The following is a 72,089-nucleotide window of genomic DNA, read 5'->3' as shown; positions in this document are numbered from 1 at the left end:
TTTTCCATCAAACCAGGTAGAACTTCACGAGTATACCATCAGATAAACACATCACTCTGTGTGATAGTCAGACAAAGACCATGTGGAATACCAGAAGCAAAGCAGTAGAAGAGTAGATAGAAAGGATGTTAAAATGCTGGTTTATGGAGCTGTCAAGCATTGATTGGTGATTCCCAATTCAACTTTTCAGAGGCTGATGGATCACCTATTGAGATCTCATGTAGCATATGTGGCAGCCTATTTGGGTACCATTGTTATTTTCAGTCGTTACTTGGAAGAACAGTTTGACCATCTGAGTCAGACACTTAAAACATAAGAGAAAGCAGGGCTGCACACTAATAAAAAAAAGGTACAACTAGCGGGTCAAGAGGTATGATATTTAGGGTATATTTTAGGAGATGGAAAAATAAAGCCTTAAATGGAGAAGTTCAGGCAATGCAAAATATACCAAAGCCAACCACAAAGAAGATGTGAGGGCATTACTAAAGCTAGTTGGATATTATAGAAGATTCATTCTTGCATTTGCTGAGATTGCCCCTTTTGTATATTCAAAGAGTTATTCTAGGATTGAGAAAAAGTGCCCTGTGATCACGTGGGCAGTGCAGTCAGTTCAGGATTACTGAAGGAGAACAGCAGAGATAAAGGCTTGAGGGGGAAAGCCTTCCAAATCAGATAGATATGCATTCCCCACTTCTCCATCACTTTTTTTCTTTGCATTTTTGTTTTGGGGTCCACAGTACTCATTAGTAATTTAAACAATGGTGTTCTTTAAATCTGAGTAGTGTCATCAATGATGTCAATTAACATGTCATCAGTGACGTTATATGTGAGTGTGTAAGCCGTGCATGATGGGGGGCACAAGTTATAGTTAGCTGGCTAAACTATAACTTTAACATTTCTGTGTTTTTTAAATTTTTTATTTCAGTTCTTGTCGTGGTTTAGCACCCCACCATTTTGTCTCTTTAACCTTTGGCGTTTTCAGTGAATTTGTAGTTTTTTGTTTTTACTCAAGTTGAGATCTTAACACCAAACTACAATAACATTTTAATCTATGGTGTCTTCAGTGAAACTATATATATGCATGGTTGGACGGTTATGTTGAGAACAGACAATATGTCTGCAGGACGTACAGAAATAATTTAGGGGAGAGCAGGTTGAAACAGTTTGGATATCTAGCGAAGGAGATATGGTTTTTAGACACAACACATCTTTGAAAGTGGAGTATTTACCAGGTTTTAAAACATTGGAATTTGAGGTATTTGGCAGATTTCGGTGGCTGGAATTTGAGTCTGGTTTATTTCAACAGACTTCAGGAGCATTGGGGGTACTCTAAATGTGTTTGTTTCCAAGCTTGTAGACGTTTGAGATAAAGAAGTGTTTCAATCGGAGACCAGATCTTTCAGCAGGATGGAGAAAGGATGAAGGCTTATAACTTTCCCCCATTCATGATGATCCAAAGAGTTATGTTGAAAGTAAAGAGGCAAAGATGTTGGGTAGTGTTGGTGACTGTTTGACATGGGAGAGCCTTTTTGGCTCAAAAAAGGAGAAGAGTTCTTTAGGATTGGATATCTAATCATCCTTTGATAACTTCAGGAGTACTCAACCTTCTTGAATGGGGGATATCAGGGGATCCTGTGGATGGGAAGAACTTTCAGGTGAGGCAGCAGAGTTAATCGGCAAGAGACTCTAGAACCGAGGAGAAGACATAGGGGTTTATGGAACGTCTGGATATATTGGTGCTTGGAATCCTGTGAAGGCTCCTAGAGTTATTGTGGCAATTTGTTTGGCTATTCTTTTGGTTGAATTGTTTAAATAAGGCCTAAGCTATAGGACAGTAACTGTTACAGGTTTGGAAATTCAGCAGGACACTCTCTATAGAATGGAAGAACAGTGGGTAGGTAAGAATTTGTTTCTTGAGAGATGAAAGGTATATAGATTAATATACCTCCTAAAGATAAGTTGAGTTCGATTTGCACACAAGTTTGTTATTCAAGTTGTTCGAGCATTGTCCTGGGATTAGATATTTGGGTGTGAGAGATCTAAACTGGAAATTAGCAATGTTATTTTGTGTGGTTTCCATCAGAAGGATATCAAATGTTAAAGCTTTCCTGGTAAATAACAGGTTTTTCTACCCCTTATTTTGAAGTATTGAAAAGAACTAAAACCACGCCAACTTAAATTTTTTACCCATAGGTTGAGGAGTACCCAAAGTTTTGTGTGAGACTATGAATCAGGAGTGTTGGAATTTAGAGCTGCAAACGTGGATCAGTTGTTGATTTTGTAAGTGAAACCTTTCACAGCATGTGTCTAAGTTCAAGGCACATCCCAAAAGAGGAACTATGGCAAGTTTTTGTTTTAGAAGGGAAATTAGAGGAAAAAAGCATATTGTCAAGTGGAGGAGTGTTGCAAAGTTTTATTTGTGACCCGTGGAGCTTGTTGGAAGTGCTGCTTTGAGGGGCTTTGGACATGCATGAAGAAAGCCTCTGGTCTAGCCATTACATGATGATTCTGAAACATACAATTATGATTCTTTGCCATAAAATAGAGATAATCTAGATTTTAATAAAGGAGAGGTGCTAGCATTAGCTCTCCCTCTTCTCCAATTAGGAGTAGAATAAATAAAAATAAAAAGCTTAAAGGATAAAACTGAAGAAAAGTAATAGTGAGTTGGGATTGGGAATGATATTTGATTTCAGTACGAATATTTGGAAGTAATGATAAAAAACATTTTAGGGGGAAAAAGGGTTGCTTTACGCTAAGGTCATTGTTTTTTTATGTCCCAGAAAATCAATAGTGAGGGAACCTTTCAAAGGAAACATCATGGATGACACCCGAAAGGGATTGTTAAGGTTCAGCACAAAGGGAAAATGAGAAGCATGAAGAAGAGTATCAGCATCCAAAGAGGGCGGGATAGTGGAGCAATGGTCAATCTATTAATCAATCAGGGGGTTTAAAGTGCTCCACTCACCAATGAGGGTCACGAGGTGCTGGCAGGGGGTGGGGGGTGGTGCAGCTGTGGATCAGCCAAACAGCAAGGTCTGAAGGTCTGCAGCGTCGGGGAGCATCTGATGTTGACTGGGAGCTAGTCCCAGGCTTTGGAGAAGGCTCTTTCACCCGCTCTGGTTCTGCGGATGCGCAGGGTTTCTGCTAGGGTGAGGTTGCCGGAGCGGAGGTTCCTTTAGGGTACGTGGAAGGAGACTCATTTGTTGAGGTATTTGGGTCCAGTGCTGTGGAGGGATTTGTAGGCGTAGGTGAGTAGCTTGAAGGTTACTCTCTTCTCGATAGGACAGTGGAGGTCTCGCAGGTGTTGGGTGTTGTGCTCATGTCGTGGGGTGCCGAGGACGAGTCTGGCCACGGTGTTCTGGATGGTCTAGAGTTTGCATACCAAGGGTTTGTTGATTCCCACGTAGAGGGCCTTCCCGTAGTCCAGTCTGCTTGTTATGAGTGCATGGGTGATGGTCTTTCTGGCTTCGGGTGGATCCACTTGAAGGTCTTGCGGAGGATGCTGAGGATTTTGAAGGAGGTGGAGGTGACGGCATTGATCTGTCGGGTCATGGTGAGGAAGGAGTCAAGTATGATGCCGAGGTTCAGGGCGTGGTCTGTGGGGATGGGGGTTGCCGAGGGCGGAGGGCCACCAGGAGTTGTCCCAAGCTGCGGGAGTGGGTCCAAGGATGAGTTCCTCTGTCTTCTCTGAGCTGAGTTTCAGACAGATGCTGCTCATTCAAGCTGCAACATCTTTCATTCCTTCTTGGATGCTGAGTCTCGTGGTTTCGGGGTCCTTTGTGGGGGAAAGGATGAGCTGGTTGTCATCTGTGTAGGATACAATGCGTCTGTCAGGCGATGGCGGAAAGGGGGGCCACGTAGATGTGGAGGAGCGTGGGACTGAGCGATGTCCTTGTGGTACTCCGCAGTTGATCTCTGTGGGTTCGGAGAGGAAAGGAGGGAGTCTGAACCTTTGGGTCCTGCCGGCGAGGAAGGAGCAGAGCCAGTCGAGGGCAGCTCCCTGTATTTCGGCATCGTGGAGTCTGTCGGTGAGAGTGCGTTGGGAGACGGTGTTGAAGGCTGCAGAGAGGTCGAGTAGGATGAGGGCTGCGGTGTGGCCTTGGTCAAGGAGCATGCGGATGTCGTCTGTGGTGGTGAGTAGGGCGGTCTCGGTGATGTGGTTGCTGTGGAATCCGGATTGGGAGGGGTTGAGGATGGAGTTCTCTTTGATGAAGTTTGTCAGCTGGGCATTGACGATCTTCTTGGTGACTTTGGCTGCGAAGGGAAGGAGGGAGATGGGTCGGTAGTTCTTTAGGTCTGTCAGGTCTGCAGAGGGTTTCTTGAGGAGGAGCTTGACTTCGGCGCATTTCCAGTCATCGGGGAAGGTGCCGGATTCGAAGGAGGCGTTGATGGTGTGTTGTAGCTCGGGCGCTATGGCGGCAGCGGCTCTGTGGAAGATATGTGGGGGGTAGGTGTCTGTGGGGGCTCCTGAGTGTTATAGTGGACAGTCTAATTCTAGAGTTACTCTGATTAGTTGCAACCATATACATAAACTTTGAACCCCAACCCATGCCTGCAAACTTCCTTGACAGATATGCCACCACCGTAACCGGCACAAACCAGACACTGGCCACCTGGAATATCCTTTCCATCCAGGACACCACCTCCACCATGAAATAAATCCACTCAGGAGCTCCCACATACCCAGGCTTACACCACATCATCAAAATCAGAAACTAAAGGATCGCCCAGGAAGTCACCACCCTACTCAACAACTCTATCACCACCAAAACATTTCCTGACACCTGGAAACACACTGAAGTCAGACCACTACTCAAAAAAAAAAACAGCCGCCCCAGCAAACTCAAAAACTACTGTCCAATCTCCCTGCTCCCATTCCCAGCGAAGTTACTGGAAAAGATCATCAACAATCAACTCATGACATAACTGAGCAGAACCAGCAACTCAACGCCTTCCAATGCGGGTTCTGAAGCAATCACAGCACCAAAACTGCCCTGATCGCAGCCACCGAAGATCTCCGAATCCTGAGGAGAACAGCAGCTTTGATAGTCCTCGACCGCTTGACAGCCTTCAACACCATATCCCACCACACACTGATCAAAAGACTCCACCACACTGGCATCCAATGGTACGCGCTCAGATGGATCACCTGCTTCCTCACATAAAAACCCAGAGGATCCATGTTAGAAATGGGATTTCTGGTTGGCTAGGGCTTGCGCCAAACCCAGGCAGAAACCACCACTTTAAGTCAGGGCTGGGGAGTACACGCCAAAGATAACCCCTGCTCACCCCCTTGGTAGCTTGGCACGAGCAGTCAGGCTTATCCCGGAGGCAATGTGTAAAGCGTTTGCGCGCGCACCCAGCAACAACACCCAAGGCCCACCACAAAAGAAACTCCACACAAGGTTATATATAGAAATAGCCTTTGTATTATAATAAACACATTAGATAATATTCACAAAATTTACACTGTGCCACTGGCACTGGGCGGAATTTACAGGGAACTATTTACACAAGACAGGGCCACATGGACCACTGTCAGAATTAGCACAAATCACCAATTGTAAAGGTAGACATGTAGAACAAATAATAAATGTAGCGCACAACCAGTAATCACTGGTAATAGGTAAGTGCACCCTACGCAATCCTAAACACTTTAGGCATATATCACGCAGGGAACCTTGAACTCACTAGCATAATTTCTACTAGAAAAACAATCTCCTACGCATAGACACAATTAGGAATAAACATAGCATACAGGCAATACACATGGCGCAAAAGTACACATGTAAACACAACCATGTACCCTAGGTGAGGGCACAACACAGGAAAACTGTCCCCAGGCCAACTTGGCATCTCAGGGGCTCAAACGCCCTTTGTCCCAAATGTCAGGGCTGGGCTGCGTAGGCAGCCAAGGCAGAAGGCGCAAAGGATCAGGCCTAAACGTTGCAGCTGCCCACTACTTGCTGGGCAGCTGTGAATATTAAACTGAGGCCTGGACACTCCTGGTGCCCTTAGAACACATATGCACAACGTTGCAGCTGCCCGCTCTGGTGCGGCGCAGCTGATAATACAGTAAAGGGGCCCTGGCACATCTGTGCCTTCGGGGCCTCACTGGGGCTTCTTACACAATATTGCCCCCATCGGTGCAGCTGCCCACTGTCAGGTGGGGCAGCTGGGAAAATCACCGAAATTGGTAGGGGCACGGGGAACAGCACGAACCCCTCTGGCCCCCTTAGCACGAAAGACAAGGAATGCCCCTCTTGGAGCGCACTGGCGCTTTAAATCAACATATGCCCACTTTGTTGGTGCGGCCCTCTGCCATGTAGGGCCGCTCAGACACTGTGCACTACTCAGGAGAGTGCCGGGAAATGCCGCCAAGCCCCCACACTGTCCCAATCCCGAGCCTTCACTCAACAGGATCGTGCCTCGGGCGGCACCAACCAAATAGCCCCTTACTCACCGGGACTGCACGTAGGAAGTCTCTCTGCGCGGGGGGACCTGGAAACACCGGTTGTTCTCCCTTGCGGCAGCTCTCCTTTAATGCAGGGGGGGCAGGCACGAACAATGTGCCTCTGCCCCCTCCGCCGCCCTCACCATACTCCTGCTGTCTGCGGAGCTCTCCCTCTTCACCCGGGCCCCCTCCTGGGACCCGGGACTACTATCTTCCGGCATGTGGGGCTCTCCCAGGCTCACAGGAGCCCCGCGCTGACTTCTGGCCGCACTTCTCTTCCTACTTCCGTCCGACAGGCCCCGCCCACAACCAGGCAGGCCGCGGATCACGGCGGCGGTCTTCTCTCGGTGGAAAGGAGGGGTAGAAATCAAGCGCTCTCAGGCGCTAACTGCCCATAAAGTCCTGGGAAAGGCAAAAATGAAAGTCTTTCAGGAGGCAGGGGGGCAAGAACTGGGCCCAGGGGCCAGCTCACAGGGCCCTCCAGGCAGGGAGGCAGTCCCCAGTGGTGGTCCTCCTGGCGCCCAGCAGCAGCAGCAGGCCCCCCTCAAATTAGGAACAAGAGGGAACAACTTACATGGGGTCACAACCCCTTTTTATACACAGGTTTCCTTTGTCTCAAGGTGCAGGGAAGGGGCGAACCAGATGCAACTGGTTCCTGAGCACTTTGTTATTCTCAGCCCCTCTCCCTATTCACAGGACAGGCCAGGGTCATCAGTCGCACCACAGGGGGCGGAGCCAGCATTGTGTGGGGAAAGCCCAGCCCTATTCAGGTCCCAGGTGTACTCCTCCCACCCATCTGGATGTAAATCGCCCTATCCACCACTGGGGCAGACCCATCCTGACTCCTGGAGCCAGGCACACCAGCCAATCACAAGCCAGACAGTCCCTTCACATTTACTACACAGACATGCCCGCTTCTAGAAGTGGCACTTCCACACTAGACACAGTAATGCCGCACACATCATCGCGCAGCATTCAATCTCACAAGTTTGCACATACCAAACTCGACCCTGCACTCCCCACGCACCAAGAACTACCATGGACACACACATTCCCCATGCATTCCTATAGGAGGGCAGATCAGTCTCACTAAAGACATACACAGCGCACACGCACTCTCCACTGGGACACAGTGTAAAAGCGCCTAGAGGCCTAAAACCACTTATACGACATAGGGAAAATGCTAGGATAATCGCAAAAAGTTTAGGGGTGAACCTGCCAGAAGGGCCAAGTCCAACAAACCTCCTCCCAGCTTTCACCTCTGAACCTAAGAAGATCACCTGCGGTGTCCCTATGGCTCATCCCTCAGCCCCACGTTCTTCAATGCATATATGACCCCGCTGGCCAACATCGTCAGATCCCACAGTCCCAAAATAATTTCCAACTCAGACGACATCCAACTCATGCACTCACTTACCGATGACCCCACCACCACCAGAATCAACTTCCATAGATACATGACAAACATTGCCGCCTGGATGAAGAACAACAGCCTACAGCTGAATACAGACAAGACAGAAGTACTGATCTTTTGCAACAGCAGCAACACATGGAATGACTCCTGGTTGCCATCAGGCCTAGGACCCACACTCACTCCCTCCAACCATGCCAGAAATCTTGGAATCATCATTGACAACAAGCTCACCATGACATCACAGATCAACACCATCTCCTCTCCCTGCTTCTTCACTCTGCTACATAAGATCTTCAAGTGGCTACCCCTACACACGAGATGCACCCTGAGACAAGGCCTTATCACCAGCTGACTGAACTACAGCAATGCCCTCTATGTAGGAATCGCCTCACACCTCCTACAGAGACTTTCTACCATACAGAACGCCGCAGCAAGACTCAACCTTGGCCTTCCCCGATGAACCCACATCACAGCCCACCTCAGGAAACTCCACTGGCTCCCCGTAAAGAAGAGATGCCAATTCAAGCTAGTGACCTCCACACACAAAGCTCTACACAACCAAGAACCTGCTTACATTACAGTGCTTGAACTTCCACCAGCCATTGAGAAGAATATGATCCTTCTCCGCCTCCCTTTCACTTACCCATACCCCTGCATCTACCGAAGCAAAAGTGGAGGAAGCTTCATCTCCCACATCGCAGCAAAGACTCAGAACTGCCTCCCCATTCACCTTCAGACCATCAGCTCACTTCTGGAGTTCTGAATGGACCTGCAAGCACCTGGATACTCGATCGGGTGATTAGCCGCCCTTAATAAATCCTGATTAATTGATTGATTGATTAGAATGTTCTTTAAATTGCTAATGGAGTATCATGAGGATTACATAATGCTAGCATCTTTGTCTTTAACAATACCTAAATTGCAGAAATTGGGACATGCCTCTGACGGGTGCCAGAAATTTGATTGGCTTTCTCTCTCAGAATGTATCATCCATTGGGGCTTTTATCTCAGAGAGCTTAAGTGTCTTCAGATTTCTACAGATTCAGATTCAGATCTCTGTAATCGGAATCCCCTCAACTCACGTAGGTCCCCAGCTTTAGGCAGACCTACACTGAAGGGAGAGCTTTTTCCATTCCAAATCCAACTCCCACTCCAGCTTTTGACATATGTCACCTAGCAGAAGGAAAACACACCACCTTCTGAGAAGTTTCAAATCGTGGGGCAGATTTATGTTTCCTGGCGCATCCCTGCAAATCAGCAGGGATGCGCCAGGAAAGATGCGTGATGCAAGTTTACCCTGACGCCACCACAGATGCACCACATTTACAATGCGGCGCATCATGGTGCAAGGATAAACAGATGCAAGTTGCATCTGCAGCGGAAGGTCGGTGCAGTGCTGGAGTTGTGTCGCGGGTGCGATGCAACTCCAGCACTCTTCCAACCTGGCCTATCCTCAACATGGTGCGTCACGCCGTACGCCTGCTTCAAGCAGGCGCAAGGTTTTGACGCAGCGACATCAGAAAAGTGACTGAGTGAAATCTTGTTGATTTTGCTCAAGCACTTTTCTGAGGCGTTCCTGCGACGGAACGCGCCCTCTGTGCCGGAACGCCCGAATGAAACCTGATGCAGTTTCATGTGGCGCAGGGCTTTACAACGTGACGCATCTCCCTAGATGCGTCACGTTGTACATAGGGAGCAACGTGGCGCATGCTTTACGCCACCGCTGCGTCACAGAAGTGACACAACGGCGGCGCAAATGTGGCGCTTGGGGCTCATAAATCTGCCCCGTGTATTTTGACTTAAGCACTGGATTGTTCTTTGTTTGTCCAAATTAAAATGAATAGTCTTAGCACCATGATGCCCCTGGGCGACCGTGCGCTTTGTAAACATATTACTCACAAGCTCAATATATACATTCTCTGTTGATCATTAGACCTTCTGAATAAAAATTGAGGGTGGAGCTATGATAACATAACTGCTAATACATGCAATCCAAATTTTCGGCAAAGGAGAACATGAAGAATGCAGATGTAGTTAATATTTCCCTACCAATTCACAGACAGTGCCCTAGCTAATTTCTTTAGTATTGCAAACGCTGAGAAAGCAAACCAGTACTGTACTCTTAACATATCTGGTCTGTCTTTGACATCTAATCTAATGGAATTACAGCCCACGCCTGCAGTCTCATGCACTCAAAAAGCCCCTGTGCTTCGAGAGCGACTGGAGCATCGCAGCTGGACTGCGGTGACAAACATGCCTGACAGTTGGGAAGATTTCTAGAATTCCCCAGGCACCCTGCGCCTCTTCGCCTGTCACCTATGCTGCTCTTCAACCTAATGCGCCTCCACGTCTTGAGTGCTTCGGCATCAGAGCGCATAAAGCACAATTTAAGGGCACACTCCAAATCATGTTTACAGCGCACAGGCATATTAATCAAACACACAATCCCTGCAGCAAACTAAAAGAAAGACGAATGCAAACATTTAAATGTGCCCTATGGTTTAAATTGTATCATAAAACGTGCTGTGACAGTTTGGTTTAGTTTACTCCAGGGCGCCATACACAGTATTAGTTGTTTGCTGACTGTACTGGAACATTTGGGTACAGCTTGGATCAACATTCTCTTATTAAGGCTTACGTTGTTTCAGTCTGTGAAAAAGAATGGAGCTCAAGCGAAGGTTATTGGTAGAAAAGAGATACTTTGTATATTTGGCTCTGGGAGATAAATGGCTGTAATGTGTTCAAGTTGGGTACCACACAAAGGATTGTGTTTGTCCTGCTGGATGGTCATTCTGGGGACCAGCAAAAGATGTGATGCCAGGCTCTTCAAGCGCCTTGTCGCATGGACAGGGCACCAGGGCCTTTTTGAATGATGGCACATGGGGCCCGATTCACAGAACTAATTTAAGACAAAATCCTAAACTTACTACTTTTGGTATTCACAGAAGTAAGACAGAATTAAGACAGACTTCAGTTAGGATTTTGTCTTAAGTTTGTCTTAAGTCTGTCTTAAGTCTGTCTTAAGACAAACTTAAGACAAAATCCTAACTTCTGTGAACACCAAAAGTAGTAAGTTTAGGATTTTGTCTTAAATTAGTTCTGTGAAGCGGCCCCATGATCTTTATGTTCCGAAATGAGGCATCCAATGGTCAGATTGAATCCATCAGTTTAAACCGGCTCAAGCAGGGGCAAAAAGACAGAATCGTTGACTTCATTCCTCAGGATTTGGTAAGCATGGTTGTTGATCCCGATCTCGTGTACTTTCTCAACTAGGTCATAGACCCATCAGTTTTTCAATTCCCACAATGCCTTCCACCATCAGAACAAATGTCTTATTTCTCGACTGTGAACTATTAGTCAGTTATGTTCTGCCGGTGTGGTAGGCAAAATCCATATTTCTCACCCACTTCTACCATTGTGCATTTCGTCCAGAGTAGTCCATCGAAGTGGATTGACTTTCCACCTTCACACTGACCAGTTCAGTGTCAGTGACAAGAAGTGACTATAGGTAAGGCCACAACTGGATGAGGATAAAAGAGCCTTTCTCAGACTCCTTTATGTCCTGAGGTTCAGAAACTGTCTCATGTAAAGAGACATGGGCTTGGTGTTTGTTGGTTATTATTAGGGCACCCTCTACTATTGCGCTTTGGATGTTTGGATGCACATTTCCACCATCATTACCTATCAGGTACATTGACACCTTGTGGCAGATCCCGCTCCAGTGGCCACAGTGCAGGCAGAGGCTATGGGGCCTCAATCATAGGTGGTTGAAGTTGTTTGTCAATGGTGTGTCGGGGCCAAAACCACTACGACTCTATTAACTGGGCCAAGTACAAGCCCTTCTGAACTTGACTCTCAGGATAGAGTAATGGCAGAGCCATGATTTGGAGCCAGAGGAGGTAAAACAATCCTCCAGGGGGGCAATGGTCCAAGTCATTTCTCTACTTTTGCATACTATGCATACTAAAACATTTAGAAAGCTAGAATCGAAGTCCGACGGCAAAGTCCAACAATATGTGTTTCAGGTAGGAACTGAACTTCATTGCTTTCTTCCAACTTAACTTCTTGTACCCAACTATATATCAAGGACTGGGGTCTCAGAAGGCTAATGCATCCAGTTCAGGCATCTGTGTTTGGCCTCATGGAGATGAGCTTGTTTGCCCTCAGGGTCACTCATTCGTTCACGCTCCTAAGGTTGATCAAATGCATTTGGTAAAAATAATATCCAATGCCAAGATACAATTCTGGCCATCCATGCTTTACAAATGTGTATGTTATAGGGTTGTTTGTGCTTTGTTAGTTGTGTGTGTGTAGTGTTGGATTTTTCAGAATGTTTAGTTTTATGAACATATTGACTGGTGGATCAAAGAGTGGATCTTAACACAAATATGATTCTTGAGTTGGTTGTGAATAGGACATGCAAGTTTTCTTAGCTATGTCCATGCAACATATTCAACCTGTTGAAGTTTTGTAGCTAACTCAAAAAAGAGTACATAGCTTTCAAAAACAGATACCAGAGGGCTGTGCATGGACACTGCTACTACCCCAAAGTACAGTGAAGTATAGACACAGCTGAAGCCTTGGTTAAGCCTACGGAAGACTACTTTGTGGCCTGGGTAGGCACAATAATGCTGTACCCTGCACATAGAGACACTGGTAGCCATGTTGTATATTTCAAGTCTTCTTTATTGGTTCCATGTCAGGGTGGTATCAATCATTGTCCAGTCAGCTCTAGTCAGCTACTAGCCATGTACCAGCCCCACCAGGAGCAGCCTGTCTAGCTGCTCAGCCCATCTCTAACTGTCACAACTCATCCACACAGGCACCCAGGCATTCCATTCATCACAGTCACACCAACATTCTGTTACCATCTCTCACTCTGGCTGAGCAGCTAGGAGAAGCTAGGCTGATTACATGTAAATGTAATACTTAGGAAATAATATTATCCCTTTCCTTTAAATAAAAACTAAAATAACACAAGAAAGCGGTAATGTTCAGAACTCAGGGATGCAACTGAAAGCAAAACATTACAAGAGAGTGAACAATGCAAATCAAGAAAAGATGGGTAAAATACAACATCAAAATAAATGAGCATCAATATCCCCCATCCTCCCCCATGAAAATTATTAAAACTTTATGAAGCGTAAACATGTAGAAATACAAGTACAAATTGTAATACTCTGAAACATAGAGTAGCACACCCCACATCCAATCCCGAAGAAGATATGTGGAGTGACGCAAAGGGAAGACACCCTGCAACACCAATCCCAACAACAAGGGAACTACCAAGATATGGGACAACGACCCATGAAACTGTGAGGGGCAAGCACCCATATCACTCACCCTAAGTAGGGTTGTACCATGATACTGCGCAACATGTAAATAGGGTCTAAACCCATATCCTAACCTTGTGTAAGGGTTAAACACAATAACACTTGTGTATGGGAACAAAACCCATGACCCAAACCTCCTACAGAGGTCACTAACTGGGACTCAAACCCAACCCAATCCCTGACGAAGGGATAACTATGAAGGGACTACTACCCAAACACATCCCAAACTTAAGGATGTACTATGGCCTAAAACCTATCCCTCCTTTCAGAAATAAAACAGTGATGACCACCCACCAAACTTATATTGACCAAATTTTAATTGTTATTAATTAAATTCATTAAAGACTGTAACCCATTCCGGGAGGGAAGGATATTTTAAATGATTCATTGTTTGATGTTTATCAATAATAAATAACTCTGACTGTTATGAATAAGGTTTGTTAATAGACTTTTATTAGTGCATATACAAGTTACTGTGTACAGATCAAAGGGCATTTTATTATTGTCTGAGAGAATTACCGATGAATAATAGACACTTGGCTTAGGACAATGCCTTAGGCCTTCTCTTTTAATAGGGACACTTGTGTTTTGCTGGACCACCCACCAAACACATTAACGACCCATACAATAAAGAGCGTAAAACTGTGGTATCACAACATACTAAACTGAAGCTAAATATTATAGCCTTATAGCCCGCCGTAGTGGGCTATACCAGCTATTAAAGGCCGCCTGCATCGTTAAAGATCTGAGCCGAAGGCGAGGGACTTTAACAAAGCAGCGGGACTTTAATAGCCGGAATAGCCCTGCTACGAAGGGCTATAAGGCTATTAGAACATTCTGCCACTAGAGGGCAGAATGTTCTAACAAATAAAACAAAGCCTTCAGGGAGTGTGAGGGGATTCAAATCCCCTCAGGCTCCCTGAAGCCTTTGTTCACAGCCAGAGCTGTGAGCAAAGAAACATTGGAATGTTCGAGCTACGGGCTCATACCAGCCATTATAAGCCCGGAGCACTCCATTGTTTTCAATGGAGCTTCCAACATTCAAATGTTCTAATAATCCTATCACAAATCCAATAACACTAGAACCAGTGAACTGTGCTCCATGCTGGTTATCGATCTCTCACCCGAGTTGTGCTGCACAGTGGGGACACTGGTACAGTGTACACCACCTGAAACACATACATGATACAGAGGGAAACTGTAGAGCGAAAGCTCGAACAATTAGAATGCAAATAATAAACACATTACTGTTTTAGAAGCATGTAAGAGTCACAGCAGAGTCCATAAGTTTGCAGGTGAAAGAATAAAAGAACTATGTGCACCAAGTGGATCTTCACGAAAAATGCTCCATAACTTAGCGAGGCACTAACCATGGTCCTTGCAAAATATGTTCTATAACCTACACTAAACCACATTTTTAGATAACAGTTAACTGGACAATACAGAACCAAATGTAGCATAGATTCCGACATACATGAAATTGAACATGCCACCAAATCCCCGCAGAGGCGTGCAGAAATAGACATGTGGAGGATGCCAGAGATAAAAGTCTCCCAAATGACGCCCCAAACCAGTAGTAGAGGAAATTGTAAATTGGCTCGAACGAGGAACAAAATGTGCATGACAGCAACCATACCCAGAGAAACGTTACCTCCGTGATACTAGAAACGGAATCCCATCCTTGTAGCCAAAATAATGTTGTACCCTGTACATAAAGACACTGGTAACCATGTTGTATATTTCAAGTCTTCTTTATTGGTTCCATGTCAGGGTAGTATCAATCATTGTCCAGCCAGCTCTAGTCAGGTACTAGCCATGTACCAGCCCCACTCATCCACTCAGGCACCCAGGCATTCCATTCATCACAGTCACACCAACATTCCGTTACCATCTCTCACTCTGGCTGAGCAGCTAGGAGGACCTAGGCTGATTACATATAAATGTAATACTTAGGATATAACAATATGTTTCCTGATCAATCCGACAGCAGTGTTCTTAGTCACCTGCCTTGGTAAAGCCTTTCTCAACTGAGTTGTACCCATTCTTTACCCTTATTCTATCCCTTTGCTCTCTTTTCCACACAACATAGGGCCCTTTATCTGTCACACAGTATTCTCTTCTTTTCTCCTACTCTTACCTACAGCACAAAACTTACTTTGCGGTGAAAAGTTGCTTGAAAGCAACACAAAGTAGTGCTGTGCACTGTTTGCATTACTTTGCATCAATGGAGACCACATGAGTGGCACATGGGCGTTCCCACACTACTACCCATGTTTTTTTGATGCAAAACTCTATTCTCTAACATTTGTAGACAGGGCCTTGAGCCACAAAATACGACTTCTTGAGGCAGGTACAAAGTAGGAGAAATGTGCTGTGCTGTACAGCACATATACAAAGTGGGAAAGGTTTCAAAGTATGTCTGAGCATAGTATTTTGTACTGGAAGAATAGTTTCCAGTACAAAACCTTTTCTAGACATCAGGCTTCACTAAAGTGAAGTGAGCCAGGGGACCATGGCACCCTTGACACTCCCTTTAGCTCCTCCACTGGGCAGTGAGGGCGAGCAGTCACAGGCTTCTCAGGTAGGCAGCCGATTGCTTGTATTTTCAAGAAAGAAGGTACTTCAATCTCACAATTGCACTAAATATTAAATGAACCCAATGATCATACAAGTCAATGTCTCTGAGTGCAATTAGCTCCAGGAGCTACATCCTCCAAGGGGACCCTTTAGCTCTGGGACCCCACTTCAAATAAAGGAGTCAGGAGTTAGCATGGGTCAACCTCAGGTACAATCAAATGTTTCCTCAGTCTTTTTAACCGTACCCCCTTCTGGGGATTGATGTCATGTTCAGAGCACGCGTTCACCTTTTATCTGCATAGTCTGCCGATTCCATCACATGCTGAAAACTCCACTGGAGTTCATTGCAGGACAGGCACAAGACATGTCCGTCAGTACATTTGCCAAGCCTCAGAATAATAGCCATGGCAGCGGGGCAGAGGCAGGTGTGGGCACAGTGATATTACCGTGATCCAACCCCACCATGGCCAAGGACAGATACTGCTTGGACCAGACTAGGGGTAGCCACAACATCTACCAGATTTTGCATCAAACTACGGATTATGTGGCAAATGTGACAAATAAATATTTATGCAGAAAAAAGAGCAGCCACAAATTTGCATAATTCCAGTGGCCCTGATTATAGCACGTTACTTTCTAAGTCACATCTTGCGCAAAAGCTGCGTGACACGGCTAATATTACCAGGTAGACTACTGGAGAGCTTTCCACTGCCTTCAACATCTGAGTATTGAAACTCGGTCCGTCAGCCCAATGGTGAATCCTGTGGACTGACACAGATCCCATTTGAAACACATGGAATCATGAGATCAAGAGCCAGCAGGCCCAATCATGCTGACCAAACACCGATTAAAGAGCAGCATCTGTAGACTGGCTGTTTGGGATGCGACCCAGACTGTCTGATGCCTAATGAAGGCTTTTGTTTAGTAGGACGCAGACAACCAAGGGGCATACCTTCTCAAGATAATGTAATTATTAATTAGTGTAGCAGTGCATTTTTAACTCTTCTGAAAGCGTATACTGAATAGTTTAAGGTGTCCTTCCGCTATCGAAGTCTTGGACATTTAAAAGTGTGCATGCCTGGAGCACGTCCCTTCATTTCCAGACTGAATGTTGTGGGACGTAGGTTTCTTCTCCCACCACCAACACAAGAATAGATTTTTTTGCCCATAGAGACATACTGTTAGGAGTGACTACTAGGGCAGGACTGGCCGTAGCGGGCACCGGGCGTTTCCCCGGTGGGCCGCTAGGGTGGGGGCCGGTTTTTGGCCCGTGGGGGGCGTTTTCGTTACCAGGGGTCGGCAATATTGACCCCCTGTAACAAAATCAGCCGAAACCGGCCCTAGCAATCTCTCGGCCGCTCCCCCGCTTCCCTCCAGGGGGGCCAGCTGAGCAGTTCGCCAGGGCCTGTTTCGGTTCCCAGTCCGGCCCTGGTGACTACTCATTCCTTCCTCCTTATCTTACCCACCAAAACCACACTACCGCTATGTCCCTCGTCTTCATCACATTACTTGTGAAGTGAAACACACCTGGAGACAGGAACCTCTAGGAAAATCTAAAAATGTCTACAGTGCAGGCACCGGCCACTCAGAATAGGCCGCCCTAAAAAGGCTAGCTTTCTCAGCATCTTCCTGTTTTCAGGTGTTTTGCCTACGACTGTTGCTTGCAAAGATGATCTATTGTTTCTAAAAAAAAAACTCTAAAAAGGGCCATTCGTTGATTTAATTGTCAATCTTATTTTCTTCCTTTTCATTGGTGAGCTCGTGTCTGTACAACGGCTTCACTATTCTCTGTATTTTTGTTTTCATCCATGGAGCAAGGACGAAGTACTGCTTGATTTCTTGATTAGTGTTCTTCTGCGCTGCTTGTGCTTGGATTGTGGTACTTTGTTTTTGTGAGTGTTCATAGTTTGTTTGTATGTTCGTTTTTACACGCTCCTATGCTGCTCTTTCCCGTTTTTTCGCAGCTTGTTTGCCCCTAAATTTTAGATTTTTCATCTTGGGGCCACTTCTCTTATTGCTCGTTGTTTGCTTTCCAGATTATTTCAAAACATAACTTCCAATAAGCCAGTCTTGTACAACCCGTATAACAACACAACAAAACATGTTAATGCATTTTAATAAAGTTACATGCTGTTGTTTCCACTAAGCTGTATTTGTTTATGACTGGTCCTTGTTTCGGTCGCATTCACTGTAATGCCGCCTTCCTTTCAAATTTGAAAAAAGCCAGTGTAAGTTGTATGTTTAAATTGTACCAGCTGGTGATATCGGCGCTTGCCTAAATGCATGTGTATGCTTGCTGTTAGCAGTTCATAGGTTATACTCCTCAGTAACACGAGATACTATACTCATACCACTGTATGTACGATACCTTATCAGGCCATGATACACCACACCATACCATACTACACAATAATAGACCAAAACATAATACCTTATTATACAAAAACAAATCATACCATACCATACAATAATATTGCACTTCAAAACATATCATACCATATTATACCATACTATAAAATAACAGGCCACACCATAAAATTTAATACAATAACAGCACATACCATACTATAAAATGGCAGGCCATACCATAACAAGCCATACCATACCATACCATACAAGCCGTATCATACAATAATCAAGTCACGCTCACCTCCTTTTACCTCTGCTCACCCCTTAACTCTCAAGTTACCGTCACCTCCCTTTATACTTCTACGCACACCAGACCCCTCAATTCACCCTACCTCCCTTTACCTCTACTCACTCGTGACCCTCACCTCCCTTTACTTCTACCCACTCCTGAGCCCTCAAGTCACCCTCACCACCCATCCCTGAACGCTAAAATCACTTTCTTAAAATAGAATAAAAAGAATGTCATTTAAAAAAAAAAAAATACTTCTACTGTAAAGTACTGCATGGTTTAGGTACAAATACTTATCTGCATAGTAAAGACTGCAAGGTAATGGTCCAGCGTGGAAAATGCTGTTTCCCCTCAGACAGGACACAAGTTTTGGGGGCACTGTTTATTGTTTTATGCCATTCAGTTTGTTTGGCGAGCACCGTTGCCTGTATGACAGTTTGCGGCCTTCCTCAGCCCTCCCCTTACACTCTATACTTTAGGTCTCACCTGAGACAGCACATGCGCTGTTGCTTGTGAAACACTTCATATACTTAAGGGGTTTAAAGCCTGCCCATTACTTACCATTGGTTGGCTTCATCATCACTCTCATTTCCTTGCTTTGCCTTGTACAGCAAGTGCCGGCTTTACTTCCTCTTCGTGCGTTTGTCCCTACCCTGGAGCATGGCTTAAGTATTGCTTCTCTTTCACTACTTGCTGCTTTCAGATGTCCTTTTTTTCCTATAAATTGCACCCGTTCCTCCCTCCCCCTTTTGCCTACTTGCTTGGCTTGCCGCCCCCACCGTACAACTGTACTGGCGCTTGTCTAGTATGTACCTCAGCCGTTGTTGCTTGCCTCGTCCACACCGGGCCCCTCTTCTTTGTGGCTTGCCCCTACTTGTCCCGCCAGAAACCAAAAAAGCAGCCTAAAATCACGTCAAGATGCTACAACGATGCAAACGGCACTGCGCTCCCTGTTCTCATTGGCCTTTTTAGTGCTGTCTTCAAATTGGCCGCAACGGTAAACTTCAACTTGGGCATCATATGATTAAATAATTTTTTAATGATGGCAGACAATAATTCCATACTAAGTAAACAGATCACTACCATTTGGGGTCAACGCTGACTGCTTCACAGTTCTTTTTTCCAACATCAGCCATGCTGTGCAGCAGCCACACTGGTGTACAATATGGCTATAAGAAATTCACAAAGCCAATAGCTCTTCCACAAGTGAGACCTATTGACTTTTCCAGAGCTTGTTTTCTAGTTTTTTTTTTTCCATGTCTGAGGCGAGGTTCACTGCTGGGCCTTCTGCTAGGCCAAAAATTCCACTTTCACTCTCTTTGCTTTCACTATGCTGGGTTTGTGATGAGGTGGTGGTGCATCGGTGGAGCCATTTGCTATTGAACCAGAGAATTGATTCCTGCCACTGCGTGGAGGTACATTACTCTGCTATACACATTCTTTCGGAATTTCCTGCAAATATTCACGGCAGCCTGTCAACATGTGCTACCTTCTTCAGTGAATGAGCTCATTTTCAGGCATCTGATTAGTTCATGTTACCACTCACCCGGTTGTTTTGGTTAGATGGGCCTGTTTCTGAGACAGTTCATAATCAGCTGCTGCTGGCTTTGAACCCTGATCTGGTGGCAGAGTAGGACGGGGACAGAATATAGGCATAGACACCAGAATAAAAGTGGCATCCAATTGGCAAATCAGATGGCTAAAAAGGTGGCCCACGTTTGCAAATCAGAGCAGTTTTGAACTTGTAAAGCCAAGTTGTATAGTTGTTTTGCAAAAAATGGGGGAGTGTGTGCATTTGTGTCTGCTGCAGGCAATTTTTGTGGTATTGTCAGAAAAATCAACAGTACAAATCAGCTCATCAGAGCATAAAACAGGCCAACAAGCAGGCCAAAATACAGCCCATGTTAGACCTGTTAGACCAGCCCTTCGGGCAGTGCCAGATTGCCTTATGGGCCAGACCAACCCTGTTTAGTGGACAGCAGTGGCTGTGATGCAGGTGTTTATGTTTGGCTGTAAGAAAGGAGGACATTTGAGCATATACAGAGCTTTGCCAGGCATTCATGTAGGACATAGTTCTTCAGTATTTATGTTTCCCAAGAGCTACAGATGAGTTGGTCTTGGCCCTGGCACTGGGCGACATGACTAGTGGATTTCACATTCTGCTGAGATTTGGGCCTGTGTTTCTTGTCTCACTCCTAAATCTGCAGAATGGCGAAGAAGTATAAGAAGCATCTTCCTCTACATCTTCCTGCTCAAGATTCTCCTCACCAGCTCAGAAATAGGCCTGTCATGTCTCGAGAGCTGAGTGTTCTGCATTTTATGAGGCTAGTTTGGAGGTTATCAATGAGGAAAAACAGGGCATGTACATTGGGAAGGATCCACTCCCTCGGGTTTTATCACACAATTAAGAGAATATGGGTTTTCCTATTCCTGATGCAGCTAAAAGGTCTTCAAACAGTTTGGTTTGTCAGTTTCAATGTTCTGCAAAGGCGGAGCTTCTCACCCGTTCCCACATCCTTGATGTGGTTTTCCGGGAATGGGAGAGTCCAGATATGATCACTTTTTTTCACTTCATGGCTCACCTCTATCCTTTGGTTTATATGGACACAAAACGTTCTGACTTTGTCCCAGTGAAGCTCTTTATCGGTCTGTTTCATTTCTGAGAACACTATCCTGAAGGATCCCATGGACAAGAAAATTGATCAATCTTTAAAGTGTACTCTCAAACTTTAAACACTTGTCAAAGCTGTAGAGGAGGGTGTGAGCTGTTCTGCCATTTCGAAGGGGATGGAACATCAGAGAATAATCCTTTTTTGAATTCACAAAGTATCGAACAATAAAATACTGCAAATGAAGCAAAAGTTATTTGTCATTTCAAAACCAATTACAATAGTGAAAAACGTGTATATGTCGTACCACCATGATATCAATAATGATGAAATCTATGCAAAAAACCTTAAGTATACAAATCATAATGACATGAAATCCCCTGAAGGTAGCCAGGCATACAAGAAGCGAACGCCTCCTTAACAGGAGCCCACTGTCTTTTTAATTTTCGCCTGATAGGAAAATGCTGGGTGATTGTAAATACCAAGCCACAGGCAAGAATAATTTTGTGCCAGCATGCATTTGGATCTAGGGACTCGCTTTGCAACTGAGTTCTAGCAATGCCCAATCTTCCCACTGTAATAGAGTAAAAATAAATTTTATGGCAAGACCGGAGGCTCCTATTATGCTTTTCTTTTCTTGCTTTATTCCAATAGCAGCAAGATAAAACTACTATTCCCAGAAGGCTTGGAGAAACAACTACCAGCCAATGGGAAACAAAGAAGCAAATACTGACCAATCACATCTTAGATAATAGTATAAGGTCTATCGTGACTGCGAACAGCCCTCTTTTCTTGCTGCTCGCAGTCAAGATAAGTACCTTTTTCTATCATTCATATGAATTAATTTGAATTACTTCATGGTATTGTTCTGTTTACTGTACTACTGGCCTTTGTAGCGCAACTTCGTTGCTCCCGTTTCTTCGCGCTCTCACACGCGTATACACCTTTCAGCTTTTCGTTCCCCCCGCGCCCTGCACGCTTTGCCTGCCCCTCGCGTGCCTCTCTCACCGGTCCCCGCCTCAACTGTGGCGCAGCGCTCCAGAACGGCTCCTCAGCTCGACGCGCTGTTACCGGCTCCTCACCACGCTTCGTTTCATTCCCTCGTGCATATTTCACACGCCCCCTAAGGGGAGGGGTTTCTTCATTTTCATACGCCCACTCCTTATTTCTACACATTAACCCTTTCTTGTCAGGTTTTGAGCAGGCTCCCAGTTTATGTTCACAATGCAGGTTTCTAATGAGCCTCATGACAATGAAGGGGAAGAGTTCAAGGAAGATTTGAGCTCTTTTATTAATTCCTCAGTGGAGACTGCTGTCGAAGCTTCTATGAAGCGTTTTTCCAAGACTATGGAGAACTCTCTCTTAAGTATAATGACCAAAGCAATGGCCCAATCTGCGGGGGATAGCAGAAAACTTACAGTGGTACACTCCAAGGTTTCTTCTTTGGCGTCAAAAGTGGTTGGTGAGTCTTCCTCACATATGACAGAGGACGTGGTTCCTCCCAGGCCTCCTATTCAGGAGGGGTTAAAAAGTGTAGCTGGTAAACGTAAGGCTAAGTCCAACAACCCGGAGGTACCACAGAAATTGGTCATTTCAACAATTTACGATACAGATGATGATATGGGTGACGCCACTGACCTTGATGATATTTTTGATATTGTAAATCCTTCATCCCCTCCTAAGAAATTAAAACTGGACGCTTTTGCATCGGAGCCGGTGCTGGATCCTGAGGGTACCCCTCTTTTTGACCCTGCTTCTATCAGGCATCCTAATTCTACCGAATGGTTCCCTATTGACCATGTCGGAGAGTATATAACCTCCAGACTTCGTCTCCCTTTAGACAAAACTGTCCGGGCTAAATTAAAGTCCGAGTGTCCCAAGCCCTCTCTCCCTTCTCACATAACTTCTACCCCTGCCATTGATCAACCTCTCCTCACTTTCTTCTCGAAGTTTGGCAAGGATCCGCGCAAAGGCGTGGACAAAGCTTGGTCCTCCTGCCAAGACAAACTGCTTGATTTGGTGGGGCCACTGGCCCGCATCTTTGATTTAGCTGAAACAGCTCGCCTGGATGGCACGGACCTTAATCCAGAGGAGATTTCGCTGTGGGTCCAACGCGCTTTTTGTCTCCTGGGCAACACTAATGCGGCCTTGACTCATGAGCGCCGCAAAGGTCTCTTAATAAAGTTAGATCCCAAGCTTGCCAACCTTGCCCCCCTTGATCCTGGTGTCAAGGCTGATGGTCTTCTCTTTGGAGATTCGTTAGTAAAAGACTTAAGTCGGTTCGTCACCACCTTTGCCTCCTTGGACAAGGCGCAGCAATCCATCAAGAAGGTCTTTCCTTCTTGGGTTTTTGGCAGGGCCGGAGGAGGCAGGAGCCGCTCTACCGGCCGTGGGTTCCAGTCCCAAGGCTCCCGTGGTGCCTTCAACTCCAACCAGCAGGATTTCAAGCCCCAGTTTTACCCCCAAAGAGGTCGAGGTTACAGGGGCAGGGGCCAACGTGGCTTCCGCCACAACAACAACTCCCAACAAGGTGAGTGCAGTTATTCCTGTGGGGGGTCGTTTAGCTCTTTTCCTGCACAGATGGCAGACTCTCACTGCAGATCCATGGGTTCTCGACACCGTCCAAGGTTATCGTATCGAGCTTTACGCTCCTCCTTTTCAACATGTTCTTCCTTCTCCTCTAGTGTTTTCAACAGAAATGTCCCTGCTGGTCACCTCGGAAATACAGGCACTTCTCTCCAAAAGAGCTATTCTAGTTTCCCCCTTCGATCCCTCAGGCTTCCTCAGCACGCTTTTTCTCGTTCAAAAGAAGAACAAGAAGATGAGACCGGTGATCAATCTCAGATTCTTCAATCAGTTCGTGGTTTATCGCCACTTCAAAATGGAGACGATCCTTCACTTACGAGACACTTTGCGTCTCAACGATTGGATGGTCCGCATAGATCTCCAAGACGCTTATCTTTCTATTCCTATTCACGAATCGCACACAAAGTTCCTCCAATTTCAATGGCAAAACGTCACTTATCGTTTTCAATCTCTGCCCTTCGGTCTTTCTTCAGCACCCTGGTGCTTCACAAAGGTAATGAGACCTGTCGTAGCTTATCTACGATCTCTGGGGATCAGACTCATCATTTATCTCGACGACATTCTCCTCATGAATCTAGACAAATCGGCATTATTGAATGATCTCAACACTACACGTTCTCTTCTTCTCGAATTGGGTTTTCTCCTCAATTTAGAAAAGTCTTCTCTCATCCCGACTCAGAGCATGGAGTTTCTGGGGTTCCGTATAGACTCCCCCCTGGCTTCCCTGTTTCTTCCTCAATCCAAGATCTCCACGATTCAAACGGAGATTTCCCAGGCTCTGCGCCGTCCACTCATTTCTCGCAGAACTCTTGCGAGAATAGTCGGCCTTTTATCGGCCTCCATTCAGGCTATCTTCCCAGGTCCCCTCCATTATGGCGCTCTTCAGCGCCTAAAGATCAGGCATCTTCGGCAAGGTCTCGCTTATTCCGATCAAGTAGAATTAGATCTCGAATCTCACCTGGAACTGCAATGGTGGTTAAACCATTTGGAGGCCTGGAACGGCCGAACCATCTTCGCTTCCGCCCCAGATCTTGTATTAGAATCCGATGCAAGTCTGACGGGTTGGGGCGCCCGTTGTGGACCAATATCGACTGGCGGTACATGGTCAAAAGAGGAGTCCAAATTGCACATCAACTGTTTAGAGATGCTTGCAGGTTCCTTTGCAATCCAGAGTCTGGCAAAAGACAGAGTAAGTTGTACCATCCTTCTACGCATGGACAATGTTTCTGCGGTTCGTTATATAAACCATCTCGGTGGCACAAAATCGAAGGCTCTAGCAGATCTGGCAAAAAGCCTTTGGGAGTTTTGCCTTTCCAACAGACTATCGCTCTCTGCGGAATACCTCCCAGGAGATCTCAACGCTGTGGCCGATTGGCATTCTCGCTTCCTCCGGGATTCCAGCGACTGGAAGCTTCTTCCCTCCGTGTTTCTCTCCCTCTCTCAGTTGTGGGGTCCTTTCTCAGTAGACCTCTTTGCTTCCCGTCTCAATTCCCAGTTGCCTCATTTCTTCAGTTGGCGTCCGGATCCTTTGGCTCTGGCGACCGATGCCTTCCTCCAAGATTGGTCCCTTCACCTCAATTATGCCTTTCCTCCTTTTCTGTTGATCAACAGGGTCTTATCGCAGGTGCGTCGCCAAATGACATCTCTGGTAATAGTAGCTCCCTTTTGGCAGTCCCAGATTTGGTTCCCGTCTCTCCTGGAATTGGCGGTAGACTTCCCCGTCCTTCTTTCTCCTTTCCCCAATCTTCTCTCGGATCCTCAGGGCAACCCCCATCCTTTAATGGTCAACCAGTCTCTGACGTTGTCCGCCTGGAAAATTTCCAGCCTTCCCCTTCTGATTTCGTCATTTCACAGGAAGCTTCAGTCTTTATTAGTCGAGCATGGGCCCCTGGCACCTCCAAGGCTTACAAGTCCGCCTGGTCTCTTTGGTCAAGCTGGTGTCTGCAGAAATCTGTCGATCCCGTTTCAGCCTCTTTAAATTTTATGGTCAACTTCTTAGCCTCTGAGGCTAGCTCAGGTAAATCCTATCGTACCATCAACCTATATAGATCTGCCATTTCACTCAATCATACCCACATTGATGGAAAACCTGCGGGGGCGCATCCCTTGGTATGCAGACTACTAAGAGGAATTCGTTTTTCAAAACCTCCTTTGGCTAAGTATTCTAGTTTATGGGATGTCAATTTGGTTTTGCAGTTGTTTTCTACCTGGCCTGATAACTCTGCTCTTTCATTAAAAATGATTTCAGCTAAACTTACTATGTTATTATGTTTAATTTCCATTAAACGAGTATCTGATGTGAAAGCCTTAGATGTTTCTTCTAGACAGTTTACTCCTACTGGTGTAATGTTTCATATTCATAAACGTACCAAGACCAATTTACAGTCTGTGTTCTATCCCTATTTTCCCTCCAATCCCAAATTGTGTGTAGGTCAATGTTTAAAAGTTTATGAAAGTAAGACCTCTGCTCTCAGGACTTCCTCCAGCTCCCAACTCCTTATTTCTTTTCGTAAACCCTTTCATCCTGTTTCTGCTGCTACCTTGGCCCGTTGGGTTCGTTGGGTCATGTCCCTGGCCAGTATTGACGTCTCCGTTTTTGGAGCTCATTCCACTAGAGGAGCCATGGCTTCTAAAGCCTTTTGGGCTGGCTCCCGTCTGGAGGATATCCTGAAGTCAGCAGATTGGTCTAATGATACAGTGTTCCGTACATTTTATTGCAAACCTGTTCTTACTGCTTCTTCTCTGGTGGTTGATATGCTTTAAACAAGCATAATAGGAGCCTCCGGTCTTGCCATAAAATGTAGATTTTCCTAATAATTTATGACGGAAAGTCTTAATTTTATTAAAGACACGGAGGCGAGTATTATCCCGCCACAACACTTCTAACTGGTGTTCTCCCTCCCCACAGGAACTCCAGCGCTGCCACCGGCATCATCCTGAGGTCATCATGGATTCTACCAAGATCATTCCTTCTGATACGTCACCTTCTGTCCTTGGACTGGATCTTCTCTCCGACTCTCCTCTGGTGGTCTTCGGAAAAGAACTTTTTACGTGGACTTTGACTTTATGCATTTTGTTCTCTGTTTCTCCTTTATTTTTCCATACTCTATGATTGCTCGCATAAGAAAAGAGGGCTGTTCGCAGTCACGATAGACCTTATACTATTATCTAAGATGTGATTGGTCAGTATTTGCTTCTTTGTTTCCCATTGGCTGGTAGTTGTTTCTCCAAGCCTTCTGGGAATAGTAGTTTTATCTTGCTGCTATTGGAATAAAGCAAGAAAAGAAAAGCATAATACTCGCCTCCGTGTCTTTAATAAAATTAAGACTTTCCGTCATAAATTATTAGGAAAATCTACATTGCAACCACATTACGTGGTATTGAACTAGAATGGCCCAACATGATCAACTTTGGATCATAATTGACTTAATTATTTATTAAATGGTGAAGCCAAAAAAGGACAGATCAGGCTGCAAAGGTGTGAGTTGCGTCTCCACCTGGCCACTATACACCAAAACTAATCAAAGGTTGGCTATAGGCCCGTTTTAAACTGTTTGGGCAGATTTAGAAGAAAGTGCCGCAGCGCGACATCGCTAGCCCTTTGGCTGCACCACGCTGCGGCACTTTCAAAGCACAGGAATGTGACATATTTAATACAATAATATGTCGCATTCCTGTGCTCTCCCCTGCGCTGGTGCACAAAAAGCTGCCATATGCCGGCGCATGCACCCTTGCACTATGGTGTAAGGAGGCCTGCGTCATTGGGAGATTGCTTTTTATCTAAGAACTCCCAAGGATTTTTTCCTGGTTGAGTCTGCCCTGCTGCTACTACACTACTAGGCAGTGAATAAGCGCAGATGATGAAGCCTGTCAATATAAGTGAGAAAGGCATCTACTCCAATATCTTTGCAGACCCCAGAAGACAATAGAGCTGTGGCCTGTTTTTTCTTGGTCATGTTGCTCATCTGTGTTAGTGTTTGTTTCTGGGAGAACACAACTGGATGAAAAATCTCCCACTCTCTGGAAGTGAGACAAGTATAACACATGTCATGTAAAATCTTAAACGAATGAGCTTTAAAGCGTGACACATTAAGTATGCTTTGAGCCAGCTGGGCCCTAAGCCTAATGTCCTCCACAGTTACTGTCAAGTCTAAATTCTTAGTTCATTTGATCGCCAATTGATGGAAATGTTGTTCATAAGATTTACTGTTAATAAAAGGCTGGTACAGAGTACTAATAGAGTGAAATCTAGGCATGGGGATAAACCGATCCAAAAATTGATTGTCACATAAGGATTTAATTAGCCAGAAGATGGGTAATGAAGTCTCTAAGCTGTTAGTATCTAAAGTGGCCAGTGGCGTAGCAAGTGGGGGCGGGCGGTCCGCCCGGGCTTCCACCTGCTCTTACATGCCGTGTTGGGGCGGCAATTGCCAGACCCTCCCCACATTGCGGCTGTCGCGAGGTGGCAATTGGCGGATTCTCACCGGCAACTTCCCTCCCCCGCTCTTCAATGCGGCTGTGAGCGGTCAAAGGGCTCTCTATGCCACTGTAGGAAGCTCTGCCCATATGTAGTATTCTTCCATTTACTTCCTTGCATATTGTTCCTTTAAGTTATCCCTGTTAGAATTATTCCTATGTCAGTGCTCTTGTGCCTCTGTTGCTATGGTGTTGGGATTCTGATTCCGAAGTTGTATATTTCTGGATTACTTATCCAGAGAGGTTGCTTGTATTGTGCTGGATTCATTAAGCCTCCTCTTTTTACAAACTTGCTGTGAATTTTGAATACCGGATACTACACCATGGAACTACAAAGATGCTGAAATGACCCAATAGAAAGGAATGTCCCATCAGTAAACAATTGACCGAGCCTTTTAAAGCCAGTCTGATGGCCAAACTGTTTATAGCCCTCATGCAGATGCCACAGCATATTAGGTTTAGGCCAAGGCACATCTACTGATTAAAAGTCGATACATTTTAATAGGGAGCCAGGTCTTGTGATAGACAAAAAGCGTCTTAAACCTGGTGCATTTTGAACTAGCCTCTATCAAACAGGACCTGTATGGGTCTGACGGGTTGCGCCTAGGAATCTGATGCTCTGGAGAAAGACAAGACAACTGCCAGTCAGACCCAACCATGACAGAGAAAATTCGCCACCCAAACGAGGAAAGAAAGTACAGCACTAACAAAGGAAGGTCCATACCACCCATCTCGTGAGGTAACAACAAAAACCAGATGGCGCAATGAGGTTTTTCATACACCCATATGAATCTCAGCCATCTGGTCTCAACCTTTTTGAAAAACGGCTTGGGAAGATAAAACGGTATTAAGCTAAACAAAAACAGAAACCATGGCAGAATATTTTTTTTAAAATCAAGTTGCACCTCCTGATCAGCCCCAAATGAAGTTTCTCCCATTTACAAAAAAGATTAATTGATTCATAATAAGTCCCTCGTAATTAAGGTGGACAATATCCCTCATATAGGGGGAGATACGAACAATTAACTTAAGTGGCTTTTTTTACATGCTGGGAGTTTGGAGAGCCAGGTAGTAAACAAGTTATGATCTGAATTTAATTAATATTCAACTTATACCCAAACTCTGTGCCAAAACAGCCCTCTGCCGCTTCAGTACCAATGAGTGCTTGAGCCGTAAATGATGACAGAATGGCAATATCATCTGAGGCACAGGGTCAAGATGGACTTCCATATGGCTGGGTCCAAACTGGGCTGGCGAAGTGAGCTAAAGAATGATAGTGGATTAAACCCACATCTGTGACTGTGGGTGAGTGTCTCAAAAGTTTCAGCACTCCGTCCATCAACTCCTTGTGTTTGCTTTGTTCGCCCTAAGTTGGCACGGTATGCCCAGGAGTGGGCCCCTTGCACACTTTGCCAATGGATTCAAGCTAGCCTGACTGATGAAGGGTGTTACCCCCAAACCAGTCCCAGGATGCTTGTTTCCGGTCCAGGGAGGACCTGGCCTGGCATTTTGAGCTGGACTGTTCCCATGAGGCACAGAGTCAAGACTGATTTGCATATGGCTTGGTCCAAACTGGGGTGGCAAGGTGAGCTAAATAACAATGATGGATTCAACCCAGATCTGTGAGTGGGGGGAGTGTCTGAAAAGTTTCAGCACTCGGTCCATCATCTCCTTGAGTTTGCTCCGATATCATCTGCATATGCCATTACCTTAGCCGTGAACCAGTTAAGCTGCAGCAGGGGGATGGTATCCGCGTGCTTCAACTTTTGAATGGACGGCTCCAAATATAATGCAAATAATAGAGTGGCCAATAGAAAACCCTCTCAGATGCCCCATTGAAGCATATCACTATCAGATATTCTCCTCTTGCTAACTATTTAGGCTGATAATGAGGTATAGAGTGACTTAACAGCGGTGATAAACCTCTCATCTAACTCCATTCTCATCCGAACCAACTACAGAAAGCCCCACGAGACCCTATTGAATGCCTCCTTTACAGTTGCTTATGCATTGGCAATGGCGAGGTGGCCTGGCTGCTTGTTGTAAACGTCTCCTAAAGTACTAGAACACTGACACAACTAAGAAGTCGACAGGCCTTCTCATGTCCTCTGAGGGGACCCATCTTTTTGGGGTGAGCAAGACAATAAGATGCATCACTCCTTCAAGGAAAAGAAACACTCTTCTTTTTTCAGCCATTTAATCAGACTTCCAGGTTGCATCAGCAATCCACTCTTGCAGATATTGTGGGAAATGATTCTTTGGGGATTAAACACAGAATTGTAATTCTGACTATGCCGAACCTGGCCCCAAATTTCCAATATGTGGATGTATTCAACACGTTTCTGCAACATGGACATTTTCCTCCCTACCTCCTGACTCCAGAGATCAGGCCAACTTTTTAGCCAGTGTGTTCTGCCAGTCTCTGCAATCTCTTCAATGTAAGGGGTCTGTAGTTATGGTGCCTGCATCAGAGATGGGCAGAGGGGACTAAAATATTACTTAAATGGTCTCCAAGGTATCTGGATCTTCGAGATTGTCATAGAATTCAAAGCTGTCAATTTCTGTTGTAAACATGACTTTTCGCCAGTGTTCATGAGCAGTGGTGTTGCTGTATGCGGGATCTACAGTACCCAGCAACAACAAAACACCTTATGAAGCCTGCAGCTACAGGGAAAGGAAAATATTTACTTGGGACAAGTTTTACAAGAACTTCCCAGCTCCTTGCTGGGTAATGGGGGCTGCTTACCCAGGGGCTTGGCTACAAAAAGGCAAAACTTGCCTGAAAGATGGCAGGTAGACTTTTAAGCGCACTTCGCTTCTAGGCTGGTACTGTTTTTTTTCCTTTTCTTTCCTTCCCATTATGAATGTTTCTTCAGTTAGTTTCTATTAAGTTTCCCAATCTATTATGGGGATTGTCACATGGGCTGATTCATCATCTCCTGTACTTTTTTTCTCCATATAAAGGCTCCAGTTTGGTTTGAGAGTGTGTCACAATACTGTTGTATTCCTTCAACAGTTTTTCGCTCTCGCCACCTGATGGTTCATGTTTCTTATGTATGAAGGGGATTCTTCTGAAATTCTTCTCTGCTTTCTGGAATCCTTTATTTGCCTTTTCCAACTTCTTCATCCTGCAAGGAGGTTTTTATGCCTGTGACTTTTTACTCGTGAGTTTGTGACAGTTTCTTGTGGGCGCCTGCTTGTCACACATTCCAGCTGTGGTCATTACATCATGGCTTCTGGAAGTAGTCACCCATACCTCAGACACTCCAAGTTCCAGTTGTGAAAGTTAACTCAGTGACCAGCTGTGAACAATCATTAGGTAAAGTCTAGTCTCTTCAAGATGGAGGCATTTCATAGGATCATAGCCAGATAACTGCACAGGACTGCATGGTGACAACTGACCTCCCTTTAGCATCCACTCATCAATGGTTCTTCAGATTTTGCAGTGAGGTGTTTACTTCCAGTTCCAAGTGCTTTCATTCGATATTCAATCAGCAGCAGAAGTCTTCAAGAAGGTTGTGGCTCTTCATCTCAAAGGGTGTCCAGTCCAATCTTATTTGAACAATGGCCAGAGTTTCCATCAGCATTCAAAGTTCTTCAGCACTTAAAGCCTCATGGGGCACCGGGTCAAGACTGATTTGCATATGGCTGGGTTTAAACTGGAATGGCATGGTGAGCAAAAAAACGATGGATTTAGGCCCAGATCTCTGTACTGGGGTGAATGTATGACATTGTTCTGCATTCTGTCCATCAATTGTTGTTTTTGCATTTGTCACCCCGAGTGGGAAGGGTATGCTCAGACGTGAGTCCCTTGCTCTCCATGCCACTGGAATCAGGCTATCCTGGCTGACGAGGGCTGAAAGCCCGAAACCGGTCCTAGGATGCTTGTTTCCAGTCCAGGGAGGACCTGGCTTGGCAGTTCGGGCTGGACTGTTCCCATGGGGCACAGGGTCAAGACTGATTTGCATATGGCTGGGTTTAAACTGGAATGGCATGGTGAGCAAAAAAACGATGGATTTAGGCCCAGATCTCTGTACTGGGGTGAATGTATGACATTGTTCTGCATTCTGTCCATCAATTGTTGTTTAGGTCTCGCTGAGCCCCAGCGCTTGCGCTGGCTCGGAGAGACATTTTATAGTTGGTATTTTCAAAGTGCTGCCGTGGCCTAAAGCCTCAGTGCACGTGAACGTGCACGCGCGCAGCGCCATGTGTCTTTCCTCGGCAGCACGCGATCGCAATCGCGATCACTTTCACTTTTGTGGCCGAGGAAAGTGGCGAAAGCTTGTTTGCTTAAGCTATCCATGAGAGTGCATTTGTTTTGCAGCTGTCTCCCTTGCGTGCTTTTCTTTCTCACCCACGTTGCGCTCTCTCCCATGTGCTTCTCTCCCTCCCTCACTCGTGTTGGTTTCGTGTCCGTGTGCATCTCTCCCACCGCCCTCACCCCTGTTTCTACCTTTGCCCTATGTTCTCTCCCTCGTATTGCTTTTCCCCTGCTGGTAATGTTGCTTTCCCCCCACCCGCTGTGATTGTTCACCCCATCACTCCCAACCCGCTCATCTGTTTTAAAATGTTTATTTATAAAAAGCGCTTTTACACTTTTTTTTAACCAAAAAAAAGCTTTCGTTCTACATGAATGAAGCAAACACAGGAACGTGTTGTGCATTATTTAATCTTAAAAAAATATCATCCCGTTTGATTAAAGTATTCTAATATATTTCCCCTTTACTTTTGGTTCCGATGCACCAAGTTCCAGACCCATAGCTTTTTTATTTATTTATTTTTTAGCATTTTGCCATCCAGGATGCGACCACTCCTATATGGTGGTAAATTACTTTATCCCTGAAAGCTGGTTGTTCTGATTGGAAGGCCACCTTCCTTCAATTCTGTAGAGGTGTTAATGCTCCTATCTGGTGAATGCTGTCTTTCCGAAGAATTTGCAGTAAAATTCGGAAAGCGGTTTTGCTGTAAAATGTGGTAAATGTGGTAAACAGATAAATAAAAGCTGTTCCGAAACCGCTTCCTCTAACCAATACTTTACAGCCTAAATCCTTTTCTACATTCACATTCATTCCCCAACTACTTATCAGAAAATATATTTACGATTCTTGGGGAAGGGGGGTGTAACCCCTTGTCTAAGCTGTTGGTTGACACTGTCCGATGCACACCTTGCTAGCCCCGCCCACTTCTTGAGGCCAAGCCTGTATGTGGTTTGTACAGAGGGAAGGAGGCCTGCTGGGTAATGTAGTCCTTTGGCCGCCAATGTCGTCTGTGACCCAGGGTGGCCAGGAAGCTCCGGCGTGGGGATGTTTGGAGCTCAGAGCTGGCCCTTGGTGAACCCTCCTACTCCCTCGGCTCCTCGCCGAGTTTTTGTGAACATTCCTGCACGGTGAGCTCCAGGGTCTTCAGGCCACATCACCCAAACCTTCCCACGCACCCCTTGCCACGCCCTGCGTGTGCGCTTTGTGAGTCCTGTATTCTCGCACCTGCCTGTCTTGCATATTTCAGTTTACGCCTGGGTTGTGGTTTGCATTCTGTTGTTATATTGTTGTTTTGATTCATTTTCCGACTCATAATCCAGAGGCGAGGCCACGGCGTGCCGCACCTTGGAGCTCTGCTGGGCTGGAGGTGGGGGAACTCAGTGTGGTCTGTAGGGAGAGGTTGGTGGAGTTTGTGTGAAAAATAGCTTCTATCGGGTCGAGCTCACGGGTTCTGGCAAGGTGACAAATAACAGGTGTTCTGTTCAATCCGAAAGTGAAGGAGCCGTAAAGATGCCGTAAAATATGTTTTATCTTCTCACATTTGCTGTGTGTCACAGAAGGAAGTCAGAAGTCGCTTTACAATTACTTTTCCTTCTCTGGCTGCAGAGTTCCAGGATTTTGTAAAGTGAACTGTCTGTAGGATATCTGCTAATAAGTCAACTGTACAAACAGTTCGAAATGTACTTCAGTAGTTGTGAAAGCCTATTTTTTGTACTTTTGTGTGATGAAAAAAATATTTTAATAGACTGAAAAACAAATCAGAACACTTTGCTTGGTGATGTGCAAATGATAGAAAAGGCTTTCATTTATTCCTGGATTCTTTCTGTCCTTAAGGTGGTTGTTCTTTATTTCTTGGTTGTCTTTTATAACTCTCCCTAAACCGGTGCATGTTATTAGTCGAGGTCTCTCTATTCACCTGCTTATTAGTGGATCTTTGCGGTTTATGTTGGTATTCGTGTACTAATACCTTTCCTGCCTGTACTGCAGGTTGGTGTGCACTCGTATACAATGTGCCTGTAAGTGTTTCAGGCCTGGCTCGTTCCAGACATTTGTATCCGGATGAGCGAAGGGCGCGTTTGGGCGGGGCAATGCAGGCCCAAGTTTGGTCAATGCTGGCGGTAGCCTACAAGCCTTATGTTTGCATCCTGTCTTGTTCCAAACAGGCATACAGCGCGAGAAGAGCGGTATTGTCTATACTCGTGGGCCCCAACTCTCACAATGTCCAGCAGTCCAGGCTTCAACCCAAGGACCTGGGTGTCGCGCAGATGGGACAAGCAGCTCAAGTTTAAGGAGGACCCTGGTACCGCTCCCACGCCTGGACATCTTTGCAAAAGGAGGGCTGTAAACAGCTGCTCTGTATTTCACTGAAAGCGCTGACCCAGGGCAGGCGCGGATTCCCAGCTGCCCTGAGAGCAGAACATTAATTGTAATAGGGCGCGCTGTCCCTGTGTCTGCGTCATCTTAGGCCAGTCTTAACTTCTAAACAGGGCTGGCAGGCAGCTGCAGATAGATTCCCTTGGAATGGTCCAGTCACAGCGATAGAAAGGCCTTCTGGGCAGGTGTGAAGAGGGGCAGGATGCTCTGAACCAGGGCAGAGCCTCCAAGCTGGAGAACATCTGACACCTGGGCAGGTGGCGACAGAGGGGCATCAGACTGCATTCTGAGGGGTTTTAAAACAGTGTTAGTAGTCAGGGGGGTCAGTATGTCAAATTTCTTCTCCGTAGCATATATGATTGTATGTATGTGGTACTTCTATAGCGTGAACCTATCCAAAAGGTCAAGGGCTGGTAGGACAGGTAGCTGGTCGTTGGATTAGTAATGCGCTGTGACATATAGTGCTCTTTCAAGAGGTAAGACACTAAAGCATACAAAGAAGTGATGTATGGCATGCTTGAATTAATCTCAGCCACTGCTAATCACTTGGGCTGCATCCCACCATTTGCGCTGCCGTGGCAAGACTATTAGTAAGTGGGCTTCAAAAAGCCGACCACAGCTTTTTGTGTGGCCTAGAGCGTGCGGTTACGCGCACAGTTACAAGCACAGGTGCCATCTGGCTTTCCTGTCTCATCATGGCTCACTAAGCGCATCGCTCGTGGGCACCCTTACAGCCCGCGATCACTTTCACGGCTGCGCTGCAAATGCTTGTTTTTATTTCCTTTTAGCGCACGCGCGCCTCCTCACTCGCACCTCTGTCCGTCATTGCTTCCTTCCTTCCGGCGCCTGTCACTCCATCTGAGCACACTCGCTGAGAGTATTGGGCATCCGCTTTTAAGCAATGCTTGTTTTATTTGCCGATTGCTTTGGTGTTAAAATAAAAAAAGAACATTCTCATTGTATATGTGGCAACGTGCTCCATAATTTGTATTTTCTTGTCCCATAATTTTGCCATTCTTGCCACACAATGTTTTTTAAATGCCGCAAACTTTGTGTGGGGCCCTTATCACACATTTGGGCACACTCAAAAGGGGGATGTTACGGAGACAAGTTACCAACCCCAAACTAATTTCTGGACGTGGTCGCCTATCGCCACCTGCAGGCCAAAACTATCATTTGTGTGCTGTAATCATATGTAATCGCCACAAGAAAGATCTGAATGGCGTCTGTTGATCGGGTTGAATGTGTGATTTTAAGGAGTTCTGCCTACAAAAGGTATTCCCTGTTCTTGTTTCCAAACATCCTCTCTTCATTCTTCCCTGGTTTATGTCACCCTTCCATGTTCCATTCCTTCGTTCCTTCTTACATGTTCGCTCCCTCGCTTTCTAACACTCTTCTCCATCACCACCGCGTTTCTTAATTTCCAGCCTGTAGTTCCCCTTTCTCATTTTCTAGCCTTCTCTCTGTCACCATCTCTCTTCCCCCTTAGACCTACCATCCTATCCTCTGTTTCATCACTTTTTTAATCGGGGTATCTCTTCTTTTTCTTTGATGCTCTCCCAAACTATTTTCTGTCCCTGTCGACCCAATCTACCGCCCTTTCACACACTCGCATGAAGCGCCTTTTCTCACCCTCTTCTGCTCCCTTGACATCTCTTTCTCTCCCTCTTAGACCCTTTGTTCTCGCTGGTCTTTTTCATTCCAGACTCTCTTACCTTGCTCACGGGCTCTCCCCACTTTTCCTCCCCTCACTCTCCCAGAATCTCCGCTCCATACGTGAACGAGCCAGGACATCATACATGGTCTCACTAGCTCCTCCTTTTCTCATTGCTTTCCCTATCTTCTCAACCTCAGCTCTCTTCATACTTTGCCCCGTCTCCACCTTTTGTCTTTTTCTTTCCAGTTTACCGCCACTCTATCCCCCTTTACATCTCCTGCTCATCACTCTTCTGAACCCTTCTTCTCCCTGGTCCTTTTTAGGTCTCGCGAGCCAAAGGCTCGAAGAGACATTTTATATGTGGGATTTTCAAAGTGCTACCCACAGTTTTGGCTGGCCTAAACCTTGAGTGCATGTTGGCGTGCACGTGCACAGCTGCTGCTCACACTCCCTCCTCCCTTCTCTTTTCGTCAGCTTTGATCAGGCTCCTCTTTTGCTGGCATTCCCCCCTCCCTTCTCGCCCAGCCCTTCTTGTCACCTCGGCTTGTTTAACACAGCTGCTGCTCGCACTCCCTCCTCCCTTCTCCCCCTCCCTTTTCTTCAGCTTTGATCAGGCTCTTTCTTTCCGTTTGTTTTCTTTCCTTTACCTTCTTGTTTGTTTTACTATTGCATGCATCCTTCTATTCACGTTAGCTCTTCAGTATTGCATGTGTTTTAACTTTTGTTTACATTTTTTGTTCGCATTTTGAGGCACGTAGGTTTTGTGGTGAATTTTTAATTTTTACAAGGTTGCATGTGTAGGCTTGCGTTTTTGTATCGTGTACGTTAAGGCGCATCGGTCGTGTGGCGTTTTTTTTTGGGGTTTGCTTGTTTTAATTAGCACTCCCGCTCCCGCTAGGGGCAAGCTAGCACAAGCATGAGTGTTGCACATTGCGCTCTCTCACTCATTTGCTTTTTCTGCTCAGCTTCAAAGTAGGCAGCTTTGGCCATAAGGGCACATTCTTCCCCCTCGCCCTCTCTGCAGCAACAGGAACAAAAGTGGTGTATGTTTCTAATTAGCGTGGCTGCGCACCGCTGCTCCCGCTAGCACAAGCATGAGTGTTCCACATTGCGCTCTCGCACCCATTTGCTTTTTCTGCTCAGCTTCAAAGTCGGCAGCTTTGGCAATAAGGCCACATTCTCCCCCCTCGCCCTCTCTGCAGCAACAGAAACAAAAGTGGTCTTTCACACTGATGTTTTCTTTAGGCTTGTTATAGGTAAGCGGCTTCACAGACTCCGTCTGCAATATTTTTTAAAATATTTTTTTAGCAAGCTCTCATTAAGTAAAACCAAAGCACCCATGCGCAGATTGGAGTTCATCCCACATTTAGTTACCGGTTTTGCTTAGAAAGCATAGGTCAAAATCTACTTTTAATCATCCACTCACCCCGTGCCTCCGTTAAACGGCAAGCCCGCTTTGCTGGCAGCAATTTTGTGCTTGGCTGCTAAGGTGAACTATTGCTTCCAAAATGGAGTGCTCGCCGAGCATGTGAAATCGGCAGTTGTTTTGTAAAATGAAATGCTGCCTCTTAAACTACCACTCTACATAGCAGGGGTCAGATTGCTTGGCTGATAGGAGTGGCAAATATCACTGTAACAAATTGCCAAGGTGAAAGGTCCCATTACATCTCCCTGCAAGATCATTTTTTAGCCTGCCCCTGCTTCACTGTTCAATCTAAGTGTCAAAATGGAGGTTCCATTTGGCTCATGTGTTGATAATGTCTCCTCTCGCCATCTACTGACTTTTAAACTCAGCGTACAGCGAGCGCTCAGAAGCCAGGAGTATTTCAGAAAGTTGCTTCATTTACGAAGTTCACATAAGACGCGTGATTCACTGTAGTCCGAAATGAGTTCTCTAAAAACATTGATGGACTAACTTTTCTGCTTTAATCCGGGACATTTATCAAAAGTCCCAAGGCAGACGCAGGATACTGGGCTCAGATTGTGACCATCGGATGTATTTACTATTGTGTTGCGCCGCTTAACCGTACCTTTGAGACGAAAACTGAGCATCAAGTTTACCCCTTGACCCTCAGGCTAGCGAGGCCAAGCACCCCAAGGTTTACTCGGAGACGTTATGTGCAATTAGAAATGTATAGCTCAATAAACAAAGGACTATAGTCAATAAATCAATTTTCAGGCAGATCTTTCACTTCTGCACACAATACAATATGGCAGGTTACAGAGGGCATTTCATGTAGCACACTGATCTCTCATGTAGCATTCACAAAATCTGCGTTTTCCCAAAAGCACCAGAACTAAGCACATTCTGGTGATTTATAACGATGTATTGTAATGTTGCTGGCCATCTACTCTCTCTGCCACTCTCTGCCACTCTCTAGTCTTACCTTTACATCTTTTAAACCCCTCTAGACACTCTGTAAACCTCAACTCTCTCACTACTCTCTAGTCTTACCGTTACATCTTTTATACCTCTCTAGACACTCTTTAAACCTCCACTGTCTCTCCACCACACTCCAGTTTTACCTTTGCAACTTTTAATGCTCTTTAGATATCACTACGCGAGATACATTTGTGATGTGTGTTATCGATCAAGTCTAGTACGGAAGCATTAGCATTGAGTTTTAGGAAACATACTGTCCATCAATAAAAATATATAGTACAATTGAACAGTTAACAAGAAGATGTTTTACACAAGAAGATGTTAATGTAAGTTGTGTGTGACCACCATGTTGCTCTCGCGTTGACTGAGTATAACTTGCAACACATACTTTTGATTGTTGGAAGTGCGCCACAAGCTCATTGCGTGCTTGAGGCTCATTGCGTGATTGAGGCTTTCTCTCGTTTTAATTATTGCTTTGTCCCTGCCTGGGTAATTGGGGCCAAAACATTAAACTAATAGAAATGGGTACACATTCTGATTCTCTGAAAGATTTTTGCTATGTAGATGATTATTTTTGAAGTATTCAAAGTAAGACAGGGTACATCAGCTCTCATAACGAAGTCATTAGATGACAATGATGAAACGTAAGTTTACTTTTAACTGAATTCTCGTTTCTAAACACACACTGCTGCACGCCACACACTGCTGCACGCAGCACACTGCTGCACGCTGCACACTGCTGCACGCCGCACACTGTTACACGAAACACTGCTGCACGCCACACACTGCTGCACGCCGCACACTGCTGCACGCCGCACAATGCTACAAGAAACACTGCTGCACGCCACACACTGCTGCACGGCACACACTGCTGCACGCCGCAAACTGCTGCATGCCACACACTGCTGCACACTGCTGCATTACTCACTGCTGCATGCTGCACGACACTGCTGCACACAGCACACTGCTGCACGCAGCACACTGCTGCACGCAGCACACTGCTGCATGCCGCACACTGCTGCACGCCGCTGCACGCCACACACTGCTGCACGCCACACACTGCTGCACGCCACACACTGCTGCACGCCACACACTGCTGCACGCCACACACTGCTGCACGCCTCACACTGCTGCACGCCTCACACTGCTGCACGCCTCACACTTCTGCACGCCGCACACTGCTGCACGCCGCACACTGCTACACGAAACACTGCTGCACGCCACACACTGCTGCACGCCACACACTGCTGCACGCCACACACTGCTGCACGCCACACTGCTGCACGCCACACACTGCTGCACGCCGCACAATGCTACATGAAACACTGCTGCATGCCACACACTGCTGCACGCCACACACTGCTGCACACCGCACACTGCTGCATTACACTGCTGCACGCCGCACACTGCTGCACGCCGCACACTGCTGCGTGCCGCTACACGCCACACAGTGCTGCATGCCTCACACTGCTGCACGCCGCACACTGCTGCACGCCGCACACTGCTGCACGCCGCACACTGCTGCACGCCGCACACTGCTGCACGCCGCACACTGCTGCACTCCACACACTGCTTTTATGTGAGTTTATGCTACTGACATTGTAAATGACAATGGCTTTTGTTTGTTTTAAAACCAAAACATAAATAAAAGGCATTGTAATTTTACAATGCCAATAGCTCAAACTCTTATAAATGCGAGACCTATTGCATTGCAAATGCTTGTTTTGCATTTGTCACCCCGAGTGGGAAGGGTATGCTCAGACGTGAGTCCCTTGCTCTCCATGCCACTGGAATCAGGCTATCCTGGCTGACAAGGGCTGAAAGCCCGAAACCGGTCCTTGGATGCTTGTTTCCAGTCCAGGGAGGACCTGGCTTGGCAGTTCGGGCTGGACTGTTCCCATGGGGCACAGGGTCAAGACTGATTTGCATATGGCTGGGTTTAAACTGGAATGGCATGGTGAGCAAAAAAACGATGGATTTAGGCCCAGATCTCTGTACTGGGGTGAATGTATGACATTGTTCTGCATTCTGTCCATCAATTGTTGTTTTTGCATTTGTCACCCCGAGTGGGAAGGGTATGCTCAGACGTGAGTCCCTTGCTCTCCATGCCACTGGAATCAGGCTATCCTGGCTGACGAGGGCTGAAAGCCCGAAACTGGTCCTAGGATGCTTGTTTCCAGTCCAGGGAGGACCTGGCTTGGCAGTTCGGGCTGGACTGTTCCCATGGGGCACAGGGTCAAGACTGATTTGCATATGGCTGGGTTTAAACTGGAATGGCATGGTGAGCAAAAAAACGATGGATTTAGGCCCAGATCTCTGTACTGGGGTGAATGTGTGACATTGTTCTGCATTCTGTCCATCAATTGTTGTTTTTTCATATTGTGGGGCAACATGTTCTGTTGAAGACAGGCAATATGGTGAGAGTGGCTTCCATCAATCAGCTGGTAAAACACACTCCAAGTCTCTGAGTCTCGTGGCCATTCTAACGGGCATTCAGGCAGAACACCATCTCCTGTTTCTGGCGGTCTCTCTTTTGAGGGGTATGACTAAAGCCCATCAGACCATCTGATCAGGCTCTTCCCTTCCTCTCATGATCTTTCCCTGTCTCAGACATTTTTTCTGAAGTGTGCAGGAGGTTGGAAATCTGTTTTGAACCGTTTTGTTTCCCCACCCAACAATCAGCTACCCCTTTATGCTTTCCTGAGACGGAAATGTATGCATTTCCACAATTCCCATTAATTCTAAGGTTGCTGGATCGGATATGGCAGGAGGAGGAGTAGTGTAGCGGTGGTCCCCTGTTGTCCTATAATGGTTTTGTTCCCTTACTTTGGCCTCTTTCTGTCCTCCTTTGTTGGCAGTTGCCTCTGGTTTCATTTTCCCCTTTGCCCTATAAGTTAGGTTGTCCCTTTTGGCTTGGAATTTGAAAGGAAGTGGTGCAGACCAAGGATCTCCCTTTCATTTAGCTAAGGCAATTCGCAAGTTCCTCACCTTGAAGTCTTATGTTCACTATAGATGGTCATTTGGAGGTGGTGTGCTGCCACTCTATATCTCCTTTGTGCTGTGATATACTATCAGTGACTCATTTTCTGAGTAATGAGTTTGAGCTTAATCTATTCATTTTTACCCTTCTAGCTCAATGGGCTGCTATTCAGTGTTTCCGAGAGCCCTGGGGCAACCTGGGAGATGGGAAAGCTTTGTTGGCTCTAAAGGAGATTATATTTCTCCCAGTCTATGATCCATCCCCTTGCCAGTCATTGGGATTTGCGACTGGTTTTACCGTGCAGGGTCATCATTTTGCACCGTTTGGCAGAACTGCAGTTTATGAAGGTGGCTTTCTTGTTGGCCATCACTTCTGCATGCAGGATTGGGGCGCCGGGTGTTCTGTTATGCTATGCTCCCTTCTTGTCTTTTCTGGACATTGGGGTGGTCCTTCACCTTGACTCCAGTTTTCTCCAAAGGTGGCTTCTGTCTTGCATTGGATTCAGAAGAGGAATCTTGCGCCACATTTAGTGACATCCCCCCCACATTTCCCTATTTTCAAGATATATCCAAATTCTGTGGTCTCTTTCCTTACCAAAGAGCATAGTTTATTCACTGGGCTCAATGCCCTCGCGACATATTGCTTCCCCTTTGGTTGAACCAATGAGACTATTTTGATTCAAACATTTCTGCCCAAAATACATTTCCCATCAGGAGTGGCATCTGCCTTCCCGTCCTCCCACTCCCCCAGAGATCACATTAAATCTCCTCGCACCCTGCTCCCCCTCAAGTGCATAATCCATGACCCATCCTTTTCTCCAAAAATATTATCTGCGGTTACCTCTTTCCATGATACAAAGGGCGTAACTACCAGATCACCAGACCTCGGGGTTCTCAAGTATTTCTTCTTCTGCTTTTTCAGCACCTGTCCAATCAATGATTGCTATGGGAGTCAGTGTTCCAAGAATCAAGAGAATAAGGCTGTTCCGAAATCAGGTGATTAGAAGGAAGAGAAAGTGATCACTCTGGGTCAAACTTGACCTTTAGACTCAGCTATTCAAACTTTTCTCTTATTCCTGAGAGTGGCTCGCCTCTAAGGTCTTACTCAAAAGAGGCTTCCAAATTAAAGTAGTTACATCAAACTGTCGATAACCACATGTAGCAATCATAAGAATTCAATTGCCTTCAGGCCCAGCTGTGCAATGGCTGTTTGAGCCATTTTGCAGCTTCCTGAGCGTCAGCATCTGTTGAATAGAAGAGAAAACCTAATGCCATAATGGTGGAATTTCTGCCTTATGGAACCTTTACATTTGTTCAGCAAAAGGTGGAGCAATTGGGACATTTCACAGCATAAGTGGTGCTCCTTGATGGCACAATATGCTGAAAAAAGTTTTCCTGATTGCAAGATGACAAGGCAGGTATTTCAAAGATAAATAAGCAGCAAAGAGAATACTATCCATTAGAATGCGTAGAATAGTTGGCTGTTAACAAGGTGATGAGACAGCTCCAAGAGTAACCCATCGTCTCCATGATCATCAGTCTTTGTTTAGACGCTCTTGAAGCAATAGTCAATATCAGGGAGGGCCTGCTCCTCTCTGTGGATAAAGAGAAGACAGTAGCCAAAACACTTCTTGACTTGTCACTGCATATGACACTGTTGACCACACAATTTTGGTCGACTATGCTACAAAAATGTGCAAGAATGGTTGGTGTCTTGGATTCAAACTTCTCTCCCCAGTCACTATCAAAAGATCAAGTTCGAAAGCGCTGAATCTTCCAAGCATCCAGTATCATGTGATATCCTCCAAGGATCTTCCCTTTCCTGTCTCTTATTCAAAGTGTATGTATGCTTGCTGGCATTGCTTCTGAAGTAGATTTTCAAATGTACACAGATGACACTAACATCTATTTCTGGCTGGACAAGCACCCACTTCAACCTACTAAAATTAGTTTGTGCTTGGGACACTTCCTTCTGTGAACGAAGGGCTGTTTCCTCTGCCTGAACGGAAGAGGTTCATGGTAATGGGAGAAAGTGAGCCTGACTCTCTACTCATCACTTGATCGTGAGGTAGGGGGGCCACTCTCCCACCACCTCACACATTAGCAGCCTGGGAATACTGGTTGATTCAGAACTGCCATTTGTTTCACAAGTCAATGTGGTGGTCACAAAGATCAAGCTGCAATTCTCCATGCTCTGTGCAATGCTCCCATTATGCGCCAAACCAGCCACTGGATGGAACTGACATGAACTATTCTGGCCTCCTCAAACACTCGTTGCCAGGATACAAAGAGTGCAAAAGGGTACAAGATCAGGCAGTCCAAATGTCCCCTAGTCTATGCAAGCAGGAATACATAAATGCTTCTCCGAAAGCACTCCACTGGCTACATTTTGAAGCCACTATCAGATATAAGGCTCTCGCCACTGTCTGCAAAGCCTCTTGGGACAAGCGGCCATAACACCTGCAGAAGTTAGCTCCCTGCTGCACCCCCGCTGAAATCCTCGCCTCATTGGCTCCTAACCTGATCCAGCAATGTTCTTTCAAGCAGGTGAAACATAAAGTCACATCCCTGGGGATATAATTTCAAAGACTGCAGTGCAGACTGCTTACCCTCAACCCCTCTGTGAGACCTGAACCCAATTACATGTGTTTCAGGAAAATCCTGAACACTTAACAATTCATTTCAATCTCTTTCAACCTGCCAGGGCCGCGACCGCAGAACATCCGCAGCAGTCCTACCTGACTTGACACATTTTATTCCTGCATCACTTTTTTCCTCAGATGAGGCAGCTTTTCTTTTCCCTTTGTGTACTCTGAATTAAAAAGAAAGGTTTCATAGAGCATTACAAAACTCCCAAAATATGTTTAATATTATTGCAACAAATTCCTTTCTGATGCTCAGTTTAACCAAGTGACAGGCAGTAAAATAATTTCTAGAGAGTACCTCTGATGATGGTGAAGCCGCATGTTCCTTACTCTCTTAGATATGCCAAAAGCTCTCATTAGAAGACCTTCCTCGTTTGCGTCCAATGTGTGCTCTCATCAGAGGACAGAAAGCATCTGTGATCAGCGTTTGGCCTGATGCACCGGTGGCAGAACCCATCTCTGTGGGCTCGCAGCGAGATTCGCGTCCCTCTGCCAGCTTCTATTTCCACTTGGCGGTCCCAGGGCTTGTAATTGGTGCGGGATTAATTCTGATTTCATCGCTGATCACATAGCGCAGTCGTTTTTGTGCAGCCTCTAATAACCTGAATTGCAATGATTTAGGCTTTGTCTTTGAAGCAGATGGTCTCATGGCTTTGCCAGTGACCCTTTTCAAAAGGAAATGTTTATGTCGACAGAAGCCTGCCTCTTTTGGAAATGAATACTCTTCTCTCTTGAACCTCTCAGCTCATTTCAAACTTCTTTTGTGCTCACTCTGCTTGTACTATTTTTAAAAATCACAAAGTCTTCTGGTCCTCTTCAGGGATGTACTCTGGGGAAAGCTGCAAAGGTGAGGACCACTGCAAAGACCGCAGGCAGACTCAGAAAAGAAAGGAACCCGCCAACCACTGTATCTACCTGCAACTCATGGTTTCATCATCAATGCTAAATTAGCTGGTGCGCAGCCAACACTTTAAAATGCATGACTCACATGGGCACAAAGACAGGGGTCTGCTGATGTCAGGAGGACCTCCATCCATGTGCTTCAGGAATAGCATTTTGATTTAAAATACCCACGTGGGGAAATAAGCAGTGTGATTTCTAGCACTTCTTCTCTCCACTGAAACTTACAAAATAAGATAAAATCATGTGCATTACCCAGCGCCCGCACTGCCAAATCCCACAATCACACCCAGACATGGATGGCCCAAACACTCACAAAACATTCCAACAACAAATACACCCAACCTCATGCATGCTGGAGCATCCTGGGCCGTGCACTACTTGCTCTCATAGCCAAGTTGTCGAAGATTGTACTCACCGATTGGATAGACCTTTATAGTTGACATGAAGCATTGAAAGGGAGAAAATATCAACAATACAATTTAACTTGTGAAGTCCCTGTGACTCCATAATGACAACCAGAAATCAATGGATATGATTAAACAGTTTTATTTGGATTACCAATCAATACAGTCAATAAGCAAATCATATGCAAGTTCAATAAGTACATTAGCACAATAGGCAAAGTAAAATATCTCTGTTGGATGAGATGCCATAGAATAATATACAGAATTATGTTAGCCACAGTTATATAACAGCATATAAAAGCAAACTGGTGTTCCATAAAAAGCTGCCCTTCACTATTCTAACATCGGTCGAGTCTAGGATCATCTATTAAAGGTCTCTGATTAGAGAGCATAGAAGCAGAAGGTGTCATCAAACTCCAGTAAAAGTCCAAATAGGAAATAAGTGTTTATCACAAAGCCTCACACTAACAAGAATAGGGAGAGCAGAGTGTTCCTTCTTTCTATATTCTATAGCAGACATCTTATGGACCGCATACACGAGCTGAGAGGAGGCTCCGCTGTCATCCATAAGTCCTCCTGGTCCTCCACACTGAGCAAGCAAATAACACTAAACTTCATGGCGCTGCAGAGATGCCATTTCCCACTCTCTGCAACTCAGACTACCATTTTATTTGTCATCTACTTGCCTCCTGAGCAGAACAAGGACTTCATCGATGAATTCTCAGATCTCCTCATCGCCTCATCCAACCAACATGCCCACACCACCCTCTTGGGTGATTTATAGCCTCCTAGCCAGCATTAGCGTGTAAGAATCAAAAGACACTTTCTTAAACGTCATTGACACACTCAACGTGGTACAGCAAGTGACACTAGGAGCACACTCCAAAGCCCTCGCCCTCTACCTTGTCTTCTCAAGATCACAAACAATCCAGTCCAAACAACCCATACCCCTGGACTGGAAATATAAACACCCTGCTGACTATAAATGATCCAGTTACAGACAGAAAAGTACTTCACCAACCCCATCAATGATGCTACCAACAGAAACAGAACAATTTTTGAGACAATTATGCACTGCAGCAACCCCCTTCTAGACCTACTTGCTCCTCACCCACAGAAAAGTGAAGTGCCATGAATCTCATTTTCAGTGAAAAGAATACAGAAGATCCAACAGCACAACATCAATACCAAGCCTGCTTCAGGTTCCACGCTCAATCCTTCCAATAGAATCTCACAATGGTCTCCCTTCAAAGCCCTATCTCTCGCAGATCTCACCGATGTACTCAACTTCCTCAAAGCAACTTATGAAGATGTATTACCCTCTGCCCTTCATCATAACCCTCTCTCTCTCTGGGGAAGCTCTCCCACCCCTACTCACCATTATCAATACGTCCCTGACACAAGGCATCTTCCCGGAAGCTCTCAGGGCAAGCCATATTCTCCCACTCCTACATAACTGTAAACTAGACCCTGATGACCTTACCAACTACAGGCCTGTCAATTTCCAACCATTCATCAGCAAGACCATTGAAAAAGCAGTCTCTGGTCAGCTTCAAGATTACATCACTGATAACCATCTCTTGCTCGACTACCAGTCTAGATTCAGATCACACTACATCATGGAGAGTGCTACCGTACACATCATAGACAATGCCCTCTGACCACAGATGAAAGTGACCCCCTCCTGATGTTGCTGGACCTTTCAGATGCCTTCAACAGAGTTGACCACTCCACCCTCATACTCTATCTGGAGTCTTGAATGAGAATCACCAGCAATTCTCTTCACTGATTCTCTTCCTACTTTTCCAATTAATGCCAGGTTGTTCACTGGGCACCTCCAGGTCCCAAAATAACCCTATTACCTGCAGCCCCCCCCCCAAAGTTCCATAGTGATTCCTGTTATCTTTAACCTTTATATGGAGCCACTTGGTGCTCTACTCACCAATAACAGCATCAAGATTTACAAGTATGCTGATTATCCACAACTCTACTTGAAAGCTTCCTCTGATTCAGGCAACCAACACATCAAACACTGATTGCACATCATCCATACCTGGATGACCAGCGCCTACCTGAAGCTCAACCAGACCAAGGCACAATTCCTTATATTTGTGAAGAACAGCAAACAAGAAACAATAAAAAACCTGGCTCAATGTCATGAATCTTGATGGCTTCGAACCCCAACTTACACCGAATAACAAGTCACTTGGATTCACTCTCAAAACCAGTCTCACCCCAGGTGTGTAATATAAACCCCAAATACTCTGCAGTGTGGAGGGGTCCTCTTATCTATATGTAAAGGGGCCCCCTCAGCTTGTCTGCGCAGTGCTGTATGTCACTCTAAAACAGCTACAGTGAGCAGCATGCATTGAATTGACACCGTGCTGACATTGGACTGAAGTGAAACAAAATAACCACTTATTTTGTTTCTCTTTCTCAAGTTACCAAAAAACTCACCATCAAGCAGCCTTAGGGGAAAAGAAATCAGAAAACTTGGAATACGCAACAAGGGAAGTCCTTGGAGTCAGTAGCAGGGATGTCACTTTCATTCGAGGTGGACTGACCTTTATGGAAATACACAGTTTTTTCACAACATGCTGGTATCTCTGAAAGTCCAACAGGGGTGGAGTTTAGTCAGTTGTGTCTAGTAGATGCTTCCTACATATAATTCATTCTGCTCCAGCTCTACCAGCATTTTAGAAGCACCAAACCTGCCAGTGTCCTCAAAACATATTTAAAAGTCACTGTTGGCACTACAAGACAATGTATAGACACTATTCAAGTACAGACAGCATATGTACCTCTAAACTTCGTGGGATTCACACTTATTCTTAAGTATGTTTAGGAATGTGAACATAAGACTTGCTAATACTTTCTTCATCATTACCCCAGATCTACAGACTAGTGATGCTAAACTCTTAAATCATACCTCATTTGTGAGTGACAATATAACGGTGTCCTCTGTGCATAATCAATGACTTTAGAATCCTAGGAGGATAAGTGCGAGTAGGCAGGATAAATAAATGAATTGCCACAAAGGCCACTATCTTGGCGATAACAAAATGATATTGCTAGTAAATGCCCACATGTTAGATTGTAATTGCACTACAACCCTCATAACTGCACCTCAGAAGCCTATTCTCTTACCATCTTTTTACAGATTCCTATTGAAGGCAGTGAGAATAGCTGTGGCTGCCAGTAATACTTACTCAGAATTAATTGTTTGCTCTCCTTTCCTGATGTAAAAAATAAACAAACAGTTAGGTAAAAGCAGAACAATAGAAAATGTAATAGATGAAATGAGATGGTGTAATTCTTGCCCCCGCATCACAGCCACAAGCTGTCTGGTCTGTTCCTCTTATCTCCTCGCCAAAGAAGAGGACTTTGATAGTTCTAGATCAGTCATAAATAATGACTTCTCTTCGATGACAAAAAAATACATCCACTTGTTTCTGGAAAAAAAAGCAATGTCCTCCACACAAAGGGAGCATCTTCCCTGTAATTAGCAGGCAATGTTGATTTTCCCTGTCTGGCATGGCAGACCCTGGCAGGGGTCTGCATCAGGAAACCCAACTGAAATAGGGCAGAGCTCCCTGATGTAGTAATAGCAGAGGCTGTATGGTGGATCGACCATTACCTACGATAGACTGCTGGCAGACTGGTGCTCAACTTTTAATACTTTATTAACTTCACCATCCAGAATACTGGTAAGACTCATAATAGCAAATCCGGGATGTTGGTTTACTGGAACAACCAGGTGCTACACCCGGGCACTTAGAATAAGGCATTAAATGGAAATGGGACTGGCAGTCTCATAGAATGTGAGCTCCTAACATTTATGATGGATTAAGTCACTCTGCTAACACATACATTTGATCCTCCATAAATGTTATCCTAGCAGCCTTTTACATCGCATCCCACCACACTCTGATTGAAAGACTCTACCACATCGGCTTCCAAGGGCGCACTCAGACCCTCTTTTTCACCGGAAGAACCCAGAGGATCCACCTCCCACCTTTCACCTCTGAATCCAAGGAGATCACCTATGGTTTCCCCAGGGCTCATCCCCCAGACCCATGCTCTTCAGCGCATATATGACCTCTCTAGCCAACATCGTCCGATCCCACGGTCTCAAAATAATTTCCTACGCAGATGACACCCAACTCATCCTCTCACTCACTGACGACTCACCACTACCAGAACCAGCTTCCACAGATACATGACAAACGTCGCCGACTGGATGAAGAACAACTGCCTGCAGCTGAACACAGACAAGACGGAAGTATTGATCTTTGGCAACAGCAGCAACACATGAAATTACTCCTGGTGGGCTAGGACCTGCACCCACTCCCTCCAACCATGCCAGAAACCTTGGAATCATCATTGACAGTATGCTCTCCATGAAATCCCAAATCAACGCTGTCTTATCCCCCTGCTTCCTCACTCTGCCATACTATGTAAGATCTTCAAGTGGCTACCTCTACACATGAGACGCACCGTGACACAAGCCCTCATCACCAGATGACTGGACTACAGCAATGCCCTCTACGTAGGAATCATCACACACCTCCTACAGACACTTCAGGTCATACAGAACGCCACGGCTAGACTCATTCTTGGCCTTTCCCAACTAACCCACATCACACCCCACCTCAGGAAACGCCACTGGCTCCCGGTACAGAAAAGATGCCAAATCAAGCTGCTGGCTCATGCAAACAAGGCTGTACAAAGCCAAGGACCTGCCTACATTAACCACCACCTGAACATCCACTAACAATCAAGAATACTATGCTCTGCTTCCCTTTCACTTGCCCATACTCCCAGCATCTACCAAAGCAGAAGTGGAGGACGCTCCTAGCAAAGACCTGGAACAGACTTCCCATGCACCTCCAGATCTTCACTTTACTTCCAGAATTCTGAATGGCCCTCAAGACCTGGCTGTTCGAATAAGCCTCCAGGGCCTGCAAGCACCTGGATACCATCTCTGGTGATTATCCTGATTGATTGCATAATAAATTACCTGCTTAATGTTCACCTTTTGGTGGCAGGATTTTAATTTGCATCTGTACATTCCATATAAACCTACTTCCTTATTTTAGCACAGGGAGGGGAAAAAATGCCCAGTTCCTAAAGTTCAAATTTGTTAATAAAAATAATAATTATATTATAATAAAAATTCCGAACACAACTCAGTTTTTAGTGTGCATGTATGTAGAGGATGAACATTCCACAGGGTGAACTTTTTTTCTCTTTGAGGCTAAACATATCACGGAAACTCCTTCAAACATCATGTGGATACAGGTGGCAAAGGTGAAGTACTTCTACAGGGCGGTTAGCAACTGCAAGGGTATGTGCGTTGTGAAGGACCCACTCACCATTGCGTGCCGGGGGCTCCCTAAGGTTTTGTTACTCCAGTGTCTCACACTTAAGGAACACATAGCCAAAAAGCAAAGAGAGCTTACTACCAGCTCTCTCCTCATAAAAAAATAAAACTGTTTCCTACAGAAACTGATTGCAGACCTGCTGTTCAAACCCTCGTATTCTCGCATCTGGATGGTGGTGCTAGATGCATGGCCTTTCCGGAACCCACATTGGCACCCCTTAAGATCATCCTATCGACCACAGCACGTCTTGTCCAGGGCCTGAAGAAATATGACAACATAACCCCTATCCTCATGAAAGATCTGTTGGATCCCCCTTTGATGGCCTGTACTATTTCAAAACCAGATGCATCATTTAGAAAGCCATCACGATGAGCACCCCCGCTTATCATAGAGACAAGCTCACCGTCTCTAGTGGTTCTCTCCACACCCACTTTCAGAATTGAATCAAACTGCAGACTAAGACGTTTAAAAATAAGAAAACCAAGGTGTGAGAAAGTGGATGATTAGTTGAAATGGTTGTGATACCTCACCAAGTGATAATGTCACTATTATGTATCAGATCCAGTTAATTTTCTTGTAATCAAACCTTAACTCAGCCCTGAGAAGCTGTGGCACAGAGCAGTCAGGCTTACCTCAAAGGAAAACAATGTTAAAGCTTTTTTCAGTACCAAAAGAGTTAATAAGAAAGAAATATGAGACAGTAAAACTTCCACTCCAATTTATAAAAATACTATATATTTTTATCTTTGAATAGGCAGCTAAACAGCAAGGTTTTCATAAATCACTGCTTTTCACTCATAGTGGTAGTCTATGAGCCTCGAACATGAGGGTCTGGGGTAAAGTCAAAGGTTCAAGCCTGCTGCGATGGAACTCAGTGTCGGAAGCAGGCACTGATATGGCCCCTGTCAAGATTTTACCTTTGCACTTAGAAACTTTTCTGGTCCTGTTCCTCGACCTCAGTCATGTCAGCGGGGTCCTTTTCAGTTTAAGGCCGGCGTTTGGTTTGACATCAATGAACAGGCGAAGAGCAGCTGTCTGATGAGAGCCTTGGTTCTCTCAACAGCATTGAAGGTTACCTATGAATAGGCAAGTAGCAGTAGTTTATGAGCCTTGGACTCTGTGCCGAAAAAACAATTGGGCTTAATTACAAGATCCTTATGCCGCTGGTGTGTACTTTTTCCCATTTTATGGTTTAAATGTTTTTATTAGTTTACAAGATTCAAACAAAACCACGTACACATAGCGATCATCATGCAATGCTGTGGTATAACCACAACACAACGTGGCGCAAGGGGCTTGCAAATTAGCCCTAATATATTTTTATTTTTTGCTTACATGTTGCATTTCTATGATCAGAAAGAGTAAACTCTGGCAGCAGCCAAGGGTCAAGGACCTGGGAACCAGCTCTTGGGGCGTAGTACTCAATCTCACAGGCTTCACCAGTGGAGTCCAGCCAGGGCAATTCCAGTGGGAACTGGTTAGCTGGGCACTTTCCAGGTGCAGGATTCCGTAGCTTTTATGTCCCTGAAGCTTAACAGAAGTCTAGTCAGCTAGCCCTTGGAGTCCACTCAAAGGTCCTTGGCATGAGCTTGAGCAGGTCTGCCCTTACGGTCTCTCGCCACAAAGTCCAAAGTAGAAGCTGCCCTTCTATTTTTGAGGTTGCGCCTTGGTTCAGCAAATGCAGTCTTACTTGATGCAGTTTTTCCTTCTGAGGTACACAGGTTCAGCAGGTGCAGTTCATCTTCTGTCCTTTCTGAGTCTAACAGTTTTCTGAAGCTGGAAACCAAGGGTGCCACATTTATGCCAATTTCGAGTTTATAGGTGGAGAGGACTCACTAGCGAATGGAGGTACAATTCGCATGGGGCAACCATCCCCCTTCTTCACCATTTCCTGTGGGTTTGTCATTAAATAATCCCACATTGCTACACTCGGCCCAAATCTAAAATGCCAGGACCCTTCTTCCCCGGGTCAGAGCTTTGGGCACACCTTTGATGTGTGTCTATTATAATTAGTCACCCCTCCTAGAAAATTGGTTCTGCAATGGGTTTCTCCATCTGAGGTAAATGCCAGCCTGTCTACCTACACAAACGAGTGGGCAAGCTAAGGTGTGACCTGCATTTGCCTCTCAGAGGCTGTAGCCCTTTTTGAAGCTGAGCCATCTGTGGCAACAGCCCTATGGCGATCCTGCTGGAGGAAGTCACACCTCCTACCACCACTAGTCATTTTGCTCCCTGCTCCCGGGAGCGCTTCACACCTCCTAGCAAGAGGGCAGCAGGTTGTCTTAGTTGACAATTGCTGTAGTTAATTAGAAACAGCACTTTGGGGCAAGAAAGTGGTGACTTTTTAAAGTCACCTTTGCATTAAAAGTTACTTTAAGTCTGACTTCTGCAATAAGTCAGGTTTAATTAATCTGATACCTCGGAGTACTATATTTGGTGGGCTCAAATGGAAGTTAGCACTCAGAGCGTGGGCTCGTGCAACCCCATGTTAGCCAATAGGACTACCGGCCTTGCTACAGCGAAAGACACAATTTTGAGTTTTCAGTGTCGGGACATGTAAAACATAAAAGGGACGGGTTTTTTTAGGTCGAGCCTAGCGGCAGCCCGCATGCACTGCTCACTCTGCGAGGCATGCTGTAATAGAGTATGCTGTGGAAGCCCCGCCCACTCTCTGCCCATATTTTCAATTGGCTTGAGTCATTGTCTTTTGTGAATGCTGGCTTCCGATTCATTATGAGGCTTGTTAGTCCCTCCTGGGTACCACCTTGTCTCCATTTGTTACCGCCCGTAAGGATTGGACCTTTTACTTGGCTCATTACAGGTCATGCTTTACCTAGTGGGTGAGCACTATTTAGTTTATTAACAATGGCGGCTGCTTTTTTTATTTGTAGTATTTGCATGCTGAGTGCGACGTCCGCTTGGGGACACCGCGCTCAGTTTAAATTTTAATTTTAAAAGTTTGAAGTTGAGAACATCGCTCGCTTCAGGGACACTGCACTCTGTTTATTTTTTATTTATTTTTTTTACTTTAATTCGGAGCGCGGCGCCCACTTCAGGGACACTGCCCTCTGTTTGTTTATTTATTTTTTTACTTTAATTCGGAGCACTGCACCCGCTTCAGGGACACTGCGCTCGGTTTAATTTTTTTGTTTTATCTTTAGTAATGAGCGCAGCGCCCACTTCAGGGACACTGCGCTCTTTCTTTTTTTTTACTTTAATGATGAGCGCGGCGCCCACTTCACGGACACCGCGCTCTGCACCGCTTTCTCTGGTTGTGCGCTATGGACAGCATGTGGATTTCAACTTTAAGATGAGAGCGTGACTTTGATGTGACTGGCTTAGGGCAGTATCACGTTGGCTTTCGGCAGTTTCACGTTAATGAGTTTAACTGTGGTCGGAGTAGGAATCTTTTTTTCTAACAATCAATCATTGCGGGCACCTTTCTTGTTGCGCGCCGGTCGCCCAAAAATATACCTTGATGTTAACAAACCATCCCATGGCAATTTCATTGATATTTGAAAAGCAAGCTCTGTTCGGATTACATCACGATGTGGGGAAACAGATACGGGAAAAGCGTTTTTGCATAGATTTCATTAATTGCCTGTTTCTTTCATGTTTTACGCATTGTCTGTTTTAAATTTTTCATTGTTTTAAAACTATTGTACCGGCACTCCAAAGGTATCAGTGCGCTGGCTCGAACCTGGTTCCCCAGCATCAAAGTCGCCTGCTCCACCCATTACATCAGATCCTCTTCACTGCCCTGTTCTGCCTGATCCCTCCTCCCGTGCTAATCACAGGATCACAGGCAAAATGGGATCAGCATTTTGGTGGAGGCCACTTTATCCATTGTATATGGAGGAAGCTCTTCAGATGAGCATTGAGCACTGCTTATTTCAACAATGGCAGCAGCGCAAATGCCTTCTCGCTGGCTTCCCCCTTCCGGGCCGCCATTGCTGCACCCGCTTTCATGATTGTTTATTTTTAATTAGTATGCACCTAATTTCAACAACGGTGGCAGCGCAAATGCCTCCTCCCTGGCTTCCCCCTTCCACGCCGTCATTGCTGTGCCTGTTCTATAATAGTTTTTAAAAATTAGTATTAAGCATTGCTTACAGTAGCGCGGCAAGCTGCATTTAATTTTCAACAATGGCAGCCGCGCAAAGGGGGATCTGGGGAGCAGCCGAAGCCTGCGAGGTCTGCCCCCCTGGGCACATTGGGAGGGAGTGGGGCTGGCCGATTAGCGGCCATGTTGTTTGCATTTTGGGCTTCTTTGGAAAATAGACCAATAGAGCCCAATAGATAAAAGGGGTGCTCACGCCGCTCCCAGCTACCATTTTAGGTTTGGTGACCTGGTGGCTGGGAGCAGAGTAGCATAGTGCAGTTTTTGCCCACCCTCCCATCCTCTTCCTGGGGATTTTGGCTGGGGTTTTGCTTTTGGGGATTTATATATTAAATCTTCGGCTAGGTTTGTTGAACTCAGGTGCATAGGGGAAGCCTTTTGTTCAATCTGTCGCTTGGAACAGGCGCTGGCGGGGTTGTTAAAAGTTGGCTAGGGTTGGCAGAAGTTTTTTGGTTAAGTCTTGGAAGTTTGTGAGCAGGGGCAGGAAAAGGGTAGCAAAACCAAAGGGGATGATGAACAGAGTGTTGGACATTGCAAGCACTCACCCCCAGTCAACTGATCTGGGTTTCAACCATCATCATTCTTTAGCTCACTCCTCCACCCCAGTTCAGACATGGCCATAGGCAAATCAGTCTGACCCTGTGCCTCATGGGAACAGTCCAGCCTGAACTGCCAGGCCATGTCTTCCCTGGACCGGAAACAAGCATCCTGGGACCGGTTTCTGGCTAATCAGCAGTAAAAGGGTAGGCAGGTAGGCTAAGTTTTAGAGTATACGTTGGTTAGTTACAGTTGCAGAAAGGCAGGTAGGAGATTTGGGTTTCATTGGAGGGCATGAATTTTCTCTGCAATACTGTGTAAGGTTGTAAAGTTGTTGTTATGTTAACGACGGGGTGAGGGAACTGCTCAGGGGATCGTAGGGGCGGGGGGGACCAGGTGGTCAGTTATTTGATGTATAGTGAGGTTTTAGTTTTGTAAGGCATTTGCCAGTGTTTTTTAATGTGATATGTACCTGTTTAAATAAAGAGGCCTTTTACACACACAAATTTGGTCTCGATTTGGCTTGCCCCCCTCCCTCCCAATGCCTCCTCACTGGCTTCCCCTTCCTGCGCCTTCATTGCTGCTGTCCTTCCTGCACCGCTGTACATTATTTCAACTAGACCTACTGCAAAACTTCTCTCATGGCAGCCACTTCCGCCTCTTGTATGAGGACACCCTTTAATTGAGCACAAGCACCTTTAGCTTAAAAAGTACAGCACTTCTCCTTAAGGTAAAATGGAACTGGAGGTTGGTTACCAGAGGGTCTCAAGGTGGTTGTGGCTGTTCCCGGGGGTGCTAGCACCCGCACTTCTCACATTATGTAGCTGTCCAGGTCTGTTCATTTGTACCTTTAAAAGAAAGCATAGAGCACAGATCTGTCAACGCAGGGTTAAGGTATATTTTGCGTATACGGCACCCGCACTGTGTATAACTTAGGCCTGATACACTGACGCCATTTCGTATTCCTAAAGTGACATAAGCACCGGTCATCTGATAAGGCAAACTGTTTGACAATAAATACGGAGATTAGAAAACAGTGTTTTTTTATTTAACTCTTGTGTCACAGTGGGATTCGGAACTAAATGTGCGGCATTTTGCAACCATGGTCCAGGTACAATGTTTATTTGCAGCCTGCATACATTATTTTGTGCCACTGTGCTTGTCCGAATTAACAAAGCAGTGCTTTGTTTTTGCAGCATAAATAAAAACATTCTGATTTTGTCCACGCAACGGGCCAAACAGTAACTTTGCCTCCAACAACTGCAGCTGTTTTTAACTTCTATTTTTAAAGCCTAAGAAAATACATTCAAGATAGCCTGAACAGATCAACAACACAATTACACAACACATGCATCCAATCCACACCACAAAATTCCACATCATGCCACAAAATTCAACAGCACGCCACGTAATTAAACTCCACTACTACCACCCCACAACACAAAATAGCAATCCACATATTTACACTCCTTGATAACCAATCCAACTCTACATAATTCCAGTGCACTCAGTACAACAAAATTACTATCCACATACTTCAACTGCACACCATGACACATATTTCCACTACACAAATCCACTCCACACCACACTATTCCATGCCACACAATTCCACAACTAGCAATTTCAATCCAACCCACATAATTCAACTCCACGCTACATACATCCACTCCTTTAACATAACTAAAATACATTGTCGTTTACAATGCTATTAGTTCTAACTTTCAGAAATGCAAGACCTATTCATTGCAAATGCTTGTTCTTAATTAGCACCCTGCATTATGGGCTACTAAGGACTTCCTTAGGGGTAGCTTATAAATTTTAAAAAAAGAAGGTTTTTCACAGTTTTCACTTGACAAAAGGGTGTATTTTACCATGTCAGGTTTATTTTGCCCTCACAGGGCAGATAAAAAGCTGGCCAACAAGGCTACATGGCAGACCTGGAGACATGTTTTCACTTTTTTACTGTGGTGGTGGCACAGGAAGTGCTGCAGTCCACTGGTGACATCTAACTTAATAGCCCTGGGTACATTGTGTACCAAATATTACGGACTTACAGGTAAGTTAAATATACCAATCAAGGATGAGCTGCTTGCACATACATATTGCGGGGTCAGAGCACATGCACTGGGTCAGAAGAGAGGGTGGAAATACCAGCAGCATCAGTCCAAAACTTTTGGGGGGTGACAACACAAAATGAGACACCTTTCTTACATAAGGTAGCAAACCTTTTCCATCTATGCACCCAAGATCTGAACCAACATCCCCATATCCATCAGGAGCGCCCCACTGCTGCTCCAATTTATGAAAGAGTTGAAGAATCACAACACAATTACAGTTGTGTGTAACTATTTCAGAGAGGCAGTAAAAATATAATGAACCATGCTTGTAAATAACCAGCAGCCTCAGAAAGCACGCGTTTAGCTGATGTATAAATAACAGAGGATGGCAACAACAGGTACTGTTGCAACCCACTCACGATACTCACAGCAGCGGCAAAGAATGTGCATTTTGAAAAAAACCTGGAAGGCTGCATGTTTTTCAAAGAAAAGGAGCCAGCTTGTTCTCTATTGATCTACAAGTGAGGGCGCGGTAGGTGGTCATTTCTGATAGAAGGTGTAGAGAGCCATTCGGCCTCTACCAAACAATGTATACAAGACACGCATGCATTCCACACCGCTCGAGGCGGGCTCGCCTCGAGGTATAAATAAAGTCACGGAAGACCGCTTGGGGGTTTGGGCAGGCAGTGGAGAGAGAGGGACTTTGGGGGATCAGAGGGTCCGTGTAGATTGAGGGGGTTTGGGCAGGCAGTGGAGAGAGGGTCTTTGGGGGATCAGAGGGTCCGTGTAGATTGAGGGGGTTTGGGCAGGCAGTGGAGAGAAAGGGTCTTTGGGGGATCAGAGGGTCTGTGTAGATTGAGGGGGTTTGGGCAGGCAGTGGAGAGAGTGTCTTTGGGGGATCAGGGGGTCTGTGTAGATTGAGGGGGTTTGGGCAGGCAGTGGAGAGAGAGGATCTTTGGGGGATCAGAGGGTCTGTGTAGATTGAGGGGGTTTGGGCAGGCAGTGGAGAGAGACGATCTTTGGGGGATCAGAGGGTCTGTGTAGATTGAGGGGGTTTGGGCAGGCAGTGGAGAAAGAGGGACTTTGGGGGATAAGAGGGTCTGTGTAGATTGAGGGGGTTTGGGCAGGCAGTGGAGAGAGGGTCTCTGGGGGATCAGAGGGTCTGTGTAGATTGAGGGGGTTTGGGCAGGCAGTGGAAATGATCTTTGCGGAATCAGGAAGCTGTGGTCTCTCTGGTGGGAGCACTGTCTTTAGTGCTGGGGGAGGCAGAAGGGGCCATGAGGCCGAATTGTGCCTCTGCCTGTAGTCCATTCCACTCTCCCAGTCATGATTTTACCTGGTTTTGTGTTCAATATTTATCCTAGTAATACATCCTCAAACACCGATCTTGAAATTACATGGGAACACTTCGAGTAGGATTGGGTTCATGGTATTTTTTTGAGTGTACTTTCTAATCTAATATTTTTTTATCCACTTCAGTGATGTCATTCCCGATGCTCGACTGTGGTTCAACTGTGAAGTGATTTCAAGATGTCACTTTCGTTGTAACAAAAGGGTCAGAGGTCCTGTGATGTCACTTTCTGCAATGACATCAGGGGTCAAAGGGTGTCACTTCCTGTGATGTATACGGTCGAAGGGAATGTGATGTCACTTCTGCTACCTTCGGTATTTTAGTTAATCGACGACCATGTGTGCAGGCCGTCGCTTTTCTATATTAGACAAAATGTATTCAACATATGACCCCAGGTCTCTCAGACACCATCTTACAGACGCTCTGCGGGGCACTATATTTATAGCAGGTAGGCAACCCCTTCAGGAGTTGTTTTGTTTTCAGCTGATACGCCTTGTCCTCCTACTGCTCATAATGGCATGCTTCCATTACTCAAATTCTTTGACCAAAAGGGGGAATAATATATAACGAACTTTTTTGTGGTGAGGAAAGTATTATTTCATAAGGACATTTTTCTTGAAAGCCTAATCCTAAGGACCCAAGCACTATATAAGGGGTCCTATCTTCCCGTGTGTTTGTGCTTGTGTTGCTCACCACGGGGAAACATTTGCAGAAGAACCACCCTAACTCACCCTTGCTGCCTGGCAATAAGGACTTTTGCAAAGTTGATTCCACGGGTAGGAGATCCAAGACTCCTCTGATTTCTGAATTGAATCTCCAGAAGATGGTTAAGCCTCTCTCTAAGGCTTGTAATCACCAGAGACGTAGATCCTCCTTCGTCTTCTCCTTCAGGGAAATCTAATTTTACGCTGTCTTCTCCAGCCTCTATTTCCTCTTGGGCATCTCCTGAATAAGATGTAGAGGAGGCTAGTTTTGGGACACATTATACCACTCCTGGAGGGAAATGCATTTATAAAGAGGATATCAAGTCTACATTTGCTTACCTCTCCTCCAATCCTCAGTTACCAGTAGAAGAGAAGCAGCCTAGTGCCGGGGTACTGAATGGTTCCGTCAGTTTCACAGACCAATCCTTCCCAGAGTTCCGATTATATCTGCAGTGATGAACCTGTTGAAAAAGGAGCGGATGGACCCTGATAGGGTCTCTGTACCACGATTTATTGAGAGAACATGTCGTTTGGCCAAAGGAGAAACTGAGCTCTATCCGGATCTGACAATAGACCCTCTCTTAGCTATTGGCATAGGGAAGCCTTCACTAATTTCAAAGGATGTGATATTGTTGGCTCCAATTGATAAAAAGGTAGAGAATGCCTTGAAAAGATCTCACACTGGGCTCGCTCTCGCAATGAGATTGGAGGAATATGGAGACTATTCTTACCAGTCTCTTGTCGAAGACTCCTAGTCACTATTCTCGCGTATCCAAGAGGGAAATGATTTTTCCCAGCTTCTAGGAAGGATGGAATTTCAGGCAAAATATGTGTCTGGTCTAATGTTTGACAATTAAAGAGTGTCAGGAATGGCATCAGCAGGAGCTGAGGGAGCCAGGCTTCATCTATTATCTTTGAAGCTGTAACGCTGATGCTGCACAGAAGAGCTGTCTCCTGTGCATGCTTTATTCTGGCACCAAATTAGTGGGGGGGGGGGTGGTTAGTAGAGGACGTGCTGCCAAATTCATTTAAATGACAAAAGTGAAATCAACCTTTCCACTACTAACAAAAGCCAAATGAGGATGGAAGAAAGAATTATGATAATTATAGGAAGAAAATGCCTAATTTCTGCCACAACAGATCAAGAATTCAGCCCAGGGGTGCCCATTCTAACAACTCTCCTCGATAATCAGGAGGTAAAGGTGGACTATCCTGAAAATCCAGAGATTCCTGTTGAACGTCGTGTTTTTAAAATTTTAACACGGATGAGAGGGTTTGGTCTCAAGTAACTCAGTTACCAAATTATTTCATAAAGTTACTCCATAGAAATATGTCCCCTGTAACGTCCTGGCTTTCTCGGGGTTGGGACAAACAGACGACGGACCAGAGAAATGGAAGTTTAAGGATGATTTAATAAACAGATAAACAACTACAGACAACAAAGAATACCGGTACTGGAATCACCAGTTAAAGTACGATACCCATTCACAGCTCTTCTAACCGTCCTCCGCATGCACACCGGGCCCGGTATGCTCCAACGGAGGGCACAGTGCTAAGCAGTGGCCGACAATGCCACTCGACCGCTGTGAAGGGTAGTTCCAAGGTTGTGGAATCTACGGGGGGAACGTGGGAGTCACCCGGCCGGGCTCTCTACCACCTGGGAACAGCCGCTCTCCCAGTATCCCCCAGAGTCCTGCCACAACACAAAGACGCTGGGAACACCTCCCAGTGTGCGTCTCTTGTATCCGGGTTTAAGTGATGATACCCAAGGTGGCGCAGAGAATGGATGGGAGCAGCCGCTCTACCTATCCCAGTTCTCCTACGAGTGTCGATGGCTAAGACGCGGAAACACCTCCTGGATAGCGTCTTAGCTCTAAGCGTGTGTTTACCCAAGGAACGAGGGTTGGGAGCTTCGGCTCGCACCAACCTCGTTTTCTCCAAATTGTCAGGCCGTTGGGAGCTTCGGCTCTACCAACGGGACTTGTGCCCAATGACGTTGAATACGGCTCTCAGAACGGGACAGGACACGGGCAGGAAGCACACGCCAGCACCTCTCCTCCGCTCCTTAGAATGTTCCTTCCGCCGCTCAACTCACCAACGGGTCCGTGTACCTCAACCAGGTACTTCTGCAAAGATCAGAATATCCGACGCCGAGTCCCAGTGATCTTCTCCTTAAGTAGTACTCTCGACGTTGTATAACCATGACTCTTGAGTTGCATAACATGAAAACTAGGCGTTACCCTAGGTGTTATGTAACCAGAACTCTTGAGTTGCATAACATGAAAACTAGGCGTTACCCTTGGTGTTATGCAACCAGAACTCTTGAGTTGCATAACATGAAAACTAGGCGTTACCCTTGGTGTTATGTAACCAGAACTCTTGAGTTTCATAAGGCAATTGTTGCCGGAGGGCATTCTGGGAGTTGTAGTCCGCTCTCCTCCAAGCGCACCAGGTTCACGGAAGTGGCATCGTGGGAGGGAATCCATGTGCAGGAGGGGATTCCTGACAGTACATCCCCCTCCCATCAGCGCCCCCCATCAGCGCCCCCCATCAGGAATAGCACAGGAAGGATATCGACGATGGAACGACGATACCAGACGAGGAGCGTGAACCCCCGCCGCAGGTTCCCATGACTGCTCCTCGGGTCCGTACCCCTTCCATGCCACCAGATACCATAGTTTGCACCTGCGCCACTTGGAATCCAAGATACCGGCCACCTTGTACTCCACCTCCGAATCCACAGTCACCGACACCGGCGTACGAGGCCTCACCGCGTTCGCGGGTTTCAAGAGGGAAACGTGGAACACGGGATGGATCCGCAGGGACTGGGGCAGGCACACTTTCACGTTCACCGGGCTGATGCATCGAAGGATCCTATATGGGCCCATGAAGCTGGGATGGAACACGCTACTTTTCTTGAATCTCATGTGCCGTGTAGAGACCCAGACGTAATCTCCAGGTTTGTAGACTGGTCCAGGCCTTCTCCTCCTATCAGAAAAGGCTTTATACGTGGCTTTAGCCCCCTCCAGGGCAACTCGAGAATTCATCAAGGCCTCCTTGATGCGGGCCACCCTCTTGGCTGTTGTCGGCAAACTGTCTTCCCTGACCGGGTGCAGAAACGGCAAGAACCGGGGATGATGGCCGTAGTTACTATAAAAAGGGGAGGCCTTGGTGGAACAATGTGTGGCGTTGTTGTACGCGATTTCCGCGATCCAAAGTAGGTCCACCCACTCATCCTTCCCTTGCTCTACAAAACAACGTAGATATTGTTTGAGCGACTGGTTCAGGCTCTCCGTCTGGTCGTCCGTCTGCGGGTGATAACTCGTGGACATGGCAGACTTGACGTGTAACGCCGAACACCATGTTTTCCAGAAGTGCGACGTGAACTGAGACCCCCTGGTCGACACGATCACGTTGGGTAGGCCATGTAGTCTCACTACATTCTTCAATAACAACGACGCCAGCTCTCCTGCCGAAGGTACCTGTTTGCAAGCGAGGAAGTGCCCCATCTTCGTGAGATAGTCCACCACCACCAGTATGGCCGTCTTTCCTTGATCCTTTGGTAGCCCGACAATGAAGTCTAAGGATATGTTTTCCCAGGGTTTGGTCGGTGTAGGAAGGGGTTGGAGGAGTCCTTGCGATATTCTGTGGTCCGATTTCATGGATGCGCAAACGGTACATGATGAACACCAATTCCGAACGTCTGTTCTCATGGCAGGCCACCAGAACTGCCGTCCTAGGCTCGCTACCGTCTTTTCGACACCCAGATGGCCGGCACAGGGAGACACGTGGCACCAGGTGAAGGCCTGTTTTCGAAGCCTAGGCGTGGGTAACAACATACATCGTCCTTTCACCGGAATCCCGTCCTTCATTTGCCACTCCTTGTGACTGTGAAGCCACCTCCGCCACATGAAGGTATGGGTCCCTTTCTGGACCCCCCTGAGGAATGTCTGTGGTTGAATCACCCCTATCACAACTCCTGGAGGGATGATGGAATGTTCGGCAACCGGCTGCGGATCCCTGGCGTTCGATTGCCTCAAAAGCGCATCCGCTTTCCTGTTCTCCGTACCGGGTCGGTATGTGATGTGGAAATTGAAACCGGAGAAAAAGATCATCCACCTCATTTGACGGGGAGACAAATGCAGCGCCGCCGTCAGAAACTGGAGGTTTCTGTGGTCCGTATACACTGTAACCACGCGTCTGGCCCCATTAACAAATGCCTCCACTCAGCAAATGCGTCCTTTATTGCGAGTAGTTCCTTCTCCGCAATATGGTAATTGCGTTCCGCGTCGTTCAATTTACGAGACATGTACGTCACAGGATGGAGCAAACCCGACACCTCATTCCTCTGAGATAGAATGGCACCCAGCGCCACATCAGAGGCGTTCACTTCTACCACATAGGGAAATTCCGGATTCGAGTGAGCTAGCACCGGGGCAGTGCTGAAGGCCTTCTTGAGGGCCACAAATGCTTTTTGTGCTTCCGGTCCCCACACGAACTCCTGTGACTTCCTTAGTAGTTGCGTGATCGGGGTAACCAAGCCAGAAAACCCCTCAATAAAACGCCTATAAAAGTTGGCGAAGCCTATGAAGCTCTGGACTTCCTTTACTCCTCGGGGCACCGGCCACTCCTCCACCACTCTGATCTTGCGTTCCGCCATCTCCTGTCCGTTGGGGCTCAGCATCACCTCAAGGAATTCCACTGACGTGACGTGGAAGTCACATTTGCTGAGTTTGCAGTATAGCATGTTTTCCCTCAGTTTTTTGAGAACCGCGGATACGTGCTGTACGTGTTCTTCCACTGAGTTGGAGTAGATGAGTATGTCGTCTATGTAAACGACCACGTAGATATCCAATACCTCCCAGAACACCTCATTGAGGAAGTATTGGAAGGTGGCAGGGGCATTGCATAGTCCGAACGGCATGACGAGGTACTCAAAGAGCCCGAACCTGGTCTTAAAGGCGGTTTTCCATTCGTCGCCGTCCCTCATGCGCACAAGATGGTATGCCCCCTTGAGATCAAGCTTTGTGTATATTTGGGCCTTTTTTACCTGTTCCAGGAGAACGCTTATGAGAGGCAGGGGGTACCAGTTTTTTATGGTTATCGCGTTCAAGGCCCTAAAGTCCACGCAGGCCCTCAATTCGCCATTCGCTTTCGGAATGAAAAAGAGAGGCGATGCGGCAGGGGATTTCGACGGCCTGATGAACCCCAGCCCTAGTAACTTATCCAAATATCCCCGTAGATGTACGTTTTTGGGTTCTGTGAGCGCATACAGTCTGCCGCTGGGAACGCTACCCCCCGGAACCAGGTCGATTTGGCAGTCGAACGGTCTATGTGGAGGGAGCACCTCCGCTCGGATTTCATCGAAGACGTCCCCGAAACTGTGATACACTCTGGGCAGCTTTACGTCCTTTTCTGCTGCCGTGGCGACCGTGTGACCTTCGCCTACCTCACCTTCGTGGGGGTCCTGCCGCATGCCGCACCATTGTTCACAAAACGGGGAAGTCATCTCAATGTGATGCGTAGGCCAATCCACCGTTGGGTTATGTTTTTGGAGCCAGGGTAGACCCAATATGACCCCGTACTGCGGGGCTCTGATTATGCTAAAATCGATACGTTCGTTATGTAGTTTTCCGAACCTCACCGGTATTTCTCCTGTGTGCTGTCCGATAGGTCCGGTCACCAGACTTCTCCCATCCACTGCATACACCTCCTCTGGTATCTGTTTGGGAAGGAGAGTGAGACCCAGTCTCCGTGCTTTATTGTAGTCCATGAACATGCCCGTGGCTCCTGAATCAATCATGGCTACCACAGGTATCCACTGGTCCTGCACTCCTATGTGTAAGGTAATAAACAAATGTCTTCGCCCTTCTTGATTCGGGCTCAACATGGAAGGGATGTGGGTGTGACTCCAAGATGCCCCTTCCCTAGACCCGGAGTCCCTCAGTTTTCCGCCGGTGCGTCCACCACTGCTGTCACCGTTTTGTTCGCTCGGTATCGTGAGGTTTTTGGCTTGGCTGGACACTCGCGTACATAGTGCCCCTTTTTTCCGCAGTAAAGGCAAAGGCCTTGCTTGCGTCGTGATTCTTTTTCAGTGGCTGTAAGGCTCGCCCTTATAGCTCCTATGTCCATGGGTTCCGTCCTGGTGGAGGAGTTGGTCTCAGGGCCACCCATCGAAACATACGATGGCAGCGCTTTCCCTTTCCTCTTGTGATCGCCCTTTCTTTCGTTCAATCTATGGTCCAGCCGTAGCACCAGGTTGATCAAGCCCTCACATGTCTTGGGTTGGGGGTCGATTTGTGCTACCACATCTTTGAGCTCTTCGCTCAAGCCCTGGTGAAACAGCGCGGTTTGTTTGGCTATGGGCCACTTGGTTTCTGCCACTACCCTTCGAAAAGCATTAAGGTACTGCACCAGATCATTGTTGCCTTGCCTCAGCTCCAACATCTCTCGATCGGCAGTATACGAGTCTGCCCTTCGATCAAACACCTTCAAGAATTCCTTGCGGAAGGCTCCCCAATCACATAGGATAGGGTCGTCCCTGCTCACCAGTGGGACTGCCCAGTACGCCGCGTTGCCAGCAAGATACGAGATCAGAAAGGCCACTCTGGCTTGGCTGGTAGGAAAGGCCTTTGGTTTGCAGGACAGATGCAGTGCTACTTGAGTGAGGAATACCTGCACTGTGTTGGGGTTTCCGCTGTACCTCTCTGGTGTCGCCAAAGGAATGGCTACGGGCATCTCTACCACAACCGCAGGAGCCGTGGCCGTGTGAGAGGCACCCGCCTGTAGCGGATCGTTCTGCAGAGCGTCCATTCTAGCCTTAATGTCTGCTGTTTCCTGTCTGGAAGCGGTGAGCTCGATTCGCATCGCGGCTAAGACGGCCATCACATCCTCAATCGTGGCCATGTCGTTCGCCCAACCAGGAGATGGTTATGGAAGTGGTCGGATATTATGTAACGTCCTGGCTTTCTCGGGGTTGGGACAAACAGACGACGGACCAGAGAAATGGAAGTTTAAGGATGATTTAATAAACAGATAAACAACTACAGACAACAAAGAATACCGGTACTGGAATCACCAGTTAAAGTACGATACCCATTCACAGCTCTTCTAACCGTCCTCCGCATGCACACCGGGCCCGGTATGCTCCAACGGAGGGCACAGTGCTAAGCAGTGGCCGACAATGCCACTCGACCGCTGTGAAGGGTAGTTCCAAGGTTGTGGAATATACGGGGGGGCACGTGGGAGTCACCCGGCCGGGCTCTCTACCACCTGGGAACAGCCGCTCTACCAGTATCCCCCAGAGTCCTGCCACAACACAAAGACGCTGGGAACACCTCCTAGTGTGCGTCTCTTGTATCCGGGTTTAAGTGATGATACCCAAGGTGGCGCAGAGAATGGATGGGAGCAGCCGCTCTACCTATCCCAGTTCTCCTACGAGTGTCGATGGCTAAGACGCGGAAACACCTCCTGGATAGCGTCTTAGCTCTAAGCGTGTGTTTACCCAAGGAACGAGGGTTGGGAGCTTCGGCTCGCACCAACCTCGTTTTCTCCAAATTGTCAGGCCGTTGGGAGCTTCGGCTCTACCAACGGGACTTGTGCCCAATGACGTTGAATACGGCTCTCAGAACGGGACAGGACACGGGCAGGAAGCACACGCCAGCACCTCTCCTCCGCTCCTTAGAATGTTCCTTCCGCCGCTCAACTCACCAACGGGTCCGTGTACCTCAACCAGGTACTCCTGCAAAGATCAGAATATCCGACGCCGAGTCCCAGTGATCTTCTCCTTAAGTAGTAGTCTCGGCGTTGTATAACCATGACTCTTGAGTTGCATAACATGAAAACTAGGCGCTACCCTTGGTGTTATGTAACCAGAACTCTTGAGTTGCATAACATGAAAACTAGGCGTTACCCTTGGTGTTATGCAACCAGAACTCTTGAGTTGCATAACATGAAAACTAGGCGTTACCCTTGGTGTTATGTAACCAGAACTCTTGAGTTGCATAAGGCAATTGTTGCCGGAGGGCATTCTGGGAGTTGTAGTCCGCTCTCCTCCAAGCGCACCAGGTTCACGGAAGTGGCATCGTGGGAGGGAATCCATGTGCGGGAGGGGATTCCTGACATCCCCAATTTTCCGAACACCATTTAGTGAGGATAACATGGCCTCTGGACAGCGGCATGAGGAAATCCCTTTACAACAGAATTTCTTTGTGAACACAGAAGACGCCTATAATTTCAGCCCCCTTACAGGAGAAGAATTTGGGATGTTCTTCATGAGTATTTCTAATGAGGAATGTGTCGTGGAACTTCAGGATAAGGGCCTCAGGCTCCTCTACAATTTTATTCCCAGAATATGCTTCATATTGAAAAATCTCCAGCTGGTGATTCCACTGATTTCTGTGGGGGACCTCCAGACCAAAATAGTCCTCTAGGATGCATACCTACACATCTCCATTGCCATTTCCAACCAGAAATATCTCAGATTAGCATCGGACAGTCAATACTGGCAGTTTCGTGTCTTTCCATTCACCCCAAGACTTCCCCCAGATGTTTAAAAAAATCCTGGCTCCAATCCTGGGGATGTTACATTCCCAATGGATTATGGTCCACCCTTACCTGGATGACCTTTTGATTGAGGCTCCAACTCAAGAACAGACTTTGAGGGATAAACAAGGTAGGATCCATTTGCTCTAGAGCTTAGAATTCCTCGTGAACACTGAAAACTCTCTTTTGTCACCATGTCATAACTTGGAATACCGAGGATCAGTCTTCAACACTTCAGGAGGGATGGGCTCTACACCAGAGGTCAGACGAACGAGACTCCAGCGTCGGTTAGCAGAGTTGTTAACCAGGTCGCAGGCTCCAGTGAGACAATGGTTATAAGTGCAGGGAAACATACTAAATATTGTTCAGCGTTCATAACTATCTGAGGCTCAATAGTATTCATTAGGCTGAGTGCAGATTATTTTTTAATTGTTTCTTCTTTTTTATTAATTTGTTTTGCTGTCATTTTTGTTTCTTTGATTCATTTATTAATTGATTCTAATATATATTTAAACAAGAGCTCTAAGTAACAATAGGAAACACCTGAACTGCACACTTTGTAAATGATCCCCTTGATGGCCTCAGTAACACTATTCCCAAGCTCACAAGGGGTTATTGGATTGCTCTTTGTCGTTTTCCAAGATGTCCTACCTAAATCACCAGTTTGGGAAAGGTTATTTTTCTCTGAACAGTTGGCTCATTGGATTTGTCTGTGGAGAGAGCACAATGTATTAAACCTAAGGGCAGTCCATATCAAGGGAACCCAAAATTCACAAGCACATTACTTGAACTACTATGTTCACAGGAGTTTGTTCTGAACCCATTAATTTTTCAGGAGATATGTCACAGATGGGGGAGGGGTGGGGGGGGGGGTTCCACTTATAGATCTGTTTGCAAGTCAGCACAATACCCAATTCCTGGAGTTTCTCTCAAAATTCCAGGAACCTCAGACAGCACGGCTATATGCCCTATCCAGTACATGACCAACGAGCCTTCTTTATGCAATTCCACCAATTTCAATTATCATTATCTGCTGTGTCCTTGCAGGGCTTCAGAGGGAATAGGCAGCAATGGTGGTCATCTTCCCATTTAGAACAAGTAGTGTGTGTTTTCCTATGCTTCATCGCCTAGCAGAGGAGCAGGCTTGGATTCTTCCTCTGCCTCCTCCTCCCCTGAGCCATCCTCCTCTTTCAGTAGAGATGCTCTCCCACCTTAGACTGTCAGTCTTGAAGATGAGGAGGAGGAGTTTATGTGTAAGGACCTCTCAATCGCATTTGCTAAGACCTTGCAGGATTCTAGAAGGATGATAACAAACAGGAATTATAATCACAATTGAGTGCCCTTAAATTCCTGATATCCATATAGGTCTATTTCACTGACTTTGGCGTCAGTTCCTGAGATATTAAAAGTTTTGCACAAAGGATTTGAGATGCTCTATCTTTAGTCACTCTAAAACTACAATGGGCAGCTATTAGGTCTTTTTGGAGGCCCTCAGGTGACCTATCCACCATTAATTAATTGGCTTCCAGGCTCTAGAGTGTTTGGTGAGTTACGCCGCAAGGCTAAAAATCCTTTTCCAGCTTGAGATCTTCCTCTGGTGTTGTCATGCCCCCAGTCCCCACCACTTGAGCCGCTACACCAGGTGTCTCCAACCAGTCTATTGTGAGCTACCAGTAACTCCCAGACACCTTCAAAGTAGCTTGCAGCCTCAAATGTATTTTTAAATAGGCACAGGGTTACATTTATCTGTTAAGGTCAAGGGAAGACTGTGTTTACTTTACATTATTATCATCAGGCTGCAGATAGCAGGGCTTGATAATGAGCAGTGCTATGTCAGATTAACCCCTTCAGTGCCCGCCCCTTTCCCCGCCCTGTGCCGGCCGTTGAATTAGCGGGCGGGGTCTATGACGAACTGGACTCGTCATGGGCACAGCGCCACCGCGGCCCATGACGAGTCCAGCTCGTCATGGGCACTGAAGGGGTTAATGGGCCAGGCTGGGTCAAAGAGGTAAATAACTGAATCAGTGAATTATTTACCTCTTAAATACAAGTCCTTGTGGACTCAATATTGTTCAATATTGGAGTGTGAGAACCAAATTATGTTTCTGAATGCTTTTAAATGGTAGAAAAATAAAATGAAAAGTTACCTTAATGATTAACCCATGAGGGGATTCCACTCCTCTGCCGATGGGCTCCCAGAGCCTGTCGGAAGAGGAGCGGAATTGTAATCCCATGAATAATGGCGGAGCCAGTTTCGACTCCTCCGTCGGGATTCCAATGTCACTTTCCGACAGCCTTTCTATGTTGGTCTTTCTGACATGGAAAGGCTATTGGAAAGTGACTTTGAGGCACCTAGCAGGGCCCCCTTCCCACCTAGCACACCACTATGGGGTCTGGCCCCCCCTAAACATCCCCGAACTGTGTGGCAGGCACCGCAAGGTGCCGTAATGTTTCAAAACATCGATTTTACAATGGCAGCTTGTACTGCGGGCCTATACCGCCAACCGCACTAGTGGCATTTGTAGAATGGATGTTTTCGGACCGCCCTATGGTTGGGCATTTATGTAGTCAGAACTGCGGACCTATGGTTGGGCAGTTATTTCTGCACTGGTGCATCCTCCCAACATCCCTTTGGTTTTGCTTTGTTCGCCATAAGTTGGCAGGGTACGCTCAGACGTGAGTCCCTTGCTCACTTTGCCACTGGATTCAAGCAAGCCTGGCTGAAGACGACCGAAATGCCAGAAACCGGTCCTAGGAAGCTTGTTTCCGGTCCAGGGAAGACATGGCTTGGCAGTTCGGGCTGGACTGTTCCCATGAGGCACAGGGTCTGACTGATTTGCATATGGCCATGTCTGAACTGGGGTGGCAGAGTGGGCTAAAGAACGGTGATGGATTAAACCCAGATCAGTTGACTGGGGGTGAGTGCTTTCAATGTTCAACACTCCGTCCATCATTCCCTTTGGTTTTGCTTTGTTCGCCATAAGTTGGCAGGGTATGCTCAGACGTGAGTCCCTTGCTCACTTTGCCACTGGATTCAAGCAAGCCTGGCTGAAGACGGCTGAAATGTCAGAAACCGGTCCTAGGAAGCTTGTTTCCGGTCCAGGGAAGACATGGCTTGGCAGTTCGGGCTGGACTGTTCCCATGAGGCACAGGGTCAGACTGATTTGCATATGGCCATGTCTGAACTGGGGTGGCAGAGTAGGCTAAAGAACGGTGATGGATTAAACCCAGATCAGTTGACTGGGGGTGAGTGCTTGCAATGTTCAACACTCCGCCCATCATTCCCTTTGGTTTTGCTCTGGGCATTTATGTGGTCAGATCTACGGACCTATGGTTGGGCAGTTATTTCTGCACTGGTGCGTCCTCCCAACATCGTAATGAGGCCCTAAGTATTAATGTCTTTTTCCCCTTTCAATTAAGCAAAATACTGATTAATGTTTTATGAAGTATGTTTATTCACTTAACATTTCTCTCATTTAATTTTTTTTATTTTTCTGTTATATATATGGCACCATCTCTACAGTTCACTGGGAGCAAGATGCTTGGTATTTGTAAATGTGACACACGGAAATGGGAGAAAATGTAAATAGTGAGTTTTATGGAATCCACATAAACAAAGTTAACTCTTCAGTTTAATTTTCTGGATACAGTGACATATTTATGAAAAATACAGGCATTATTTTGAATGAGAAATTT

The 72,089-nt window shown here is 46.2% G+C and overlaps 1 protein-coding gene across 1 annotated transcript; it reads left to right on the top strand.

Moving 5' to 3' along the window:
* The first annotated feature begins 22,648 nt into the window (after positions 1-22,648).
* Positions 22,649-60,305, top strand: LOC146857813 (uncharacterized). Its single transcript, XM_085647073.1, has 3 exons — positions 22,649-23,525; positions 25,926-26,041; positions 60,207-60,305. Exons 1-3 carry the CDS (start codon positions 22,649-22,651, stop codon positions 60,303-60,305), a joined length of 1,092 nt encoding a protein of 363 aa, XP_085503199.1.
* The last annotated feature ends 11,784 nt before the right edge of the window (positions 60,306-72,089 follow it).

The sequence above is a fragment of the Triturus cristatus genome, chromosome 3_2 (genome assembly GCF_964204655.1).
Source record: "Triturus cristatus chromosome 3_2, aTriCri1.1, whole genome shotgun sequence".
NCBI classification, from domain to species: Eukaryota; Metazoa; Chordata; class Amphibia; order Caudata; family Salamandridae; genus Triturus; species Triturus cristatus.
Note: the sequence above shows the minus strand (reverse complement) of the source record. Positions and strands in the feature narration are given on the sequence as shown.

Bases quoted from the DNA above. Each gene is read 5' to 3' on its own strand.
- LOC146857813 (XM_085647073.1), top strand. From the start codon at position 22,649: ATGGGTGACGCCACTGACCTTGATGATATTTTTGATATTGTAAATCCT. The intron at 23,526-25,925 runs GTGGCTTCCGCC...TGAAAGCCTTAG, and splicing joins TTACAGGGGCAGGGGCCAAC to ATGTTTCTTCTAGACAGTTT. The intron at 26,042-60,206 runs GTAGGTCAATGT...TCCAATCCTCAG, and splicing joins CCTCCAATCCCAAATTGTGT to TTACCAGTAGAAGAGAAGCA.